The 70,810-nt window shown below is 39.4% G+C and overlaps 5 protein-coding genes and 1 long non-coding RNA gene across 11 annotated transcripts in view; 2 read left to right on the top strand and 4 right to left on the bottom strand.

Moving 5' to 3' along the window:
* si:dkey-234i14.2 overlaps positions 1-8,673 on the bottom strand; it is a 14,539-nt gene extending 5,866 nt beyond the window's left edge. For 2 of the 3 annotated variants that reach the window (XR_005130904.1, XM_037542378.1), the window contains exons 1-4: positions 8,574-8,673; positions 8,021-8,096; positions 2,222-2,272; positions 1,475-1,638 (exon numbers count right to left, since the gene is read on the bottom strand). Coding sequence is in view for 2 of the 3 variants with exons in the window: in XM_037542378.1 (XP_037398275.1) it covers positions 1,475-1,638; positions 2,222-2,272; positions 8,021-8,096; positions 8,574-8,610 (328 nt within the window). In the remaining variant the exon portion in view is untranslated. The remainder of the gene's footprint in view (positions 1-1,474; positions 1,639-2,221; positions 2,273-8,020; positions 8,097-8,573) is intronic. The other variant, XM_037542379.1, reaches the window with a different exon arrangement.
* A 3,484-nt stretch (positions 8,674-12,157) lies between these two features.
* Positions 12,158-18,141, top strand: si:dkey-234i14.3 (fibulin-7-like). Its single transcript, XM_017699306.2, has 7 exons — positions 12,158-12,368; positions 13,331-13,490; positions 13,699-13,866; positions 13,992-14,174; positions 15,618-15,755; positions 16,054-16,189; positions 16,719-18,141. The coding sequence occupies exons 1-7, from the start codon at positions 12,303-12,305 to the stop codon at positions 17,077-17,079; spliced, it is 1,212 nt and encodes a 403-aa protein (XP_017554795.2). The 5' UTR covers positions 12,158-12,302; the 3' UTR covers positions 17,080-18,141.
* Positions 18,142-18,242: 101 nt separating this feature from the next.
* Positions 18,243-43,543, bottom strand: glg1a (golgi glycoprotein 1a). Of its 2 annotated transcripts, XM_017699450.2 has the most exons (28): positions 43,156-43,543; positions 36,446-36,475; positions 36,064-36,150; positions 34,338-34,553; positions 33,460-33,663; positions 33,286-33,357; positions 32,900-33,086; positions 32,183-32,394; positions 31,773-31,894; positions 31,125-31,226; positions 30,484-30,637; positions 29,791-29,820; positions 29,231-29,371; positions 28,752-28,838; positions 28,498-28,560; positions 28,177-28,290; positions 27,015-27,103; positions 26,809-26,926; positions 26,578-26,670; positions 24,890-25,027; positions 24,656-24,779; positions 23,790-23,932; positions 23,584-23,685; positions 23,386-23,493; positions 22,737-22,857; positions 22,551-22,657; positions 21,686-21,849; positions 18,243-19,058 (listed from the first exon to the last, which is right to left on the bottom strand). In XM_017699450.2, the coding sequence occupies exons 1-28, from the start codon at positions 43,468-43,470 to the stop codon at positions 18,980-18,982; spliced, it is 3,522 nt and encodes a 1,173-aa protein (XP_017554939.1). In that variant the 5' UTR covers positions 43,471-43,543; the 3' UTR covers positions 18,243-18,979. The 2 variants fall into 2 exon arrangements, with proteins under 2 accessions (XP_017554939.1, XP_017554941.1); XM_017699452.2 differs by lacking the exon at positions 29,791-29,820 and having other exon boundaries at positions 43,156-43,470.
* Positions 43,544-43,969: 426 nt separating this feature from the next.
* rfwd3 (ring finger and WD repeat domain 3) lies at positions 43,970-55,476 on the bottom strand. The gene is made up of 13 exons (XM_017699457.2): positions 55,286-55,476; positions 52,953-53,170; positions 51,549-51,802; positions 51,308-51,366; positions 49,007-49,222; positions 48,664-48,755; positions 48,456-48,570; positions 47,178-47,397; positions 46,932-47,082; positions 46,409-46,585; positions 45,700-45,914; positions 44,813-45,030; positions 43,970-44,698 (listed from the first exon to the last, which is right to left on the bottom strand). Exons 2-13 carry the CDS (start codon positions 53,168-53,170, stop codon positions 44,546-44,548), a joined length of 2,088 nt encoding a protein of 695 aa, XP_017554946.1. The 5' UTR covers positions 55,286-55,476; the 3' UTR covers positions 43,970-44,545.
* Positions 55,477-55,553: 77 nt separating this feature from the next.
* LOC108428441 lies at positions 55,554-61,395 on the top strand. The gene is made up of 4 exons (XR_001857930.2): positions 55,554-55,637; positions 55,919-55,960; positions 57,551-57,648; positions 60,957-61,395. It is a non-coding gene; the product is annotated as an uncharacterized LOC108428441 (long non-coding RNA).
* On the bottom strand, positions 56,145-70,570 carry ticrr (TopBP1-interacting, checkpoint, and replication regulator). Of its 3 annotated transcripts, none has more exons than XM_017699455.2 (22): positions 69,551-70,570; positions 69,198-69,447; positions 68,878-69,110; positions 68,477-68,705; positions 67,707-67,848; positions 67,457-67,587; positions 67,058-67,249; positions 66,827-66,972; positions 64,068-64,168; positions 63,823-63,913; positions 63,583-63,665; positions 63,247-63,474; positions 62,243-62,330; positions 62,063-62,138; positions 61,852-61,986; positions 61,666-61,756; positions 61,457-61,515; positions 61,215-61,349; positions 60,907-61,049; positions 58,890-60,795; positions 57,440-57,568; positions 56,145-57,076 (listed from the first exon to the last, which is right to left on the bottom strand). In XM_017699455.2, the coding sequence occupies exons 1-22, from the start codon at positions 70,217-70,219 to the stop codon at positions 56,946-56,948; spliced, it is 5,388 nt and encodes a 1,795-aa protein (XP_017554944.1). In that variant the 5' UTR covers positions 70,220-70,570; the 3' UTR covers positions 56,145-56,945. The 3 variants fall into 3 exon arrangements, with proteins under 3 accessions (XP_017554944.1, XP_037398820.1, XP_017554945.1); XM_037542923.1 differs by having other exon boundaries at positions 61,852-61,983; XM_017699456.2 differs by lacking the exon at positions 61,852-61,986.
* Between the last annotated feature and the right edge of the window lie 240 nt (positions 70,571-70,810).

Genomic DNA, 70,810 nt, shown 5'->3' with positions numbered 1-70,810 from the left:
GGGGCTTTATTCTTCCCATCCCACACTCTTAAGAATTGCCATATTACAACATCTTTAATGATGGAAACAGCTAAGAACCTGGCCCCTCTTTCACTGCATGATACTTCTCACTCACCCTCAACTTCCATCACAGTGAAATCCCATTCCAGCACAGCAGCTATTAAAAAGCTGTTTTGACCTCACAGCTACAAAGACAAACTCATTGCTCTCTGATCCACCAACATAAAAACTATTAGGGCTTAGAATAAAGCAATATAAACTCTTCTTATGGGCAATGCACTATTAATTTGGTATAATTGCATGAGGTTTGATTACAGAGGGAGTAGAGCCTCTGGAGGAGAGTAATTTTAATGAAGGAACCATCTGGAGCTTGACAAGAGAGAAACATGTACACAGCCACACACACAAACACACGCACACACACGGCCCACACCCTTTGGGCAGACACCTTATTAACATGATTAAAATGCTTACATGTTTTGTGTGAGACAGAAAGGGAGAGAGAGAGACTCCTTTACAGTGAAAAGGTGAATTACTGAATTTGGTTTATCATATACATCAGTTTTCCCAGAAATAAAATCTATCAACCCAATTGACCATTTGTGAAATTATACACTGATAGACTGATACATCTCTCAGCCAAGCACAATCATTTCCCAAAGGGTTAAACATTAAAAAAAATCTCACACTAGCACATGCCTCATATTTAAAAAAGTGGGCCTCTGAAAAACCATCCATTGAAAAATTAATTCTGGGAGCCACAAGTGGATCTTCTATGGCATCGCTCCAAAGAACCCTTTTTGTTACCTGTATCTCTAAAAGCATAGCTGGACAAACAGCTTTGTGATCTTCCATTTACCTATAAATAGGTGGTTAAACAGGACTGTGCAGCGTTCACATTTGTGATTCAAAACATTAAATATTAATGCACTCGTACATATGCTATTCTTTGTATTATTGTTATTTAACTTTGCAGAAAGATTTCAGGTGATATCTTAAAAGCGAGAAGCATGTCATGTACATGTACTGCCCATCTGTCCCTGCCAGTGCCCCGGCACATAATACCAATATATCTCTGATATATTGGCCCTGTGTGTCCAGTCAGACATTGGAAAAGACAATGAGTCCTCTTTAGCATCTAACATTGCTCTGATTATCTCCAGTGTTAGCTTTAGCACTAGCTCATCTGAAGGGGTACCTTCAGTCACTTCAGCCTTCTTCTTATTACACATAATAACCTACCGTTCTACAATGAGTGACTTGTTTGAAAGATGCAAATTCTGTTTTGTTCGCTTCAAATTAGCCTAAAGGCCTATTTTTGTTAGTTCTCAAACATGTATTCTGCACAAAACATCCGGTGAAGCCAGTTTATTTTTGAATGAAACTTATCTGGTTACCTGTAGTGCCAACAACTAAGGAATGCAGGACTTTTTTTCAGAGATCATGACATGGCTGATATGGTTTAGATTCTTACAGTGAGGTCCTCTAGAGCTGGAGTAGCTGATCCTTGATCTGCTTTTGGTCAGTTGCTTGCTGCACCGCAGGGCTGAAGAGGAGGAAGAAGAACGTGGTCGTTTTGGAGGGCTAGTGTTACTTGGAATCATTTTAATTGAGACAGGAGCAGGATGATCAAAACCCCTGTTGAGGAAGAAAACAGATTAAACACATTAGAGTGCTGATCTGATAAGCTTTGCTGGTTTATCTCCACATCTTTAAGTCAATGGAAAATTTCCAGAAATGTAGAATAACAGTAAAGTTGCCTGTCTATCTATCTATCTATCTATCTATCTATCTATCTATCTATCTATCTATCTATCTATCTATCTATCTATCTATCTATCTATCTATCTATCTATCAGAATTTGCATGAGAGTTCACATCTATATTAGCATCCAAATACAGTCTGAAGGACTTGGTAGTTGTTCATGAAGTGTGAGATATGGTCTTGTCATGCTGTGCGGTCTGAGATTTCAGCCTGTTGAGGGCTGGAGACATCTGCTGCTACTGACAAGGACATACATACATGCAGATAAACAGAATGAACTGACTGAACTGCTTACTGCTTACAACAGTTTTAATCCCATACTAAGGAAGTACGCTGAGAAACTCATGCTTCAGATTAAGGCCATCATGAGCATAAATTTGAAAAATGATTCAAAAATGAAAACATTGTTTTGATGAAATGCCAATGATTAGTTGACAGTTTGCAAGGCATAATTACCTTTCATAGAACTCTTCTTGCTGGCAGCCATATTCACCATGATTTTCATCCCTGAAAAGAAAAAGAGGAAGAAGAAATTATATTGGATTGGATATCCGACATAAATTCTGATGAAAATAAAAGCTGGGTAAATCTGAGGATGCTAACAGCGAATGCTGTTATAGTACGCTGTACAGTGAAGATTTACCTCCCACAATGCTCTTGCATACCTTACATCCCTGAACTGACAAATCGGCGCAACAAGGAAGATAAACAACCTAACTGTTAATATAAAACTCAAAGATTCTTCACACATTAGTTCAGTTCAATAGGCAAAATCTATGCATGGATCAATAAAAGTAGAAATGGAGAGAGGTATTGATGGAAAACACTATTACATACTGATATTGTCAGGGCTGATGTCAGAATCTGAAGTTAATGTCAAATTCATGCTTTCAAGCCTAATGGAAAGTTCTTGATTATTGTCTGATGCCTAATTTGTGCTCAGGCAGCAAGATACTAATCTATCACTGTTGCTTTCTAAAACATTTTTTGCTCAAATATGACATCACATTTCCTAGCAGCAGAGGTATAAAGAAACTTTACACTGCTGGGGGAATGTGCATCCTAATTGTTCTCCGATTGTACATGCATTTCTAGGAAATCCATTAATTGGCAAAGAACAATCATATTAAATGGAGTTTCTTTAAACTTTAAAAGGTTCCTCACACTTGTGCATGCTTCATTTCCAAAAACAGGCTTCTGAAAAGCCCTCCACTGAAAAGTCCATTTACTTAAGGTGACATCACAAACATACAGTGCAAATACAGGACTGTGCAAAGGTCTTACACAGCCAAGAATATTTAAACTATTTATAGTGGCAGTAAGCATGTTTGCCCCATTAAAAACACTATTTAGCGTTAGAATAAAGACATACAAACTCAAATACAGTAAAAGAGTAACAAGAATGCTAACACAATCATATCACAATGTGTTGTTTATTCATTTATTTGTATCTATCTTAATTTTAGTGGGTTTTAAAACAAAACTAAATGCTTACTGCCCAGATAAATAGCTTCATATATCATTTTTTCTGATGCTTAATACTTAATGATTGTATTGTAAGTGGCCTACAGTCATTACATACAAGCACGCACACAGTGTGCAAAAGCAAAAATGTGTACACCTACAATTCGCCCTGCATTCCTGCACTGTCTGTCTGCTCATAGAAATGAACAACTACTTCCCTTTCTCTCTACACCATACATAACCGTAGTGGTATGATTTGTGTACTACTGAAAATGTGTAGAAGACTGTAGCATTAAAGCTTTTCTCTCATCAGTGCTGTAAATTCTAACACAGCAGTTATGATAAAGTCTATAATTGAGCCATCGTGTCTCTCTTTATGGGCTCCTTGCTTCAGAGGAGATCATTCTGCTCTACAAAATGAAGCTAAGAACAGCAACCTCTTCATCATTAGTGCATCTGTTAGTGCTCCTAAACTGCAAATTTATGCAGAGCAGCAGAGACTTACACAGAACAAAACGGAAGACTCTGGACTGAGAGTGAGTGAGACAACTTGCCATTTCATGCATCGGAAAACGACACTCTTAAAAATAACAGTTCCTAAATGGTTTCTGACTTGGATGTATTGCAACTTTTACAAGTGGATGTTTTTAAAATTAAGGGAAAATTTCACATTTTTAAAAACATTTCTGCATAATTAAATGGTATCTGTATAATTTAAGATGTAGAAGATCTCCCAGCCCCCAATATCAATATCAGATAACAGCCCCCAATAACAATATCAGATATAAAATCTAGAAGACGTGTAGGTTCACTGCTCATTTTGGATAGAAAATAAAATGGTTATAGTTGTGTTACAGACACCATGACCATTGGTTTCTATCAGCACCACTGCAAAGAAATCTAAGCCAGTAAGTTTCTCTCCAATTAATCATTTCACATAAAACCACTCTGAATGACTTTGTTCACATATTAACCACTGAATCATGCAGAACATTGGAAATTTGGGGAATGCCCCTTTAAAAAGGTTTTGCCATGGGTACACGTCTTATTTATGGTATCGCAGCAAAGGACCCTTTTAAGAATGTACCTTTATGACATTTCTGCCTTTTGTATGTTCATATAGTCTATATTGCCGGCTTCACTTATTGCACTGTATTTTGTATGAATCTCTTTAATTCTACCATAAATTGTGTGCCTTGCCTACATAAAACAAAGCTGCAGGTTCCCCCACAGGAATCCAGATTGATTAATCCAGACTGAGTGTTCACACTGCTCTCAAATGACTGCAGGAGCATGACTGGGCTTAATGGAGTGTAGACATTATTTCATACCACTTGCACACATCTTCATAAACAAAGCTGTACAGGACATTTTACACTCATATCATAGCATCGCCATAGGCAGATACAACTTCCTTTAAAAAGCACTGCTTTATTAAGGATGAATAACTTGTGGATGAAGCTAAGTGATATTTTACCATTTGCAGAGTTAAAGATTGCACCTCAAAATAAGCACTGTCTCCTAAGAGTCTACCAATTCCAATACACTGAAAAAAGTGAGAAAGTGAAGCTTCAAAACAGTGTACAGCAGGGGTGGCGAAGTCCCTTCCTGGAAAGCCAGAGTCCTGCACAGTTTGGTGGCTTTATTACTCAAACACACCTGATTCAACTCAGCCACTAATTGCTTGGTTTAGTGGGTGTGTTAAAGAGTAGGAAAATCACCAAACTGTATTGGACATCAGCCCTCCAGGACCGCACTTTGGCATCCCTGGTGTACAGATTTCTTCTTAGCATCTCTCCTTTGCTGTCTTTTATGGAAACCACTGTCACTCATTAAAACAGGCATCTGGGTGCATCCTTTCTATTTTTTATATATATTATAGCTCATCTTCATTGCTTCATAATATTATTGTTTTGCACACAGACAGGCTACTTTGAAATCTTTGAGAATTAAGACATACTTAACACATCAAAATCGAATCAAATCTTGAAAATCAAATTGACCAAGGAAATATGCCTTCAAATTTTGAGTTGATTGAACCTCCAACAGTAAGTTAACAAAACAAGAATCTGAGTTTTACATAGTTTTGCATTCTGTAGACTTACTTTTGAAAATTCCAAAACACAAATTTTATATATATTGTAGCCATACCTGACATACCGAAATTAGATGCACATAAACTGGACATAAATCACACATACATTCATGCTCCTCAACCTGTCTGAAGAAAATTCTTCATTTTTCCTGCAAACAATAAACAGTGTGTCATCATCAGTCATTTTCTGCTGTGCATGCACAGACAAATAAGACACAAAGCACACACCATCCATTTTGTCATACTCCACTGACTTCTCTGACAGATTTCCATTGCAGTGAATTTGAACAGAAAAAAAAAGTCTAAATAGGATACTGTAATTGTCAGGACTGTAAAGGTTGCAAAAAGATGACAGATAATAAACTGTTCTGTCAGTGTTCTCCTGCAGGTCTGTGACAGCTTTATTGAATGTGTTCAACACTTCTTCCACTTGCCTGGAAACGTATCACCCATAAAAGTTTAGAGATGGACAGGCAGGGTGATTGTGGAAACAGGAATGATGACCCCTATACAGACAGGGGCAGCATGTGCTAGCCTTCACTCTCCCAGCGTGGTAGCATCGTGTGAAAAGGGGAGACCTAGCTAGTGACTAGAGTTGGCAACAGACTAAACTGTGGAGAAACATAATGTTAGAACAGAACATCATGAAGCTTGTTCTCAAAATGCTTCTCAGATCTTCTGTCCTCCTCATCATATTCCATCTCATTTTAGTGGGACAAATATGACTGACTCAAGATTTTTTTAATAGTCTCATAGAGAGCCATGGTGTGGAATATCAGAATCAAAACAAACTTAGGCTCTCTGCCTAAATAGAACAGTGTCTCTGACTGTGACTTTCTCATGATCCTGAGGCTTTCCCAATTACTGAAGTTGGGAGTAATCTGAGGAAGAAAACAAAGCCCTTGAAAAAGGAAAAAAGAAGAGTAAACTGAAGACAGTTAATGAGACTAGAGCAGACTGCATGCTCATAAATGTCAAAACAGGGATTTACATGAACAAGAAAAGCAGAGACTACCCATTTATGATCTAATGTATGAATGTATGCAGTTATTCAGATAAATTAGAAGTAGGTTGAAGTGAAACAGACAATGAGCAGCTGTACTGAGTAGGCCATTGAAGAAAAGGAAGTGATAGAAAGACATGGATGGTATGAATGAAACCTGCATACTACAACTGAATACACTCCTTTTGCAAAATCTGTAAATAGCTACTTTGACCAATACAAATATAGAAAAATGCACAAATCCATTTTAAAGTTAAATGGGTCCTGAGATACTCAAATATGGATTCATATCCCAATTCATAGCCAAGGCGGTGTGCTTTCCTGGATTAGTTGCTCTCTCTGGAGCCTGCAGCCTGTGCTAGCCAGCCAGATCCCAATACAGAAGCTCTGACCTGCGTTCACTCTCCATCGGCCTGTCTGTCCACCTGCAGCCTCTGCTCTCAGTAACCCAAACTAATGATAGCCCATTAGAGAGCCAGGCTGGACAACACATATATAGAGACAGACTGGAGGGGGCTACACTGAAGCACTGCTAGCACATGAGGGAGGAAAAGAGAGAGTCAGGATGAGTCTATAATCACAGAAACACAGCCATGAGACAGAAATACTTTCCCTCAAATCCCCTCACCATCTCTCTCTTTCTGTCCTCCCTGTGCCTCAACCTCTCTGTCATGGAAAAAACAGTCATTGTTGTTTCAGTTGTTTTGCATGTGTGAGTCACAGGGTTATTTTAATCCATGCACATGCAGTGTTCGACCTCATTTCACACTGTAAACTGTGAGAAAGAGGGTAATATCCAGGTGAATTTTAATACACTAAAATTTGCTCTCAAAGGTATAACATTATATTTTAAAGGTACGCTATGTTGACTTTCCCAGCAGACAGCAGCATATTTGGACCTTTTCATAACTTAACTATTTAAGCGCTATGTTAGAGTTTTTTGTTAAAACTGAAAGAAGTAGCATTACTGAGTCAAGAGAAAACAAGAGAAACATGCTAAAATCTGGTGTCTGTGCCCTGATTAAACCTGAAGTCAGAGGTGTTGGGTCAGATTTTGGAGGAGTTTTTCAGACCGCATCATACAACTGTAAAGTCAAAAAGAAGGATCGGCTCAAATACAAAACGAACAGTATGATGACAGTAGTAGATAATTCACTTGCATTCTTAGAAGACACATAATTGACCAAGTTTTGACTCTCTTTATCTGCATCCAAAACAGCATACTACACTTACCTAACTAATGAACAGGCTTCTAATGATAGCATACTACTTTTTAAATTATGTTCCCAACAAAAGGTACTTGATGGTACTTCATGGTTCCACCAACAGCAATTGTTCCCCAAAAGGTAGAGTTTTGCATAGGGTCTACATCACTACTGTAGCAGACACAGAATGGAGTGTAAAGGAGAAAAGAGCAGACCGCATGGAGGAAACATTAATGACAGAATGAGTGATGATGACGTGTAAAATTAAAATGATAGATATCCAAATCAAGCAATCAAGCAAACACAATGTATCAGTACAGCACATCAGACAGATTGGTGCAAGAGGGCTCATAATTTTACTACAAGGATACAGACACTATCACTGCTCATTGTCATGCATGGAAATAATAGATCACTTGCTGGGAACTTCCAAGGATCACTTTCTGCTCTGTGTGTGTATGTGTGCGTTAGTGTTTGTGGGTGTGTACCTGTACCCCTCAGCGCTGCAACGTTTCACTCCTGCTCTGTATCTGCAGGACTGTAGATCCCCAGCCATACTACTGTCTGAAAAAAACACAAGGCATTTTGCTCTAATGAGTAAAAAAAGACAGAGTGGAAACAAAAGCCATTGCATTTACATGTTGTTGATGATTTTACTTCTGAAATTTGCAATCAACACTATTATTTGCTTTGTATAAACACCCTTTTAAAACTCAATAATTCTTTTTGATTCTATTACATTCCAACACTAGATTGTTGGGTAACTGTATGTTATTGCATGAAAATGCTATAGTCCAGTTACATTGTAATGCCTACAGTTTCTGCACTAAACGTACACAGAGACACCTAACAATGGATAGTGCTGTCAATTAATAGATATCCTCAGAGTTCTAGATACCTATGAAACAGGCAGAGATAAAGCTGGCTTAAATCCAGTCTCAGAACATCACCAAGGTGCTTCCACCACAGAAGAAAGCCTTGAGAGATGAGCAAAGAAATGAAAAAGTATCTCTGCTATTGTAAAAAGTGATTCAAACTTACATTTTAGGCTGCGATGTTCACGCTTGAACAAGGTCATTTGAAAACTGTGGGAAATTCTGCTGAACGAGCATCGGAGATCTGTATATTCCCTCTAAACACAGTGAGTCAGTAAGTGTTTTAGAGCTGGACTGGCAGGCTGTACCATCGCTGGAATGCAGCAAACATGTGGGGGGATTTATAAATGTGACACTGGATTGTTCCATTGCATATTAGACCATATTTATATTAGAGTGAGAGAGAGCAGCAATAAAGAAAGAAAGATCCCACATTAAGCATTAAGTTACTCAATTACACTGACAAAATGTGTTTTGTTTTCATTGTTAATTTTTAATAAGGTAAGAAAAAAAATACCTGCAAGGGTCTTATTAATATAAAACATCTATTACTAAAATTTCAGGTACATTTCACAACAACACAACTTCATGTTTATTCAAAGTATCTTTTTTGTATGAAGAATAGATTTTGCTAACTAACAATCTGACACTTTTCCAAAATGAAAGCCTTATGAAAAACAACCAGTTAAAACCTCATATTAAAAATCTTTTTGCCCAAAAGTGGTTTAAACATATGAAAGACCTGAGTGCTGATGTGCATCAGAACATGGGGAAAAGAAAAATGTCAAAACAGTACTTTTTCATTAGCATTACTGAATATAAATTATTACCAACAGATAAAGCAAATATACACATTTATTACAAAAAAGATTAAAGAGAAATAAATACTACTAACGTCTCAGAATTTCTGCATAACTCAATTGTTGAGATGTAAATAAAGTCATCTAGAGTGGCTTGATGTGAATTGGTTTACAGCGGAGAAACCTACTGACTTACAGTGGTGGTGAGAGGAAACAGGGACATCTGATGTCTGCAATGCAAATACTGCCATTTTGTTTGCTATCTATAATGAGCAGTGAACCTACATATGGCTTTTAAGTTTTTATTTGGAATGTTGATGATGGTAAAATAGTGGCAAAAGTCCAAGATGTCTGGTTCCTATCACCACCACTGCGAACAGTTCAGACATGGTAAATTCCTCTATGGATCATTTCACATTAAACCATTCCAAATGACTTTGTTTATATCTTTGTCATTTAACTACGGAGACATTCTGAAAAATTGATGGAATTCCCGTTTTAAATAGTGCCCCCAAACTTTTGATGAACACAGCTCTTTCGGAAGCAATAGTCACAGTTCACTACAGCAATCATATTATGAAAATCAGTGGAACAATGACTCAATCAACACTGGCCTTCCCTATTAAAACAGGGTCTAGTTGAATGGCTTCCTCTTATAGGTTTGAAAAGCTCATTAATTCAACTTGAGTCTTTGTAACAGAAAAGAAAGCCTCTCTTCACCCTGCTAGCTGCCAGTCACTGGGGAAATACGTGTATAACCATTTGTTAAATGGTAGAAGAAACAGCCTTAGGCCAAGCTATTACTCATCTCCATCTCTCCTCACTGCTCCATCTGCTGGGAGACAGGAGACACCAAGGGAATGACAGTGGGGGAAATACATTCTAAAAAGTGTCATGAAGATGCTGATAAAATGAAAATATTCTGGCACGTTTACTACAGTATTGTTTGTAATGCCTGAGGCTGTCACACATAAGGAAGACGGCTGACAGTAAAGCTATTCATTAAACTATTGCTGAGACACAAAACTGTTTTGAATAACTATTTTAATGTGGTCACACTAAATCAGGGCTTTCTAAAATGTGCCTACAGAGCACTAGAGTTTTTACAGCTGCTGTAGTGAGATTATTCCTGTAGCCATCCTCACAGCCAACAGGGTTCATTTGCTGTAAATACTCTATTGGAAAATCCACAGTAGAGGCGCAGCTCTTTGGCACCACCTTATGGACACTGACCACAGTGCACCTAACAGAACAGACAACATCGCAGATCATTATGGAGCCCCGCTAATGACATTCGGTATAAATAAAAATAATGCACGGCCGCGACTTAGTAAGGCGTTGTAATGAGATGATTAAGTCATGGCCAAAACTTCCATTCCATTCCATTCCATTCTAACACGTGGCCACAACTTATTAAGCCGTGATTTCGTTCCCATGCCTTACTAAGTTGTGGCCACGCATTAGGATCTCCTTCTAGTTTGTTAATAAGGCGTGGCCATGCATTATTTTTATTTAAACCAGCGGGGCTCCGCAGATCATTTACAAACTAAACTTCCAGTTTAAGTAAGGTGTGTCCACAGCGGAACGCAGTTACAGCAAGTCACTGAATGACACTCATCGACTTCAGTAATATAAAACGCCGTAAGTGAAATCTACAATCCCTCTGTTATACATATCACCGCCGTCAATCAACAGTTCTGGGTGGAACCTCAAAGGGCACAGGCAGAAATGCCAGTGTCTGACTTTATTCGGTAGCACATGAAATAAAGCTGTGACACGTTTACGCTTTACTGTACCGACTTGCATGAAAATGAAAACGGGCTAACTTGTTAACTCTGACCGAGGGATCCTTGGGAAGGGAAATCAGGACGGGGATGTGAAATTGGGCTTCACGTCAGTTTATGAGGAGCCTGGCCTCTTCCTGTTTTTCCCGTTATACCAAAAACATGACTGCGAAACGCCAGAGGGCCCCCGCGAGTGAGTCCTCGGTGAATGGGGTGAATTAAAAGTTAACATCATTTCTAATCACTTGCTTAGAACTTTTCTTTAAGTTTGAGTTTAAAAGCTCTTAAAAATCTAAAGGCGGTGCTAAAACGTTTTATGCTGTTTTGAATGTATTATTTTATATTTAAAATGTTTAAGCATGTACAAACTATGATTTAGCTCCCGCTCAGGCGCGCCCTCTAGTGTTTGAGAAACCCGGAAGACATTACAGAGTGGAAATTCCAGAGAGCTAGTTGCCTGTAGAAAACCTGCAACCTGTGGAATTTGTGTCCTAGATCCCTCTAGGAAACTGTGAAATGCATTAAGAATCAATCACTGCTGACCTGGTAAACCTTTAGGATCCTTTATATCCACCCATTAAAAAGTAAAAACACATTACAGAACCACCAGGAAGCAAGAGAAACGCTTAATGGTTTCTATGGCAGGAAGATCACTCAAGATGGATGTCAATAGCAAGTTTGAACAGGGCTAAAGACACACACACACACACACACACACACACACACACACACACACACACACACACACACAGATCTACAGAAACAGAATTTGTAGAATATTTATACATGCATGATAAAGACATATGTTTCTCTTTTTTCTTATTCTGGTTGCCAGAAGCCCTCTGCTAACTTCATAAATGTTATTAATTTTAGGGCTATTATGGAATTTATTACGGGCTCTGGCCATTTAATCATGATTATAAAGATAAATGCCACTACTGCCTATAAAGCAGCTGGAGCTCTATTAAAGATATGTTAGCTTTAATCGTAATGACAGAGTGGCGAAGCACGGCCATCGTTAAATGTACCTCCCAGTTTTCTATTTCTGTCCTTCATAACTGCGGTTCTCCACTAGATTAAAGGCTGAGCGCTTTCATCTCTCTCTCTCTCTCTCTCTCTCTCTCTCTCTCTCTCTGGGCTGGGTTTAGGTCTGGTTTCAGAGGCAGGACTGGTGCATTCAAAAACATCTCGACTGAACTGAGCTGAGCTGCAGAGACGGCGAAGTTAGCCCAACATTTCGACTGTAAATAATTTTTTGTAGACTGCTTATTTTCTGGCCTTTTATCGAATCTGAGTTCCAGGTTCACCAGCATGTATCGCGGTGTGCTGTTTTTGGGGATTCTGTTCACATGCCAGGTGCTCAGGTCTCAGAGTCAGGTGAGTGCAGAATTTAACACATGATAATTGTATTGGGCATTAATACATTTTAATACCTTATTGTCTTTTTTCACTATTGACAATTGTCTTTTTTACTATTTACAATTATTGCACTAGTATATAATATTAATAATAATAATAATAATAATAATAATAATGAATTAGGCTTCTACTATTGTCACTGCTCCTATTAGTATTGTTAATAGTGGTGTTGTTTGTATGTTTTTACTCCTGGACTGCATTTTTCATTCACTTGATAATGTCTATTCAGAATGTGGTGTAGTCCAGGACTAGGCTTTATCCTGGTCTGGGAAACTGACACTAGAACTGACATTGTTTAAACCTAATGAACTTCACTCAGTTTAAACTGCTAAAATTCTGTACACACAGAATACGGTCTGTCCCTAGTAACCTGTTGCCAAACATATCGTTTTGTAATGTCCCTACTGAAACTCAAATCATCAACAAATCATCAGTCAATCACCAAGTGTGTTTGAGTAGGGAAATCAGCAAACTAGCATTCCATGACCAGATTTGATAACACCTGCTGTAGAGTGGAGACAGTTCATGTCCGTGTTATGGAGAAGAGAGAAAGTGAGCCTGCTTTTCTCTTTAAATCTTCTTTCTCTTAATAGTTTACTGTTGGAGTGACTGGGAGTTTTTGACTATTTCAAACATTCTGTGTACATGAGAATAGAAAATAGCTATTGCTACTGGTTGAAATAAGCACAGCTAACAAAGGCCTGAAACACTGCATGGTTATTTTTGTTTATGATAATTGCTTTTATTAATGTGAATAAAGGACAACCTAAATCATTCCCTACCTTCTGTAAAGGAATCATTCAGTAGGCCGAAAATTCAAAGGAATAAAATGAGCAGCTATAGCAGCAGCAGATATGATTAGTTTTGTGTAAATATTTTCACTCATTCTGTACTGTATGGTATGGGTGTGGACTCTACAGGACTGTGTGAGCAGACAGGAGCTGCAGAGCACTCTTCGACAGGTCCACAAGCTGCTCTCAGCTCACGAGACGTCATTCTTGCAAAACCTACGCAGCCTCCGCAAGAAACTGAGTCTGCTACAGAGCAGCACAGTCAAACCAAGCAACAACACTAGCACAGGCAAGAACAAAACACTGCAAAATGACATATAAAACAGAACAGTACAGTACAAAAAAATATACATAACACACTGTCAGATGGGGCTGTGCCAACCTATCACTGGAGACAGATGTTGACATGCATTTTATGTATGAACATTTAATTTTTCTTCTGTTCTGTCACTGTGTGACCTCTGATGTCTCACTTCGGGTGCCCTTTTGCCCAGCAGGATGTTTGCCTCCAGAGCCTCCAGCCAATGGCAGGATGCTGGGCAGAGTGTTCCGGGTTGGCCATGAAGTTCACTTTCTCTGTAGCCCCGGTTTTCGGCTGACAGGGGCGGAGACAAGGGTGTGTCTGGATTCCCTCGCCTGGAGTGGAGAGCAGGCAGCTTGCAAGGGTACAACCTATCAATTGATAACTAAAACATTAGTTTTAATTAACATTTAATATTACACCTTTTCCCCTACATGATTCTTGCACTACATATGCACTACAGCTCAATCTCCTATTTCCTCCCCTCAGCTGTAGATTCTGGGATAAACAATGATGCTACTTCCTCTATGGCCACATCTACCTCATCCTCTTCCCGACCCTTGATGTCGGCCTATGTCCGTCCCTCCCGCTGCATTGAGGTCCAGGGCTCCAAGCACTGCACCTGTGAGCAGGGCTACAGCATCTATAGCCAGGACAGAGGCCTGTGCACAGGTAAAATCTCTGAGGAGGTATTCAGTAGACTTTGAAAATACAATTTCAGAGTAAGAAAGCAAATCTACAATTCCTCCTGCGCATTTGTTTAGTAGATATTTCATTAGTGTACACACTTAAATAAGATGGTCCTACAATGGTTTGTAGTAAAGGCAATGGTTCTATTTAGAACCACAAGTTCTTTATAGAACTATTTCATGCTTAAGTGGTTCTTTGCATTCTGCAGTGGTTCTTCAGACTGATGGAAAATGTACTGTATATTTAGAGGGTGCTATATAGCATAAAAGGCTTTTTTTCTACTGTTACAAGCTAGACATCTCAACCATTTTCAAAAATAGAATTATAAACAACACATTTGAAGAACTATTTCAGAATACAAAGAACCATTGCCTTCATTAAGAACCCTTGAAGAACTATCTTTTTTGAAGTGTGTCTGAAATACAAAAATCAGCAGGTCATCATCTGTACAAGGACTAGAATTGTTCTTAACAGCAAGACCAATGGTTGGATCTTTAACCCACAAAAATTTTCTTCGCCTTCTCTTTACACTTTCTTTTTTACTTCCCCTGCAACATATTCTCTTACTGCACGGGATTTAATGACTTAATTGGAAACAGAAAGATGAAGTGTTGGAACTTTTAACATGGAACAAACAATTCTGTGTCATGCACAGAAATTCCAGCGACATTCTTCAAATAATGACCTTGCTTCCTTTCTGACTCATGCAATGAAATGTTGCTAATAACTAGTCAGGTTCTTTCCCATTTCTAATTTGCTTACTACTCAAGAAACCTAGCCTTGATCTAACAAGTCTTGCGAACTGTTGACCCATTTCATTCTTGAGGAGAACAACTTTCTTAGCACCAAACAGCCCAGATTACAAGCCAGGGCTCAGCAGAGACTTCCTATCTTCCTGTCAGTCAGACAATCTCTCCACAAAGCCACAGAGAATTCTCTGTTCTCAGTCCTTATCCTCCTTGACCTGTTGGCTGCCTTTGACACTGTGAACCACTGAATGCTTATTTCAGCTCTTTTGGATTTGTGGACCGACAGCTTGGTTTTCATCCTACCTTTATGATCAATCCTACCAAGTAGCCTAGAATTGATCTCTTTTGTTTTTTAGACGGATCCTTTGCACTTTGTTCTCAAGTTCCGGGCTTATTTAATCAGATCAATCTGTCTCTTTTAGGTCATATATTTTTAGTTTTTCTAGGTACTTTGCATTAATCTGACTTCCAGTGTTTATGAAAAGATTGTCAAAGAAATAAATGTAAATCACACAACAGCTGACTGCTGAGATTTGTGTCAGAACATATACCCAACAAAACACATTTCTCAGCAACAGCAAAATAGTGTGGAGCTTTACTGTGCAAATACAAAATCTGGTTTTGGGGAATGCAAGTTTAAATATGTAGGTCAAGCTTGCATTTGTGTGTTTTTCAGACATAGACGAATGCGAGCTCTTCCGGCTGACTCAACCTGGCCGTCTTTGTATGCACACCTGTGTGAACACGGCCGGGAGCTACCACTGTCAATGTCCTGTGGGGTACTCTCTCAGCAGAGACAGCAGGAGCTGTCAAGGTCTGTACCCACCTCCATATGTGGATGTGTGGTCTTGCTGACTTTTTTTCAGGGGTGGCCAACAATCTTGCGGAGATTTGTTTGTTGTGCAGTTTGCTTCCTACCTTTAGATTTTACTGTTCCTCCGGAAAAGCTTTTTTCAGTGCTGTGTTGTTTGCTTACATGGCAGATTGTTTTGTTTACCACCACCAAAGAGAGCAAGCAAGAAATGCGTTTTTCCTGTCAGCTTATTAGACATTTAATAAGAGAACAAAGAACTGAAAATGTAAGACTTGTTTTCTTCACATTCTAACCACAGATATTGATGAGTGTGAGAGGGCTGCTCACAACTGTACAAAGGAGCAAGTGTGCGTGAACACATTTGGAGGTCACCGCTGTATTGAGGTTGAGTGCCCTCGTTTCCTCAATGCTTCCTACGTGAAAACATCACCGTTGTAAGTTGACACACATTTAAAACAGCAGATTTAAGATAATATTTGAAGCTGCATTATGTAGCATTTTTTATTAGCAAAATTACTAAACCTTAATGTGCCTGCAATGCAACTCAGGTTGGATATGGCTTCATGTAATAACATTAAATGTACAGGCTATAAAAAAAAAAGGTCTAGCTCAATGTTTGGGTCATAAAAATGCAAAATCAATATTATATTACACTTTTAACTGGCAATGCAAAATGTTTCTGTACATTGCATGCAAGTGTAGCTGTAAAATTCATTTGGTTCATCTTTCCACCACAGAGGAACATTATAACCCTGGGTAGATATGGAGCACTACCCATCTTTCTACATAACTTGGTCTGCCATGCATACAACAAAAACTTGAACAAAAACTTAAGAGATAATGATTTAAATATTAAATCATAATCTCTTACATTCCAAAAAATGCTGCGGTGAAATCGCTACCTTCAGACCCCCCCCCCCCCTTTCCCTTTCTTGACTGCACTTCCTAATCTCTGTTCTCTAGACGCTGTGAGCGTAATCCATGTCTCGAGGGGGACAAAGCGTGCCTCCAGGCTCCTGTCTCTGTGAACTTCCACTTCATGTCAGTGGTGTCAAACATGACTGCTCCACGGGTGCTGTTCCGTGTGTCTGCAGCGCGTGTGCTGGGGGACACATTGCGTTTTGGTCTGCTGGGAAACCGGGGAGGAGCGCACTTTGCCGTCCAGCGCTCAGGCAAGCAGACTGGACAACTGCTGTTGGTGGACACCATCCAAGGTCCTGCCACACTGGAGGCCGAGGTAGAGATGAGCGAATTGGAGAGGAGAATGCTGCTGGGTCGATATGTGACCAGAGTTACTCTGTTTGTGTCCCCATATACCTTCTGATATGAGGAGCAAGAAGGAAATGGACTAGACCATGTTAAAGCTCGCTGGAGAGCAAAGTGATTGTGATATCCGAGACCAGATAGGACTGTGTTCTTGTACCTGCCTTACAGGTAATATTGAAAGTAGTTGAGAAATGAAGATTTTATCATGCCTATGAAGAGCTACTCTTGCTTTAGTTTTTTGACCTTACAGTATTTGATATCTGTATTTTGTCTTTCTCCAGTTCTGGCTAAAGGAAAAGGTATACATATACCATCTTTGAAATGTAAATGTTTTGCGATATGAAGTTTAAAGGCTTTTAAGAAGAATCCCAAGCGTCTGAGTGAAAGATATTTTTGGTTAAATGCTTCACAATGAAAGAGTGGCTTGCTAAAATTTTACGATAAGTGCTTTAACTTGTTTTTCAACCCGCTTGAAAATATTGCATCTGCCAAACCAAAAACACTACTCTAGATTTTGGGCTACGGTAAATCATAACATAAGCAGCCTCAAAAAAACATGTGTATGGCTCCACTAAGTGAGGGTTGAATGTCAGAAGCCCACTGAAAAGAATTTTTCACCTTAGTGCCAGACTGCCAAAGCCTTGACCTCCCAGACCTCTGTTCAATGCACAACATTTATCTCTGCAAAGAACTACATAAGGCATTCAAACACACAGTAGTACACACATTCACACACACTCCATCTCAGACTCCAACACCTATTTGCTGAAAAGCAGGCAAGACAAGACAACAAGACTTTCTGCAACAGCTTTAAATTCTTGCTGGAGAATGATTCACATGAAGTCTTTTCTGAAATTAGCCTGATTTTTTTTATGTATTATGTAAACACTTGTGAAACAATGAAAAACAACACCTACAGCATTTAACACTGAAGTTATAAGGGATGTTTCAGCACAGACTACTTTTTGAACGAAGCACACTACAGGACATCCAATCAGAAAAGAGCTCATTTACATATTATCACAGTCTAAAAGGCACAGTACTGTTTGATTCTAAGGGATAAAGAGGAATTAGAAAATGACAAAAATAAACTAGAAGCACAGATCAAATTTTAAACAAAGCAATGAGAATGTCTGGTTTCTTTACTATGTACTGTGAGGTGCATAGAGAACTTTCACATAGGGTATAAATGCTTTGAATTTGGAAGAATTAAGTCCAAAATACAAACCAGCAAATTGATTTTATTAACAATTTTCCAATTCAGTTTGTACAGAACCAAAACAAAAAAAAAGACAAGAAAAAAGCAGTTTTTATATATGTATAATACATGGCTTAATCATATTAGAAGGGAAAACACTTTTAATAAATTTATACACTGGGGGAAAAACAAAAGCAAAATGATTCACTGCCATGGCTTTTTAAAAAAAAAAAAAAAAATTTATGTCTTTACTCAACTGAAAGAAAAAAAAAAAAAAAAAAAAAAAAAAAATCAGCAGACGCTAAATCACTTGTTGAATGACTTTTCACACTGTCTGAGAATGTGTGTGAAAACAAGAGGATATTTGATTAAGCAATGAGAATGTTTCCAGTGCCAGATTCACCTACTAAAAATTACTGGCAATATATTTAAGGAATGGTCCACCAGGAAAAACTGCTCATTGTTGGAATGGTGGACAAAAGCTGCTGTACTAGTAAAGAAATTGGGTTTTCCAGCCACACCTGGGCCTAAAGCGAACACAAGCTCAGAACTATACGTAAGACAACTGAATGCTGAAGAAATCTGTAACGGAAAGCTCCGTAGGTGTTTTTAGTGGACCAGACCTTACAAGGGAAACATACTCAACATGCCAATATTTCAGAATTTTTCAGAACCCAAGACAGGAAATGTTTAAATAAGTAAAATTAGCAATTGGACTTACTTATGGGCCAGGAGTTTGCAATACTAGTAATTAGCAAGATCAGTTAAGGGGGTTGTAGTCCTTACGATTTCTTGCCTGTGAATGCAACCCACTAACTGTACAAGGACGTCCAAGATTTCTACAAGAAAAAAAAAAAAAAAAAAAAAACTGAGGCCAGAGTTTCCCCTGTAAATCACAGCTATATACATATTATTTGGACAGTAGTTGTTTCCCTCCCCATAGCATAGTAACATGATTTCTAACTTGGTCAGAGTATTCTCCAAAGCGCAGAATGAACCGAACAAACTAAAACCCAAGTTCACTTTTATTTGTACAAAAATATACAAGTCTGACACTGCAAAATAGGCAGGGATGAATGGAGACCATATTAAGGCTCTTTTCTCCACCAGACGTTGGTCAAATGTCTTTCCCTCTACAAAGGATAAAAGTGTTTATGGGGTACAGCTGTTGTGAGTGTTGAATATGTACAAAATTCTTAACATTTTTATCCTTGAAAACATCCACCCTTTAAAAATTTTCAGTTATGATTTTCCAGATTCTTGCGCATACTGTACAAGTTGTCAAAGGTTTAATATGCTAAGAGACTTGAACAGGTTGCAACAGTAACCTATGACAATAATTGTTGGTGAATAATGGTAGGGGAATGTGGGAGCATGCAGGAGACAGTGGAGGTGGGTTATTACGTTTAGCAAAAGATTTCAAAAGACTGGAGTTGTGCAAGCAGTAAATCAATACTTCAATACTCATGGAGTGTTGAACATCATCCATACAATCCTTAGTAACTCCTGCTAAGTTGAGCAGATTGTAAGCTAATAAAACCTAAAAGGCTTCTACGTCTCACCTTCCATGGTAAAAGGACAAGACTACAACCAGGAAATACAAAGAACAAGGCAACCAGAAAACATTCCAATGGAGAAAAAAAAAAAAAAAAGAAACAAAAACCCAAAACCTTAAAAGTAAAAATAAATTAAGGCTATAACTGACCTGGACAAACACATAACACGGCTATGCAAGCACGCACGCACGCACGCACGCACTTCACTCGCGCGCGAGCACACACACAAATCTGACCCATACATTTAAAAACAATGTGCTTTGCAGGGAGGCTTTAAGGGTTGAGAATGAGCTTAATACTATTAGCACTGTCTTTAAATAAAGATGGCACTGTGAAAACGTCAGTCAGCGAGCAGCATCTCTCTAAAGGTGTTAAACATGTAACAAGCTGACAGGTCAGCTGAGCATGGGAAGTCACCTCAAGCATATATTCTAAAAATTAAAACACCACAGGATCCTCTGCAGTGCATTTAGCAGGCCCCAGTCCAGTTAAATACAAGATCAACATCTGCCTGCCTGAGCTCCATGAGTGCCTTTATATCCAGTTCAAGGCCATGCTCCATTCTGGAATATTCATCAAGCTTCTCAGAACAACAGTAATGATCTGAGATCATTTTCCCCTTTGACGATGTACTAAAATCTATAATGATTCAAAAGAGAAAATGCTCATTCTAGGATAGCGGACTTCGCTATTCCATCGCAAGTTCCATTTATGACTCCTACATCCTGAGTTCCTCTGGCTCAGATATGAATAGCTCCTTTTTCTCTGCTCAATTATCTATCAGTATCTGTGAATACTGACTGACAGGTCCTAAACCTGATGTCTTCAATCAACATTCCCAATTCTAGCCTCCAAAAAAGAACACAAAAACACACCACAAAATATAAACTAAACTCTTCATGAAAATCAAAAGTCTCGTTGGTGGGAATATTTAGATACTGACTCTATAACTGCACACAAACAAAAATATTTTCATTCACTCACACATGCACACATACTTGGGCTGCACAATGAAAATTAAATTAGCTGTTAACATGATTTTGACCTCTGCAATTAGCTAATAACAAAAGGACTGCATTCTGCTTAGCAATACACCCAACCACATCAAAATCAAGCATTTCTGGTTAACACTATCAAACAATGGATGGTGTTATATTCCAGTGAGAAGTCTGAGAGTTATCTGATAAAATCACAGCAATTACCACTAATGCTGTGACCAGACTGAAAGGAACAACCCCATTAATGGGTAATAACTGAACTGTGCAACAGGTAGCTGGCATATTAACCTTGTACAAGATATCCTGGCTACCATGTGCAGCTCCTGTAGCATGTGGTGACTTCCCAAAAACACCAAAATATTTCTGCAATTTAACATCATGAATCTGCTGCCTCTGCCTGATCACCTCAGCAGACAACAAGGAGCACATGAGCACCACAAAGCTTAAGCAAACAAGCAAAAATTTCTACAACATCCAATACAGCAAAAGCACCAACATTAAATACATTATTTGCTTAAGAAAAAAAAACAAGACTTCAACAAAATGAAATAAAAGAGGTGACAGGGTGTGCCGAGACGCTGGCAGAACACGCAAATGCAGGCCTGAGAGCCCACAGCAGGCAGGTCACAGAAAAGCAGATGATAAAGCAGATGTAACGCAGTCAGAAATGGAGAAAGTGTGAAAATAAAATCAGTGTGGGATAAAATCAGGTCCCAACATGGATGCTGTCAGTACCAGGAAAAAACACACAGCTTGAGTCTATACCCCCCTCTTCACCACACCATCACCAGGGGCTGGGAAGGGAGAGGGGGTGAGAGAGGTGCACACTCGGCTTCTCCCCCAATGAGGAGTGGGGTAGGAGAAGAGGAAGACTGGTCAGTCCCTTCTCCTGCCCCTGGCAGCCCTCTCTACCTGTCTTTCAGTTCCTGGGTGACGCGCTTGGTTATGCGACCGCACAGCAAGCCCATTAGAAAGAGCAGCACCACGCACATGCCCATCATGGTCAGGATATAGCTCTTGGCAGGAGAAGAGAGAACCTGACTAGCCAGGTCTGAGAAGCCTTCTGCTGGTGCCACCTGGAGTACAGAAAAAGATGACAATGAGCAATGCTTTTGCCCCCAAAACAACTAACAAAATGAATGTATGCAAATCAATAATGAATGAAAGCAAGTGAAGATTCAAGTAACTACCATTATAGCAATAAATCATGGACTTTTTTTTTTTTTACAGTAATAGAACAATAATAAAATATACACAGGCTCTCAAAGATATCAAAATGCTGCAAGTGAAAAATATGAGCTAGGGAGCCTTGATAAAGAAAGAAAAAAAAAAAAAAAATCATGAAAACCAAAAATCATAAAACCACGGTGGCAAAGAAATATATACAAATACAAAAACACACACACACACACACACACACACACACACACACACACACACACACACACACACACACACACACACACACACACCCCATTAGAATAAATGTAAAAAACATCAATACAGTAAGAAGAATGTCAATTAAAAATTAGTTGATGCACTACATGAACAAAAGTATGTTGACACCTGACCATGAGACATGTATAACCTTGTTGGACATCCCATTCCAAAACTATAAGCATTAATATGTAATTTAGCAACCTGTATGATTTTACTTGACTTGATGTTTATTGAACCATAAGTTTATTTTCTTGGTTTATTACCTCCTGCTGAAATACTTAAAACTGGAAATAAGCCTTCATGTATATATTTGTGGGAGAGCATCTTTGTGTTATACCTTGGCGGCATAGCTCCACATATCGATACGGTCCTGTAACCTCTTCTTACACTCGGGTTGCAGTCTTACACGTTTGTCCTGAAGAGCTTCCATCAGACAAGACATCTCTGAGGAAGACACAACCAAGTTAGTACCTTCCACAACATTTTCAGGCATGTGCTGAGCTCTGCACTGTTATGTACTCACGTCTTCCTCTGCCAGGAGGGATAGCAGCACACTGATGCTTAATGTCCAGAGCACAGGCTGTATGCAGCACTGGGTCCACAAAGATATCAGCCTTACTCTCCTTCAGGATGTTTAATACCTCCTACACACACACACACACACACACACACACACACACACACACACACACACACACACACACACACACGTGTGGCCGAATCCAAACCTCAAATCAAAAGGTTCACATAAAAATATAAAAATGTATAGCCACAGTTGTTGTGGCTACCAACGGCAGTGGTGTGCTAGTGGGGACTTTCCATTCTGCTTCTGTTGTTTTTCTGTATTCTATGTTTTGAGTGGGTTGATTTTTTTGTTGAAACGTTGTATTTTAAGACAAAAAAAAAAAACCCTCTAATAAAGTTACTTGGCGTCGAAACCCCTCGACATTTGGGATGAGCAGTAATTACAAATCAATGATGTCCCTCACAGACAGATTTTTTGGTCAAAAGTTTTGGGTTTTTTTCTTTTGTGGCTAAACGAAAAATTCTGTTTAACACATTTTCGGTGGCTGAAATGTCTTTAAATCTATACTCAAAAACAGTGGGGTATAATTAGGTGGTAATTTCAAGGTAAAACAAATAAACCTTTTTAATCATGAATGGTAAGTCACCTTCTTGCAGGCTTCATTTTTGATCTTCAGCAGATTCACTTTCAGACATTCCTCCACCTGACCTGTCTGCTCCTGTGCGGCTACTTCCTCTGCACACAGCCTAGGGATCTGAGAGACACCGGCACGATTATACAACACACTGGTACATGTAATTAAAGTCATGCATCAAGAAAAATGCAGGTTATTAAAAAGACCTGCCTCTTCAGTGCACTGCATCTGTAGCTGAGGGTCCAGTCTGTAGTCCAAAGCAGATTCCTGCAGAATCACCCTGATCTGATCCTCACAGTCTGGAGAGAGGCGCTGCACAAACAGTTTCAACTAAGTTATGTTTACAATCACAGACTGAGTTATGAGCTGTGTTTTATACTGCATAATCCAGCAGACTGGAAAGCACTGGGACACACCTGGTCAGCATATTTGAGTTTGAGGCAAGAGATAACCTGGCCCTCCAGCTCATTATCATCTGTTGCTTTGTTCAGGATGGGCTGGCAAAACTTGGGGATGTCAGCCTTACAGGCCTTTCTCAGCACAGGGTTCAGTCGATAATCTGGACAGATGGTACAAAAGCAGCAAAAGCATAAAAAACACTGGGTGTGGGGTGGGGTGGGTGTTTTACAGTATGTCTGTCCATTGGCATTCTATGTATATTTGTCCTGGAAAACTAAGACAGAAGTTTGAATATAAATAAATAAATAAAATTGAGTTGATAATTGGAGGTAACTTGCTTGCTGTTTACAATTTTTCTTCCTGTTACCATAATACAAATCAAACTCAGAAACCAAGGAGCGAACCAAAATGAACGAACTGTTACACTTTTAGTGTGCACTGATAACACCAATCTCAAGCCCAGCAGAGAGAAAAGTGACCAGCTTTGCAGTAAGCAAAGCAAAAAACACGTCATCTGAAAGTGCTCTCAGAAAACATAGAGCCATGGTTACCAACCACCCTCCTGTAGATCTACCTTTCTTCAAATTTCACCAACAGCACAGATACCACAGACCTGATCCACTTAGACAAGTACTTCTAAAGACAATTATTAGCTGGATCAGGTATAAGGGATGAGGTTTGAGGATAGATTTTCAAAGGCAGAGTGACCACCTTTACATAACTTTATGAAGTAGGTGCATGTTTAAAAAATGTAAAAAAAAATAAGTGTTTGTGTAAGTACTTTCATCTACTTCATAATGCACAGACAGACAGACAGACAGACAGACAGACAGACAGACAGACAGACAGACAGACAGACAGACAGAGAGAGAGAGAGAGAGACCTGTGTTCTGGGTGATCTGTCTCTTGGTGATCATCTGTTTGCATTTGGGATCCATGAGCTCACTGTTCTTGTTCTGTTTCAGGCACTGCAGCATGTTCTTGGCATCAGATTCAGAGCAGAAACGCTACAACACAAAAAACAAAAACTCACTCACTCACTATTCAAATGAATATGCAAACCCTAATGTATGCCCAGAAACCTTGTCTTGCACGTGTGTGCAACTTCCTTACTTACCCTAATCATCTGCTTACACACTCTCATGAGCTGAAAGTCAAGTTCAGGGTCTATCATCTCTTTCTCCTGCAGTTTGAAGACCTTCTGGTGACAGCGCGGGCTTAGGCGTTTTTTAGTGTCCTTCAAACACTCAATTACCTGTGCACCCACACACAGAGAAAGCCAACCATGACTGTATCAAATCTGCGTGCCATCTTTAAGAATACAGCACAGAAAAAAAAAATGCAACTTGTCCAAGTACGACAACCAACACGTGCCTGGCAGAGGATACTGACCCACAGCTGTACGCTTGTAAGTTTTTATTTTTTGTGTCCAAACATGTACAATAGGGAGAAAAAAAAAAAGAGGGTAGAAACAGAAGTTGTCAAATATTTGCTTGTTATACCCAATATGAACATTGACACTTTGCAAAGACGAGGCTCTGTTTAGATTAACAGTAATGTTAACATCAAATAGTGGTAGCCTTAGCCAAGTTAGCAGTAGATGAAATGTGCATTTTTACCATTATACAACACTATACCATCCATCAAAGTAAAATCATTTAATGATGAATTTTACTGATTTATTTTGAGGCATTATCCAAGCCAAATAGATGAATAACAGAGTTGTGTTAGCATTTGAGATATACACATAGTGCATGGACATGCAGAGTTTGACTCTGGAGACATACTGAAAGGAAGTTAATTATACTGAAAATAAAACATTTTACACTAATATATTAACATATCTCTGCACATAGTAATGGTGTTAATTTACGTTATTTGGGTCATTCCTTCTGTGTTTACTCTTGGTAATTTCAATCTGTTAGCCCTTAAATATTATTTTAAGCATCTTAAAATTAAGAGCAAATTTGAAGAATTACATGGCTGTGTTTACACATTAGTATCTATCGCAGCAAAGAACTACAGCCAATATGGTACTACAGCAGGTAGTCTTGCCTTCAATATTCACCGCCAAATTGCTGCCCTCTGGATTACTGTCTCAGCCCAGCAATGATTGCTATAGCACCTTTTCTCTTTCCATTTCTTCTACTTTTACTGATACTTTCCCACACCATGCAATTATATTATATATTTATTCAAAATATAGGCTTTTAATCACAGTTTAGCCCACTGGTTTGTGTACATTTAAACAAAACCACTGCTGTCACGGTCATAACTGATGAACTTTCTCTTTGCTAGAATAAAGCCTGAGAGCACACAAGCACATATACATACATACACATATATATATATATATACATACATACACACACACACACACACACACACACACACACACACACACACACACACACACACACACACACACACACACACACACGTTAACTTGTCAAGAACAAGTCCGTTCTTTCCATTCTTGGTATTGAGAAACACCCATATTGTCTGTGTTAAGACACAACCTTATAAAACCTTTTCTTTAACATAATTTGAAGATGCGAGTAGCTCTTTACAATGTATTAAAATTTTATGAAGAATGGACCAATAACTTATATTATTATCTTATATACACTTCCATTAACTTAGAGTGTTTTTCACTTTTACTGTAAAGTCACGAATTTGGAGATACCAATTTTGTCCCATCAGTGACTATATGCAGTTCTCAAATGAAAGGCAGCACTCGAATACTTAATTAACATCCCTAGCCCACAAAGTGTGTTCATTAAGTGTTCTTTAATAAAGACTGACCTGAGCATTGCCGAACAAGACATTCTGGCAGTGGTCCTTAATGTCCTGCCTACAGCTCTCGTACAGATCTGGGTCTAGGCGGATATCTTCTGACTGCAACAGAGGACAACACCATGATAAGAATATGCCTAAGTGCAGTACTCAATCATAAAAATGCATGACATTTTAACACATCAGACAGCTGTCCATTTTATGACTATAGCACAGAATCTGAACTGAGAATGAGCTGACCATCTCCAGTTCCTCCACTCTGAGCTGCCTGCGGCACTTCATTGAGACGCGCTGGTCCTTCACATCCTGCAGAGTGTCATTCCTGACTGTGGTGCTCAGACAGATAACCACATCCACCCTGCAGGCACAAAAACAACATTAAACCACCATATCATAGGGACAGGTTTCTTTTGGGGCTAAACATAGTTTCCAATTAATGCACTCACTTCTTCTTGATGTTTGGGCACAGTTTGAGAACATCCTCCTTGCAAGCCATCTTGAACTTGTAAGAAAAGCGGAAGTCTTTCATTTGGATCTGAGGATGAAGAGGAATGCACCATGGAGTGAAGTGGAAGCAAATAATTAAACATACAGTGGTGCTTGAAAGTCTATGAACCCTTTAGAATTTTCTATATTTCTGCATAAATATGACTTAAAACATCATCAGATCTTCACACAAGTCCTAAAAGTGGTTAAAGCGAACCCAGTTAAACAAATAACACAAAAATATTATACTTGGTCATTTGTTTATTGAGGAAAATTATCCAATATTACATATTTGTGAGTGGTAAAAGTGTGTGAACCTGTAGGATTAGCAGTTAATTTGAAGGTGAAATTAGAGTCAGGCATTTTCAACCAATGGGACGACAATCAGGTGCGAGTGGGCACCCCGTTTTATTTAAAGAACAGGGATCTATCAAAATCTGCTCTTCACAACACATGTTTATGGAAGTGTATCATGACCCGAAAACAGGAGATTTCTGAGGACCTCAGAAAAAAAGAGTTGTTGATGCTCATGAGGCTGTAAAAGGTTACAAAACCATCTCTAAAGAGTTTAGACTCCACCAATCCACAGTCAGACAGACTGTGTACAAATGGAGGAAATTCAAGACCATTGTTTCCCTCACCAGGAGTGGTTGACCAACAAAGATCACTCCAAGAGCAAGACATGCAATAGTTGGCGAGGTCACAAAGGACCCTAAGGTAACTTCTAAGCAACTGAAGGCCTCTGACATTGGCCAGATACTGAAAGCAGAGGTTCACAAACATTTGCAACTCACATTTTTAATATTGGTCCATTTTCCTCAATAAACTAATGACCAAGTATAATATTGTGTCATTTGTTTAACTGGGTTCTCTTTATCTACTTTTAGGACTTGTGTGAAAATCTGATGATGTTTTAAGGTCACATTTATGCAGAAATATAGAAAATTCTAAAGGGTTCACAAACTTTCAAGCACCATTGCATGTAAAAAAAAACAGTCATACAACAGAAAATACTAATTCTATGGTATAGTATGAATCTTAAATTAAAACTTATTCTTGCCTGTTTGTAGTTAAAATAAGTAATTTGACTTGGCTGTAATGAATTTGTCTGAAGTGTGTTACCAGTTGAAAGTGAGTGACTCCCACTGCACATTTTTCATTCATCTCCTTCTGGTGCTTATTGAGTACAAGGCACTCCATCAGATCTCCAGTGTCTATCTGATTATCTGCCATATCCTACAAGTCAAAGGGAAGGGAAGGAAAAAAAAAAAAAAAAAAAAAAAAAAAAAAAGTAAGAAAAAGGGAGAAAAAAAAAGCACAAAAAACTGGAGTTGGAAACATCACCAAAACAGTTTTTGTGGTTTGTCCATGCAAAGTACATGGAGAGATTGTTCTGGCTAGGGTTTGTGAATGATTAAGATGTAAATGGTCAGCTTGACTTACGTGGCAGTAGGATTGGATGACTGGTTCACAAGCTCGGATCAAAAGGGCTTCAATCTGAATGTCCTGAAAAAATAAATAAACAACATATGATTCAAAATTCATTACATAAACCACATATCTACAGAAAAGCAACTAAATACAGACATAAGACAAATCACAAGCACAACAGCTGAACACTGGCTAAGGCTATCAGGCCTCATAAGAAGTAAATGTACAATGACAAGAGGGAGGTGGCGGACAAGAAAGTTTCGTACCTCAGACTCCAGCTCAGTGAGGTTACCCACAACATCCCTACAGTCTGAGCCCAGATCCTCCAAATGATCCTGAAGACATTCCAGCTCCTGCAGTAAGTGTATACGCGAACAAAACACACACACAAGAAACACTAATGAGTTTATTGAGGGTTAAACAATAACACTTGAGACACACAATACATCCATTAATCCAGAGTACATTTAACTCTAAAGAGAAAAGAGGGAAAGAATTTCAGCATGCTCCTCAGGACCAAAAGGTAAAGAAGACATTAACTAGACTGTAAAACAATGTGTGACATTTTGAATTACAATAATAACTAGCTAATCAGTAATCTGCAAGACAATAGTTTAAAATTAAAACTCTCAGGTACACTACATTTGCCCCATTTCAGCTTGCCTGCCATTCATGCTGGTGTGGCATAATTTTTTGTGGTTTTATCTTTTTGTGTGTAACTACAATGACTGTTAATTTTGTTAACCTGTCCAGGTTCTGTTGTTTTCTCACTGCACCACTTTCCCAGGTCAGTCATACAACGCCTCTGCAAGTCTGGATCCAGCTTCACATCCAGTGCCCTCTGGTGGAGTATTCGCTGTACCTCCGTCTTACAGTCACGAGACAACTGCAGGTACAAAACATTATTTTAGACCCAACAGAAATAGAAACACACACAAAAACAGAAACACTATCCATTCTTTTTCTCTCTATTGTACCCTCTCCCAGTCCAACAAGAAAAACCCTGAAATCACACCCACTTGACTTCAATTGGAAGATAATGAATGGACACACTAAATTGACTGATTAGCCATGACCACCCCACTTCCCACAGCAAAATCACTCACAAATTACATTTTGAATTATAAAGTTTTTTCAGTCTTCAAAACAAAAAACAAAAAAAAACACATGTAACTACTGGTTGGCAGTTTGCAAAATCTGAAAATGTGACTCTAATTTCACCCTTTCATTTGCTTATTACAGCATGCATAATTTGACCGGTGGACATCTATTTTTGAGCACCCACACCACAAACACAGTACTTACAGAATCATTACTCTGGGGTTCAGAGGAATCCTGTGGTTAAATTTGAAGATTAACTCAGATAAGTCCATCAACAGCAGTTTAATGTCAAGTACAGGCTAGTGTGCAACCACAGCAAATCTGGCTACTACAACTGGTTTCACACATACTACCTCTGAGTACACTGAGTACTACCTGAGTGATACAGCCATCAAACGGTAGTTATTTACACAAGCAGTGTTCAGCAGCAAAACGCCAGATGTTTTGCAGATTTTCCCAAACAGATATACAGTAAAACCGCTTGCTTTACTTTGTTGTAGTTTGCTTCACTTTGATTAACAGAACTTTAATTTGTAAATGAGCATATTACATTTGTTTACTCCTGGCAGTTTTCAGAATTGTTTTGACTGGGCAATTATTTCAAAATGCTTAATTAGTAGGCCATTTTCTTTGATAATGGATTTTTACTTGAAGAATCTTTTCCCAATTGCTTATCCTTCCATATTTCTCTATTTTTTTTGTCATGTGTTGCTTGTGGCACGTGGAAAAATTAGGATTGACGTCCATTTTCTAGATGCAGTCTTGGACATGTCCGAGACCATCTGTGTCATTATGTCCTGCAGAGGCAGTGAGTGTGAAGCATTACTATTACTATTCAATTTTACATAGTAGGGTAGCCCTATTCATCTCAAATGCATCTGTGTGGCGCACTCTCACCCTTCGGCCCTGCTCCTCTGTGCGGTAGGCATGTCGGTACAGGCAGGAAAAGACGGCTCCCGGGGGCATGAACTCACTGGTCTCATTCCAGCCATGAGTGTGGCAGATACGTGCAGCATCGTTCTGACACTTCCTGTACAGGATAGGGTCTAGCCTAATAGACGGAGATAAGGGACAGAGATTAAGCTTGAGTAATGTTCACAGTTTTATTTGACTGACTGAGGAGAGTGGAGGAGAAGACAAGCAGAGCATGAGAGGCTACAAGGGAAAAAAGTATGCAATGAGATGATACGAAAGGTACATGTATGAGAACTCATTCTCTCAAAGGCACTCATCTTTCTCTCAAGTGCACACACTCTATTCATTTTATTGAGAATGGAGAATAAGTTTTGAATATTTACTATTTTTTCCCCACACATCGCATAATTTCTAAATAATTTTTCCCCACTGAAGATTAGGGGCACCGTAAGGACTCATCCATACAGGCATTGTGAATCGATGCTGATATTTGTTATTTTCCATGAGCATATCTGCTGATGCTAATACCGTAATGTAAAATTTATTAGCAGGTTACTAATGCATTAAAAATAATGAAATGCAGACATCACAACCTAAATCTTCTGTTCATCCAAAACACTCACTTCCAGTCTCTGGAGATGAAATACTGCAGCTCCAACAGTCTGTGCTCACAGTCTTCCACCATCTTATCAGTGTAAAGATGCTCCATCAAACAAGACAGAATCCTACAAATACACAAAAGTAAGAGAAATTTGTGAACAATCAACTGTGAAAATCTCCTATGCTGTTTAAAAGAACATAGGGTAAGTACGGCTGGCCATTTTGCCAGGCTTCGAATGCTCACTGGTTTTTCCACATTTATTCTCAAAACCACAATAAAACAATATTATTTATGTTTTTAATTAACTATCATTTGAAATATGAATATGCACTGCAGTTGAAGACATTCAGCCAGTAGCTATATTCTGTTAGTCAGGCTACAAAGCTGTTGCGCTGTATGTTGATTTGATAGAATCCATGACTGTATTCTTCTCATTCAAGAGCTTTAGAGTCACATGTATCACTAGCGTTTATTCAGACGCTACAGGTATAATTTATAATAATTACTATTACTGGAATTATCGCTCTTTATTTCTCACCATCACCGTTTTATTTTGTTTTTTATTTATCAAGTAATTTTCTTTAGCTAGACCCCCCCTCCTTTATTTTATTGTTTTTTTTAATCACAGTCTACGTGTGACTGTGGAAAGAGGCGGAGTAAGTGTACTCACATGGGGTCTCCACTGCGGATGTGTTTGCAAGCGGTCTGGATGACTGACTCACAGGCCTCATTGAGGGCACGATCAATCCGGTAATCTGCCCCGGGGTCCGTCTCTTGGACTAGAGTTTGGAGCTGAACACACATTATGCAAAACAATTATTTCTTAAACCACTAAAGCATGATACTCTACCAATACTTACCCTAATCATGTTGTACACCCATAAGATTATTCAAAATACAAGAAAAAAAAAAAACACACAAAAAAAGAACTGTATCTTAACCTGGTCCAACTTCCTTTTCCCAAAAACAAAATCTGCTATGCACACATCCAACTAGTTTAGTTTACTAGTCAGACCATGCTGTAACAATTTATTATACATAAAGTGTGCATACAAGTACATGCCACTCAATTAAACTCACAGCCTTCTGGCACAGGTTGTCCATAATGCCCTTGTCCCTGGACACTCTCATAAGGCAGTGTAGGGTTCGGCCCTTGTGGTGCAGACCGGAGCAGTGTGTGTCAATTTCTCCTCGGCAGTGCAGCACAATTTCAGGGCTCAAGGAGTAATCCTCCATCAGCATGCGTCTGTAGTCTAACATCTCGCCCTGACACTCGCCACTAACGGTTCGTCCTGAGAGAAAGGGAGAGAATAAGACCCAACAGCCAGAAAATGGAGATGCACCAACATTGAAAAGCTGTGCCCTGCTACTGGCATCATAAAGGTACAATTACTACAGATCACAATGTTATTATTTCAAGACTACACAGCTTGACTATGAAGGTTTTTTTTTAAATTAGAAGAATAACTAAAAGTGCAACACATTCCCAAATGCTGGGCCATTACCCAAGCCCAAAGATACCAAAGCGACAACATATAACAAGTGCTGCCATTTGTATAAGCCCTTTCTACTTGTTTCAGATTTGGTACTTAAAAGCTTTACAATGTACATTTTGGGGATTTTACCTCTCTAATATACTTGCATGAAGCATGCAAACTGACATTTTATAGTGGCAGTTGTATTTCTGTCCTTCTGGGTAGATGAATCTCATGACTGTGTACACGTTGATAGTACTCAAATAGAATTCAGTCAATATTTTGTGAAACTAGAAATACAATGCAAAAGCTACATCCCTACCTCTGTGTACAGCTGACTCCAGGCACAGCAGCAGGTAGGAAAGCTTGGCCTCTCTAGCTCGGGGCAGTGTGGTGTCCACACTACAGCGGTATTTGCGCAGATCTTGTTTGCAGGCCTTGGCCAGTGAGTAGCTGATCTTATAGTCCTGAGCTATCAGCTTCTGTCTTGTGGAGAGGGCCTCCCTACACTGTAGGCCAAAACAGGGCTTTTGTTTTAGAAATTCACACACACAATATTCTATTACAATTGGATAATAAGAGAACCATTACAATTAGTAACAGAAAAAGCACTATTATGTACATACACAAAGTGAATATCAATATTTAAGAAAGATTGCATAAAAATATAAAATTTCACAGCAAAACACTTTTTAGCATCTTAAATACCTTCCCAGACATGGTGTCCTCAAACTTGTGGTTGAAAAGACATTTATAGATCCTCCCCTCTCCTGCTGCAATCTATATCAGAGAGAACAATAAGACCACTGGGCATCTTATGTTTAAATCATTTAGAGATACGCTACTAAAAAAGTGTGCAAGTGTGCGAAATCACAAGCATACATTTTCACAGAAGCGCTCTCGGTCATCCCGGCAGGCGAAGTAGAGGTGTCTGTCCAGGTGGAAGTCATCTGAGGAAAGCTCAGCCACCCGCATGATGGCTTTCTTACAATCTTCTTTAATAGAATAATGTTCTGTCTGTTCCTCCACTTCACTCACAAGACCTTTCTCCAGACAAGCTATCACCTCTCCCTGAGAGTGCACATCCTAAGAGAGAGATTATTTTTTTGCAAAAAAAAAAGAAAAAAGAAAAAAATAGATCTATTTTCCACGATAAGCACCCTTTAAAAACAGTATTCATTATTATTAACATTAACACTTACCTATATTGCTTGAGAAGCAAACCATATTTCATTTCCACACTTTTATAACATAATGGAATATGTAAAAGCTACAAGGTGGCAATGAGTTGCCAGCTTATTGAGTTGTTTTGAAGCACCAGAAAGGTGCAAATGAGGAACTAAGGAAAAACACTGACATTATTTATTGCTTTGTTCTGAATCATAGCATGTTTTCTATCCTCTACAATCACTTTAGATCAAACCAATTATGTATACAACTCTTACATTTTGACAGTGATAGGACAGACACATGAGTAAACTGTGCTCAAGAGAAAATATGCTTAAATACCCTTAAAAGCTCATGACTCAGTGTAGGCGGATGAAGGCCACACAAGGCCAAGAGACAGAAATTTATCTTTTTTCAGGGTCATGTTTTGACACGAATGAAGATGCATTCGTTTACTTTTAATCCCAGTACATTTCACACAGATGTCTTGATTACTACATACATTAACTGAAGAGTAATTATGAATGCAGTTTAGTTGCACACTATACTTAGAATGTGTCTGTGCAAAGTCGACCAAGAGGGTTCAGACTCACCTTCTCACCAGTGTTAACACTTCCACAGTGCAACGTGTTAATGTCATCCTTGCACTTGTCCATGAAGCCACAGATGAGGCGGTAGTCGCTAAAGATGATGCTGGTCATCTTTGTGATGTACTGATTGCATTGGTATTCTGTGATGTTAGTGCGGTGATCCACCAAACATGATACCAAGTAGCCTTTTCCCCGCTCTTCTGCTGCACACTCCTTAATCTGTAAGCACAAGGGCATTTTAATTCTTATTAGAATTAAAACGGCTTTACTCTTCCACTGTTTCTAATGGAGACAAACTGCCTTATGAATAGGCATTAATACGAGCACCCTTTGTGGATTTAACAGCCTCTACTCTTCTGCATTCTGGAGTATGTGAGGGAATTTGTGCTCATTCAGACAAAAGAGCAGGTCAGGCATTGATGTTGGATGAGAAGGTCTGGTTTGTAATTAACAGTCCAATTCATCCAATAGGTGCGCAATGGCGTTGAGGTAGGGTACTGTGCAGGCCACTGGAGTACTTCCATACTAAACTCATCAAACTATCGTCTTATGGACCTCTCTTTGTGCACAGGGACAGACTCACCTTCATAACAGAAAAGTGCCTTCCCCTGTTGCCACAAAGTTGGAGCATATGTTTTTGTCATCCAAAATGTCCTTGTATGCAATAACATTACCATTACTTTTCACTAGAACTAAGGAGGCAAGTCTTAACCCTGAAAAACAACCCATTTATCCCATTACCTATTAACCATTATCCTTCCTCCACCAAACTTATGCGTAGTACCAACAGCAGACTTCTACCAAACCCAGATTCGTCGTTCAGACGGCCAGACAGTGAAAAACGACTCATTGCTTCCAGAGGCAATTTAGAACTGTCAACATCACAACAGAGGACAGGTGATTTTTATGTGCTACACAGTACTTGGCAGCCCCACTTTGTGTGCTTACATGTCCCACTGTTTTGTAGCTGAGCTGTTGTTGCTCCTAGGTGCTTCCATTTCACATAATAGCACTTACAGTTGACAGGAGTAGATCTGGCAGGACAGAAATTTCATAAACTGACTTGTGGCAAAAGAGGCATCCTATTACAGTGCCACATTTAAAGTCACTGAACTCCATTCACACACATTCAACTTCTTATGTTTGTATATGAAGATTGCATGGCTATGTGTTTGACTTTATACCTCTTTTAGCAATGGCTGCTGCTGGAACACCTGAACTTATTATTTAGAAGGGGTTAGTTAGTTAGTTATTTAGTAGGTAGCAACATCACTAAACAGCCAATTTGGCTACTTTAGGCCTGTGCTTTAATGGTGGCATACAATGAACAACAAAATACGACTCGATTGTTCAATTACTTACACAGAAATTATCAGTTGAAAATTTCATGAAATTTATAGGTAAAAACAAGCCATTTTAAAAAGAACAAAGAAATAAGAAAACATCAAAAAAGACCCTGAATAATACCTTAAAATAAATGAATCAAAATGACATAACATACCAACAGCTAATCAACTACTTTTTACTATACACTGCTGCACTTTACAGGTCTTCTTTAATTGGTCTTAGATTAATGACAATTATGATGCATGTTGTTCAGCATTGTCGAAGTGCTGATTATTCTCCTTATATACTCAGAAAAGTTTAGCGATGCATATTATGAAAATGAAAATAACAATAACAAATACTGCCCATTTCTATTTCAAAGACATATGCTTATGATACTCACGTCATTGATGGTGCTCTTGCACACCTCTACAGCCACAGACTCAAACTTTGGGTCTGTCGTCAGGTTCAGCTTATAGTTCCACAGGAGCTAAAAATAACAGGATTTAATGTATTAAATGAACAGCTCATGCATACCAATACGACTCAACCCTGCCAGAATGCAATCAAGTATACTGAAAGCTAATAACAAAAGAAGTTTGCATCAAAAATCTGTGTTAGTGATAAAAACACTGCTCCAAAACATCAACACAAATACACTAAGACTATGAATAAATCTTATGGTTTTTAATAAATGTCTCCCTCACTTCTGAGTTCACTTCAGCATACATATATATTACTGTGCAATATACTGACAGGTGAATTATTGAGAAACTGACACTTACATGGTTGCAATCTGTTGATATTTCCGTGTCCTATAGGGTGAAAAAGAGATACAACTATTTAGGAGTTGAGCTGGTTCTCATCTCATGCAACACATTATCAGCACAGACATTAGGAGATCATGGTTGGATTATATGGAGTCTTAAGCACATGAGAAAGGAGATTTTCCATTTGAATCTGTTCTCATCTACAGCGATAAGGCAAAAAAATTGGACCACGTTATGTTTAAACTAAAGCTAAAATTTGTACATTGCAAAGTAGGCTAATGGCTAGCACCAACAACAAAAAGCCAAAAATGTTTCTGGAACTTTGAAATGATTAAAGTAAAGATTTAACAGAAGACATGATCTTTTGAGATGTAAAATCTGGAAGGAAGATTGTGCCTAAAACAAGAAGAACTGAACCAAGGAAATTAATCCACCAGTGAAATTAATACTGTAGATGGCTTCAGAAATAAATCTGATGATAAATAAATGCAATTTGCAACAGGCTTATTTGACATTTGGCATATTTATTTATTGAAATGTGCTTAACAAAAAGACATTTTATTTAAATTCCCACTCTCCTATCCTTCCTTGAACAGCATTCCTGCTGTTCATCGTTTCAAATAAAAAAAAAAAAACGGTTGGGTTGTGGTTTTCTCAATCCCATCGACTAGAGAGTTTTGTCCTCTGGCACAAGATCCAAGCAAGCTGCAGTAAAAATAATCTGGTCCCACCTAAATAAAACAATCTGGTCTGGTACAACAACAAGACAGAGAAACAAATTAGCCAGCTCCCTGGGAACTTCAGAACATAACAGAACTCAACCCAGATTCCTATTTCACATGTTTATTTTTATTCTCAAAACACCCTCTGTGTCTACAAATTCTTGTCATCAGCCTTGTGGTGCTCTTGTGCTCCAATTTCTTTCATCGAAGGAAAAGCCTGTTACTTTACTTTTGCACTAATCAAAACACAGAAAAACATTGTTTTTTCACAGAAAAAAAAATTGTTCAATTCTATTCAACACAATGCTGCAGATTCACTGGTCAGTGTGAAAGTGAAAAATCAGAAACAGAAGGTTTTTTCCCCTGGATCATCTTATTTTGACATACCACTTCAGCATGACCCACATGACAAAGGTCCCTTTTGTACACATAGCAGTTTGTTGCAGCAAGTGAGCTCAAGGTACCAAGATGAAGTTGCTAAGTGACATGCATGCAGTTCTCAATTTTATTTTAATAATAATGATAATGATAATGATAACAACAACAACAATTCAGCATTACAGACTTACTAATGGCATTTTATTTTACTCGACTCACGGATTTATAACCATACACAAGGTATGGTTACGAATCCAAACTCAGTGGTCACATGACTTGTCACTGACTTACATTAACAGTAAACCCAAACAACAGTAGGAACAATGGAAGATCTTTTTGTTTGGTCATAGACAGCAATTCTAGTTAGTCTTTTCTGACTCCAGTGACACCTTACCACACGATGCTTGCATTTGACCAAAACAGTTATTTGCACCATTATTAGCTGCACTCATATGTGTGGTATGCTTGGAACCCCAGCAAGCAGGGTAATCAAATTCAGGATGTATGCTCAGGTACAGTACAGTTCACTTGGCAGTGGAAACTATGACAAAATGTGTGACGACAGCTTTGTATCTGCACTGTAATCAACTCCATTTTTGCAAAACTGATCTGTTTTATCGTGCCAGGATTAGGATTGTTGATTAATGACCAATTACGGAACGTTGCCAATACTTTATAATGTCGTTGTCTAAAATGAACAACTACTGGTCTAATTTAAATACATTTTGTTGGTTTAATTTGTCATTTAAAATTCTACACACGAGGGTGCTATGCAATTGCTGATCGGTCAATGCAACAAAACAGTGAAACATGAAACTGCGAAACTGAGCATTTCACAAAGAACGCAGACAGTGTGCATTGCTGATATTATGCACTGCTGAAATACCATTCTGTTTTATTTTACTGTCCATTCATCCAGTGATACCAACTGTTTGAGACAAGGTCATTCAACGTGATAACATGATGCGTTATTAGCATTTTGATTGGCTTGAGTTTCAAGTGAGTTAGGATGCATTACATTACGGAACTCCAATGGAAATTCAACTAAGTTTCATCCAAGTTTATAGCAACTACAGATGCATGAATGTTTAATATTTATTATCACAGTCACCACCACTACTATATTCATAAGAACTTAAATCTTGTGTACATATTGCAAATTTCTCTATATCTTTGTTTTAAATTATTAAAGTATTTCCTCTTTTACACAAATGGTTGCAACTGTAACAACTACAATTTCCCCTTGGGATCAATAAAGGATTCTGATTCTGATTGTGATTCTGATGAACGTTTCACCATGTACAGCCAGCCCTAGAAACCACATATTAAAGAAACAGATCAGGAAATACGAGTTGCTTTGTTTACATCAGCACTGGTTGTAACCAATTGTATTTAAAAACCCTCATAATCCAAATGATGAAAGGGTAGAAAAGATGCTCTGAGCTCCTGTGGCAACTAACAGGAATTATCTTCAGAAACAATAAAGCCGATATGAACAAAAAGGGTTTTACAAGCCTCAGTGGATGGCTTTAAGGTAAGGATTTGGATTGAGGAAGCTGATGTCTGATCAGAGCGAGTGTGAACACCACAGAGACCCCTCAACAAATTCTCTAACACAGCCTGAAGATTTACCCACCCAGAGTAGAGTAGGATTAGCACAGTGCAAGGCTCAAAGAGAGCTCTGCACTCACTCCTTCTCACATATCCATGCTTACCCTAGTCCAAAAAGGATGGCTGAGACTTGGACAAAAGCCAGAGATGCTAAATTTCCAACGAGCTAAAATTAATTCAGTTTGAAAGAGTTTGGAGAAACTGCCTCTTTGTGTTACTTCTTTTAAGAGCATATTATTTAGCCAGTGCCTTTTAAAGTTTGTGTATTGGATTAAGTGTACAGACTATGCTTAAGACGTAGGCTGAGGAGTGTGAGCTTAGTCTGCAAAAAACACAGATGACAAAGATGTTAAAAATTGTGAAACTACACAGTGTGTGTAACATAAATGAGTCAATGAAAAAAAAAATTAAACATTAGATTTCACAGGATTTTACATGCATAAACCTTAATTTGATGACATACCTACAGCTAATCATTTACTTTTTTTTAAGCCAATTCAAAGTTTAAGAGGCAACAAGGCACACCTCAAAACAAATATCTAACAGTGACAGTTTACACAGAGTACACACCAGCTACTCACTAACTCCTTAAACCTGGCATAACTAGTTAATAAGGGGGTAATAAGTATTTGCAAACTTTGGCATTCATGCAAATAAGGCACAACATACAAGGCCTTCATTGGTCATTTGCCACCATATATTTCTAATTTACTGTCTAAATAATCGTTTTAATCCCACTCACTGTAGTGTTTGGCCTACACTTCAGGTTCCATACATTTTATTGATCTTGCACCAACCAGTTTTAACTACAGTGCACCACTGATGTTCATCCTAGTTATTTTAAATGTTTAAGTTCTCATTACTTTGTCTCAATGTCTAACTGTTATAGTTAATAGTAACAGTATTTAACAGTCTCTTTTAAAGTTTATCATTTTAATCTTTTTTATAGTATATTATTTTATGTATGCTTTCTATTTTTTTCATTTTGTATGTTTCGCTTCATGTATCATCATCATCATCATCATCATCATCATCATCGTCTTTAAGACATAAAATATGGATATTCTCATCTTTTTGGTCAAAATAAACGGCCTAGTCCTTAATTTATAGAAATTTAAATCTCATAATATTGGTCAGACAAATCATAATTACACATTTTCCCTCAATTAGTTCAACACTACTAGCTAATCAACTGGGTAAATCGAGAGAAGAACAATGACTGAACACTCCCTGAACTGTAGCAGGTGCTCAGCTCTAGTATCTGAGATATGCGGCCTTGGCTAAATACAGCTGTGGGAAATCCTGTCTTAGACCCCTGGCACCAGAGAGATCTTATAAAACACCAAGCTCCTCTTATGATCAGGACCCCTCTCCTCCACCTTAACACTCAACATGTTCTCTCTTTGAACAGCTGAGACTCAACTCAAATACCCAGCCAAGACAATGCAGGGCTGGAATCTTTAATTCACAAGCAGACTGAAGAGAAGGCCTTGACAAGTGGCGTCTTGCTGTTAAAAATGGCACCCAAATCCTATCAAAGACAAAGTGCTACCTGTTTTGACTATTCACATTCAGGCCTTTTAAACTCATTCCAGCACAGTTTGCAAGATACAGCAAAGATTCTGACATGATAACAGAGGTTTCCTTGCAATTAACTGCATATTATTTTCAATACTTGACATTTAGCAAGGGGAAAACAGATCAATAGTCAACAGTATTTACACTGAATACAGGCCAAGTCAGTTGCAATCGAGAACCACAGGACTACTGTTTTAGCTACAAATTTTAAACAACACTTTGGAACCTACACTCACTGTTATGGGGAAAAGTAGGCCAGTGGGACAGGAGGCGTTTGAACTTAAAATATTGTCAATGAGCACATGACACGAGGCCCCATTGGCAAGTTAAGGCTCACGGTCATAGTTGAGTCTCAGCAGCCTTCCCAAATGGCCTGAGCATCAAACAGAACACATATTCAAGTGTTTTCCAAAATGTATGACCCTCTTTCCATAATCCTGCCAACATCAAACTGTCTCAGTAACTCCCTCAGTGTGTGCCAAAGCCTCTCATTAAGACAACCCCATCTTTTTATAGATCACTGAGCTCCATCTTCTAAAGTACTGCAAACAAGGACAAAATGACCAACTCAGGCAGCAGGAGACAGTGAATGAAGCTCCACAAACCTAATTATACTTGGATCCCAGCAACTCATCACATTTCCATTAAAAGACTCCATGATTTCTGGTGCCAACATGGCAGATCAGGGTAAGAATAACACACTGATGCCGGGGGGGGGGGGGGGGGGAACAGATCGAAACAGAGTACATCTTATATCTCAACTCTGTGCATAAGACTGTCATTTTGTCCTGCAGCATCACAACAAGACGCTCTACTGTGTCAGTCAGTAACAGAGAACACGGCCACAATTCACTGTGGGCACTAATGGTGACAGATGAACAGAGAACATATTGATTCAACATTCGCTTGCTCACAGATTTCACCTTCAAAAGATGACCAGTCACAACATCTAATGCATAATTACCATAATAAGGGAAAAAAATTGGATTGATCACAGCAAAAGAAGAAAGTAATTATTTTGGAAAATTAAACCTTTACTGTATGACTACTGGACATGTAGAACTGTCAACTGTGTCTACATTCAGCTATTAATGTTACAGGCATGGCAGGGCACAAAGAAATCTGTGGTTTTTCATTACAGTTGCTGGCTGCACCACGTATAGTCTGTTAATCGTCAGCACAATACTGCCTCTCAGTCAGTAACATCATCTAGGACGTTCCCGTTCTGATGAATCGCATTCACAGGGACAAAGTACAAACTGTAGGCTATTGTCAAGACCGTGCAGCCTCGTCTTAAACCACACGGGAACATTTTGTTTACCACTAAGAATTAACCCTGACACGCTACAATCAGGGGCAAACAAACTTAGTCTGAAGATCTACGTCCTTAAATTCTTATGATATTGGACTAGATGAAAAGAAAAGAAAAACTACCAAACAAAAACAGATCAGTACAGTGCAAAATGTAATGCACTACTAATGGCTCTCACTGACGATCCCCGGCCTTTCAGAAACAATGAAAAAAACTAGCTGATTTCTGATGCCAACTGGGTAGATCCGTGTCAGGACAACACACTGTTACCGGGAGAAACAAACAGACCACACAGTGGTCCATGGTGGTTCATCAAGCACATCTGTAGACGAAAAGAACCTTCCTAGCAGAATCAAAGCCTTCTTCTATTTGTCTGGGAATGAGAAATGTTAGCGATGCTACACTAGATGCAGCTTAGCACGACTGACTTAAAACTCATAACATTCAGGCCCCACTTGACTAACCAGCTGCCCTGACTGCTGTGGGTGAGGCGGCTCTCTTCTGCAGCTTGAACAGTTTCATGCACGGCGAAGGCAGTGATGAAAACCACACAGATTAGGCTCGTCTGCAGACGCAACTTCGTGCACAACTCCACAGCCGTTTAGCTAACGCTGGTTAGCTTAGCCAGCTAACGACAGCGACAGTGAAGCCCTGCAGGTTATGAGGCGGAAGTTTCGCGGTCATCTTCAGCTTTAGCAAACTAGCTAATGCTGTATTCTTAATAACGCTACATACAGTATTTAGTTAACCTGTTAGGACGGTGTTAGTTCAGTCATGATTTATCCGAGGAATCACGGACACTGTGGCGGATAACGTTAGCGCAGCCAACAAAGGGGCGTTTTTACGTTCAGCCAGCTAACGTTAACTAACCCAGAGCAACGTTATTAAATTACTCGGCAGTAGTGACTCAAGACAAAGACGATACTACTGCATCCCCAGATATGAGTCATGCTGAACCACGGCTCAGTCCACTGTCCTCCTCCCACGACAACAGCTACGCAGACAGACAGCAGAGGTAGCTAGGCGTTAGTTAACCTAACCAACGTTAGATGGCTGTGCTGTGTTGATTTCTACCGGCACACCCAAACTGAATCTACGGCCAACTCCGCGTCCTCCTCACTCACCTCTTTTCGGTCCTGCAGGCACTCGAGCACGGCCAGGTTGTTGTTCCAGGAATGTTTGGGACAAAGCCTGGTCAGGTCCTCCCGACAGGCCTCCTCCTCTGCCAGCTTCCAGCCGGTGCTGCGGCGAGGCTGAGAGGCCGCAGCTGCTAAAAGCTTCCCATCCTGCAGCGGAGCTCCAGGGTTTTTCCCCATGTCGGCATTATCCACCAGGTTCTCGTTAACGCCGCCCTGCGACTTCGCTCCCTGAGTAAAAAAAAAGCGAGTGGAAAGGGACATGAAGAGTAAGAGGAGCTGCACACGTCTACAAACCGCCATCTTCGGTAAACTACGCTAACGTTAGCTACGGCAGCCGGACGCGAGCGGAGTACGCGCGTGCGTGAGCGCGCGGCGTTAGCAGCACAGAGGCCACGTAGAGCGTTTAACAGCGCGCTCAGCCTCACGACCCCCTAACCGACTGACGTGTTCTCTCCGCACAGATTAGGCCCAGCGGGCAGTTATAGTTCATCACATGAGAAAATGAAGAGATAAAGCTTTTCTTCATATCCGACTATGAAATTAAGTCATGCTTTTAAGATTTGGTCCATCCCCCGCCAAATGTACACATTCCTGACAATACCACCCCAACCCCCAAACACATTTCTCATAACCTTCTACCAGAGACCACAATGGACCTACGTTTATTACAACTCCCAAATGTAACCCAAGGGCTGAAGGAACATGACGTGCATGATTTTCAGTTGATTAGGCCACAAGCCAGCACAAAAGGTGTAAAAACAAGTTCTAAATGAGAAACAGTGCTGAAAAATCCACACAATAAATGTTGAGTATTTATTAAACGTTATAGCCACACAAAACACTAATTTAAAATGCATTTACATATATACATTTGTCACTACACACAAATACACAGGGAACATATGAAGGCATGTTACTCCTTTGCGTTCTCAAACTTTGCTTGTGTTGAGACAGAGCTAGTGTGACAAAAGGTGCAAACGGGAGATCAACAAAACAACGGCCTAAATACAAAAGCAAGATAAAAGATGAAAAAAAAATAAAAATCTGGCAAGTATGAGGAAAAAAAATTGAAAGCAGTGCTCCAGAAAATACTGATTCTCTCACTCCCCCAAACAGTTTATGAACTGTTAATGCATCCATACCTGCAAAACAGTTACATGCCATGCCTTTACATTCCCTTTATCACAGTCCAAAATGATGGCTTGAAGACATTCACTTGATTTGGATGAAAAGACAAGTACGTAAGCCAGCTGATTTTAGGGTTGAAAGCCTGTCTGCTTTCCATGTACTGGAAAGCTCTTTCTTCAAACATCCTCAAATGGCCCTTTATTTACTAAAAAGCTCCTATTAGTAACACTCACACACCTACTGAGTGCTACACTGATCCCTCCCACTTATAGATTTTCAGCATCTTTTCAGTGAGAGAAGCCAGGTAGTATTCCTGGTTCATCTCAAATCGGCAGATGTCCAAAACAGGAAGATCTGCAGGCAGCTTCTGAAGTAAGGCACCACTACCAGCATCCCACACCTGGAGAGAAAACAGAGAAGTCTGAGTATGTTTTTATTTCTGGACTTCTTCCCATACTACAAAGTACAGAAAAATTCATGAATGTACACAAACATCACAAATTCAATAACGCACCATGGTTGAACTAGAGCCCTCATCTCCTGCACACACTAGTGTGGCACTCTCACCAGCTGGGCTTTTAAACACAGCGTTCTTTGTGAGCAGCTTGCAAGAGGAGCCAGCAGTGAAGGTCTGGACTGGGGAGCAGGAGCAGACAGGTGCCTGGGAGGAGTCTGTCTGAGGGCTTCGGTTCAGCTCCATCAAAACACAGCGGAGAGATGGGTTTGCACGACCTGGACCAAGACAGACAGCAATTAGTCCCACAGGTTAACAAGTTTTGATTTCTCTATTGAATTGTTGCCACCAAAACCCAATCGTGAAATACTGCACTGTACATTTTAGTGCTTAACTGTCACAGTAAACTTGTTCAAAAATCAGAGGCTGCTTATTAATTAGCTGATAAGCTGAGTTCATTGTGTTGGTGTAGGGACATCACCACAATGTGTGGTAAAACTCCAGGACAAGAACTGGGAAAGCCTCAAAAATAGTCTTGGTTTGAATTGAATTGAATTTCACCAGCATTAAGAAATCCCGACTGCTAGTAATTTGGAGCCCCCTAGTGGTTAAATTAATTTAAAAAAAGTAATAAATGCTCATTCCAGCGTTTCTATATTCCCTTGTGTCATAAGTGCTCTCAGAACAAACTCAGCTAGTTTATTCCCACCCCTCACACTAGAGCTCATGTGAGACTATATTCTATAGTTTACTTTAGGGATCTAATAATAGCTGGAAACATTACAGTTTAATTCTGAAAGGGCCAAGCTGTAAACATTTTACACTATCTTATTTCAGTATATGATATTCAAAGAAATCTAAATTCCCTGGTTCTTGTTAAGAGGAGTTCTGCAAATAAAAGTCTCACCAGGTCTTGTTAAGAGGAGGTCTGCAAATAAAAGTCTCACCAGGTCTGTAGGTGACCAGGCAGTGTCTGGTCTCCGGTTCCACTTGTATATCTGTGCAGCCACCAGACTCTAAAGGCAAAACATGAGGTCTGTAGGTAGTACCATCTACATGCTCCCAGAAACATCCTCCCTCAAGAGAGCCAGCAATGAGGCCACCACATGGGAAGAGACTGGAGGCAGCACGGGGGAGGTAGGACAGGGACACAACTGGACAACTGCAAAACAAAAGATTCATACATGGTTGTTAAGATGTAGAAATGGTCAGAGTTGTTGTCTCCAATGCATAATACCATCTTTGGGGGGGTTGGGACACACTGAACTGAGCATGAATGATTAAACACATAAGTTAAAGCATCCCTCATACACAATGCAACCTGTACAGCCAAAATGGCTACAATAAACACCATCACAATCTTTTTGGCTGAGGTGAAACAATGATTAAGATTTACTTCAACACATTTAAAACCACGTTGCTCTGCAAACACTTTCAGCCTTATGAAACAGCACAGTCACAGTACAATAATTGTGCAACTTAAAATGGAAAATGGACATAGATTTTATCTATGCAATCCATGTTTGTTTATGGCAACAATGTTTGTGGTGATTCCAAATGCAAATCACATTATGTGAAAATGAGCAAAGTTGCATTGCAGCATGAAAAAGGAGGAATCTGTAACAGTTTGTAGTCTTTAACAGTTTGTAGACCTACCTGGAACGGAGTGGGGTGAGCTCCTGCACATGAGTGCTGGTGTCCCGGGTGTCATACACTAGTATTGAGCCATTGCTCAGGCCAGCATAGATGTAATTGTTGTTGTCGTGGCACCAGCAGCAGCTCCAGACAGGTTTACCGGTGTTGTAGGCCTGAACCACAGTGTTGGTCCATAAGCTGTAGAGAAAAACACAGCATCAGGAGAGCAGACCTACAATATATAGCAATCGCAAAGCATGGTGCAAGACACAGTCCACTAATTTGAGGTGTGCATGTTTATGACTGATTACCAATTTAAAGCTTAGACTTTGAGTGCCAAACAGTATGCAGCTGTGTTTCCCAAACACAGTTCTGTGGGCTCAGCTACACAACATTTTGCGTTCTATTTGCACGAAAGACACATTATTAGCTTCTCCTCAATAGTCAAATTACTTCTTCAGCAGAGTGTGTGAGAGATGGAAAATGCAGATGGGTCTCCAGTACTGTATCAAGCTAGCAAAAACAGGCAAAACCAGTTTCGTACCTGGTAAGTTTGAGAGTGTTATCAAGAGCAGCAGACAGCAGTAGGCTGTCTTGCTGTCTGTTGAAGGCGAGGCCTCTGATCTGTTTAATGTGGATAGGAACATAATGACTGGCTTTCAGATTTGCAGCGCTGATCTTTTTCACCCCATAGCCTGTAAGCGAGAGAGTGTAAGCAGCAAGGTCAGTTTACAAAAGGTATAAATACTAATGACAAGAAAAAGTATTGCAGGCTTTTATGAATGCTTACCAGGGACCAGTGTGGCATGAGGGGATGGCTGAGAGGCCAACAGACAGCTGAGGGGCTCACAGTATGACAGCACACGACAGCCTCCCGCTTGAGACACAAGAACCGCTTTTGAGAAAACATACTGTCCAGCAGAAGACTCTTGTCTCTGAGTCAGTGACAAAGTAGAGGTTTGGGACTGAGAGGAGCTGGAGGCAGTCTGAGCCATCAACCTTCTCAACTCCTGCACGGAAAAGTAATGGAGAAAAATCAGGTTTACAGGACATGCAGAAACACAGTGTAACATAGAAGAACTTCAATAAACACCAGTTAGACATCGAAACTGACCACTGATAAAGGGCTAGAAGATAGCCAATAGATTATTCAAGAAAACAGGTCTACTGAGTATGACTGTACACCAGCAAGGTGGACCGCGAGTATAAATTAAAATAGCACATTTCCTCTAAATCACAATTTTCTTTTTCCCCAGGGATAAAGTAAGGGACAGAATTGGAAATTTAATAGAACAGTAAGCATAGCAAATAAATAAACTACATTGCCAAAGTATTAGTTCGTCTGCCTTCACACGCATACGCACACGCTTGAGTGATATCCCATTCTTAACCCATAGGGTTTAATATGATGTCAGCCCACCCTTTGCAGCTATAACAGCATCAAGTCTTCTGGGAAGGCTTTTCACAAGGTTTCACAAGTGTGTTTACGGGAATTTTTGACCATTCTTTCAGAAGCGCATTTGTGAGGTCAGACACTGATGTTGGACAAGAAGGCCTGGCTTGCAGTCTACGCTCTAATTCATTCCAAAGGTGTTCCATTGGGTTAAGGTCGGGTGCAGGCCAGTCAAGTTCTTCCACACAAAACTCATTCATCCATGTCTTTATGGACCTTGCCTTGTGCGCTGGTGCACAGTCATGCTGGAACAGAAAGGGGCCATCCCCAAACTGTTCGCAGAAAGTCGGGAGCACGAAATTGTCCAAAATCTCTTGGTCTGCTGAAGCATTAAGAGTTCCTTTCACTGGAACTAAGTGGCTGAGCACAACTTCTGAAAAACAACCCCACACCATAATCCCCCCCTGTTTGCAGTAGCAGTGTGCATGCCTAGGTGCTTGGTTTTATACACCTGTGGCCATGGAAGTGACTGGAACACCAATGAATTCAATGATTTTGATGGGTCAGTGAATGCTTTTGGCAATATAATGTATTTAACAGCATTGTGTTTAAAAAGTCAGAGCATGCGAAGCAAAAGAACAGGGAGATAAAAGGTGTTTTGTGCAGGTCTTATACCTGAACTTCTCTCCGGAGTTTCCCACACTCATCTGTTACTACTTGCAACTGCAGACGGCACTGAGCAGATTCCAGCTCTGCCTTCCTCCGCAAGCTCTGCTCCTGCTCTAATGATCTAGACAAATAAACAAACATAACCCTCCATAATCTTATTCATGCTGAAAAAGTAATTTCTATCTATGTCATTTGAAACTCGATCTCACTTTACCTTTTTAAGCTTTCCTGTTCTGTGTTGTCTAGTGCCCTCAATTTACGCGCATAAAGCAAGACTATATCAGTCCGCTTGGCCTTCTTGTTGCACTGAAAAGAGACAAAGCGATTTTTGTTCAAATGCAAACTTTACACAGTGCTGTTTCAGTTTCATGTTAAACACAATCATAGTTTTTACACAATCATAGTTTTTCTAACTGTAGTGCAAAAAATAACTGGGAACAAGGAACAAGACATTAAAGTCAACACATATATTAAGATAGGTAAACATTGGCTATCTGTAATCTTTATATGACAGAGCACCTTAACCTGCTCCTTTAGCTATCAAAGTGACAACTGACCTGTGGGCATTTGGCTCCCTGGCCTTTCAACCACCGGTCAATACAGGTGAAGCCAAACAAGTGGCCGCAGCGCAGTGTAGCCAGACGATGTTCCCCTGAAGTGGTCCAAGGTTCAAAACATATAGAACAGGTCTCACCCTCTCCTTCCTCAGTCTCATCCACAGCAGTGGAACAGGCAGCAGTTGCAGAAGCAGCTTCTGCAGGCCCACACTCAGTCTACAGAGGAATATTTTAACATTATTATAAGCACTGAGATTTTTCAACCTGCGGATGTTCCTTTCATAGAATCTAGTTTTTCATCTACTGCATTTTGGTGAAGTGCACCAAATATCCATTGGTGTTATTTGATTGGTCAGAAATGAGAGGGATACAAGCACTCTGCCTCCACAAACACATCTGCCTCTATTGGGAAACCTACTAACCCACATTTTTTTTAACTTTCACTCAGGTATCCTAGTATAAAATCCAGATCTATCCATCAATTACATACTTGAAAAAAGATTTCACATGCAATAGGTTGCCAGAAAATAAAGACTATTGTCTACATGTATCCCAGTAGAGGAATAAAATAACCCTTCCTTGATCTATTTATGACTGATTTTGAATTTAACTAACCAATTTGCAGATGTCTGGGCCAACCCATCAAAAATACTTTCTGTAGTCCATGTGACCAATTCATAATACTTCAAAGTTTTTTTTTTTAATTTCAAAAAAGAGAAGAACATTCAGATTTCATTGTTATGGACCTTTTCAAACAGACTGATTATGTGGACAGTACAGCACTGATGTGCAGTGAGAAAAGCAAGCTCTGAAGCTGAACTACCTTATTTGGTGCACATCATCGTAACAAGTTTATAATATAAATAAATAAATACATACATACATTCAGTTGCTGCACTAAACCAGCTAGGTGGGAAAGCTAAACACACTAGAAGCCTATGTGCAAGTATGATGAGTCTTTTGTGAACCTGCTAGTAAAAAAAAAAAAAAAAAACACACCACACACAACACACCATTCTATATACAGGTGACACTCACTACTAGGGGTGGAAATCTCTTGGCACCTCACATTTCGATAACAATGCAGAGGGCCACGATGCAATTATAAAACAATTATCGATGCATCTTTTTTTCTATACAGGATCTCTTATTTTGCCTCAGTGTGACGACTTGGTACTTTTAAATACTTTTAAATAGTATTTGTAATGATCTGTAATGAATTTACTTATAATATCTTTTATTAATAAAATAAATGGAAATGATGTGGCAAGTGAACTGGAAGGCTTTCATTCATTGCTTTTGTTTGGAGCACATGAGACGCTGCCATCACTCTTCTGCAATAAAATGCGCTGTTATGGAGAAATAAGATCCAGTGGCAGTGGATACCCACGCAGCACGTTACAGCTGTCCTGTCCGTTTTCTTTAGTGATTTTATAACTTCGGATTTGGTCTCATTGTAGAGAACCAGGGTCACTGTGTCAGTAAAATATCTGCGAGACAGAACGTGTGCAACATAGTGCAAAAGCCCCATTTCTCAACAACACTACAAGTGACTAAGCAACACAGTCTCTCCTGGCTAGCAGCTACGAAAAGGCAGAGAGAGAGAAATTTAGCCAAGACAAACATTTGGAGACTTATTCGCATTTATAAGCACCTTAGTTGGTTTCCTGGAACGTTAATGTTAACAACTGCAAACAGTGGAACGATGAGAGACATTTTACAATAAGTTGCTCTACTGAGAAAAGGTTTCCGGATGGAAAGGGGAGGAAAGCAGCTTTAGCTGAGCTAAAGCTTAAAGTAGAGCAAAGTAAGTCTGTGTTTCCGTTCATTATTTTTTAGCCTATACTCGGAAATTAGTACACACTGAGACACACTACATAAATGTTGTGGCTCCCAAGGTGGTCTGATTTTTGTTCTTAACATTTGGGTTGTGACTCCTGATCCAACCTGACTTTAATGCAGAGGGAGTTGGCCGGATTCCTTACTCATCCAGTTGTTTTTGTTATGTGCCGCCACAGGGATTGCAACGCATCTACGAATTTATTTTTTCCCGGACACCTACTCACTACTGTCAAGACAGCATTATTTCTGTATTTGACTTTAAAGAAAATTCTAACTGAAATGTCAAATGATAGTATAGGGAACACCAAATTATATCAAATATTATACTAATAATATGAATTTAACAAGTGTGCAAATGGCCAAAATATGTGAATAAAATTCAAGTTACTGTGAAACTGCATAGAAAAATGCTCAGATCATTAGATACATAAAAAGAAAATGTTTCTCCTTTCAACATACCTGGGTTTCAGGCTGAACTAGAGGTTCGCTCCTCTCAACTTGAGCAGAAACAGCAGGCTCTGTGTAAAGGACAGCAAGATAATTTATCATAGATAATTTATTTGAATTCCATAAAACAACTGGTGAAGTCTAAGCAAGACGTAGCCACATCATTTAACATACAAAGTGCAAAATAATTCTCCCCCATTTTGAGTGTCTCTAGCACAATGTGAACACTTCAGACTGTTACATGTTGGGGTACCTGTTGTACTTGACTCCTGAAGTGGGGGGATCACCACTGGGTCTTGCTGGCTGGTGTTAGGCACAGGGACAGGTTCTGCAGGTCTGATTTCTGTGCTCTGTCCACTGTTTCCCTCCTCTTCAGAGTCACTCACCTCCTCTGTGCTGCCCGAGTGGGGGTCTGTGTCACTTCCTGCTGACACCCTGAGCAGGAAGTCCAAACGGCCTCTGTTCAGAAGTGTAGTCTGAGTTGAGTACTGGAACCGCAGGCCTGGTCTACAAATGGATACAAGGTTCTGTATTCACTTAGGAACATGCAGATATCAGCTTGAGCATAGACATGTTTTCGGCTAGACAAGAATGACAGTCAAAGTGAACCTGTATGCAGAGATTTGTACTCAAATGTTTAGTTATTGAAGAACAGGCACTTGGAATCAGATGCAGCATCAATGTTTAAAAAGGTCTGGTGCACCACAAATACGTTAAATATTAGTGGTTTCTGGTCCTGGGGCAGAATTACCGAAGATCTTAACTGTGAAACCTATTTAGTCATATCATGATAACTTCGGTTAGAATGGAATTTAGGACAATGGCTATTATAGAATAACGTTTACTCAGTTCATTATCTTATTAACTCCAGAAAAGATAATTGTATTACAGAAACATCCTAACTGGACAACACCAGTGGTGGGTCCTAAGTCTTGTTTTAAGCTTAGCTGTTCTATTGAAAAGAGAATGTTATTGATTTTAGACAACTGTGACAAGCAGCATAACAAAATTCACTATGACCAGCATAATGGCATTTCATGTATTCATATTGCATAACAGCAGGTGCGCTTTTCACTTCTCCAAACTCTGTGTGTTAATACTAGTCAAAACTGGCCAAATAAAACATATCAGTGATGGTGGTAAAAAATTTGGAGACATAACTGAATGAATGACACAGTACAGCACATATGCCCGCTAAACGCTTGGTAAATGAAACTGGGAAGCAGTATTTACATCTTTAACTTTAAGTGGACTTTTTAACCATGGTAGCTGTCTAGCTAACTGAAATGCATTTTTTAATAATGTTTTGATTACGTGCTTACATTTCAGCTGTGTGCATGTTGTGAAGTAATTCAATTTCCTAACTTGGGATATGATGCTGTAAGATACGTGGAAGGACAAGTTACAGGATCTGTAACTTGGCCCCTGGTCCTGAAGTACTCATTCGTCCTGCATATTTTAGTGTTTTATCACTCCTCTGTTAATAAGCCCTTTCTGAATTGACATCAGTGTGAAAACAGACTGCTACCTCAAGACCTCAGTTTGGAACACAGCTGCTCTAGAATTATCTTACTCATCGCGTACTACACATCAGTAGCAGAATACCTAAAACACAGTGCAAGGCAAAAACCGTCAGTCCTTTATTTTTCCTTCATACCTAGCTCTCCGTCTCCTCCTGACAACCTGAGTCGCTGCGAGTCGTGGCCTGTCAGCAGGGGCAGTGCTTCCTCCTTCAGGTTGCCTTTCACTATCTTCGTCCTCCTCCGCTTCTGTGCTGCTCCCAGAGTCAGGGATGATTATGGGCACTTCCACCCCTACAGAGCTAACAGATGCCCCTGCTGCTCCTAACTGCACATCCACCTCCATATCTTCCATCTAGAAGACACAAAACACAAAGAAAGAGGCAAAAAGAGTTAGTGGGTTGAAATATCATGGCTGATGTAAAAAAAAGAAAAAAAAAACCTTATGATAGCTAGCTGGACAATCACATTAAACCATCAATGATAATGGAATGTGCATTCATGACTAACACTTTACCACATTCGGTTTTATCTCGCTAGGAGTGTTATACATACAAGGAATTTTCCCTTATTTTGTTGAGTGCAAGCACGTTTAACACACCATTCTAAAGACATTAAACAAGCTTGCTAGGCTATTACCAAATGTCAACAGACTTCTTGGGTCTGTCCCAAAACTGAAGGGATTCCAGCAAGGGATCTGTAGCCCACATGCTCAAAAACGTTCATGACTACCCACATGGGGGTAGTCATGAACGTTTGGGGACTAGACTGATAACTTTCAATCATGTGAGAAGAGAGAAGGGGTCTAAGATTTGTTGGACACACACAGGCTTGGCTTTGAGCTTAGATTATCTAGCTGACTGAAAATTTGTGCTCTGTGAAATATCCTGCAGTTCTGGGCCAGACCTAAAGCATTCTTAGCAGATTATGCTGGTTTATAGTGGAATGAGGGAGCAGTAAAGGGAGTAGCAAAAGATAGGGGAAGATGCTGGCCAGTGGTGTTGACATATTCTTGTTCTCAAATCGTGTTGTAGGGTACAGAAGATTGGGTGAATGGGGCTGGAGATTGCCCTTTCAAATGTGCTGTTTTTTTTAACCTCACTATTTAATCTATAATCTCCACACTGTATCTTGGGTATGTTTGCGAAAAGCTGGCTTTTTAGCTTACTGCTTTGCTTGCTTTCCCCTGCCCGTACTTAGTTGAAGAGAATTTTGTTCCTACTTTTGATGGCAACAACAAACTTGCTGTTTTTGAGGCTTTGCTTGTTTATTGGAATATAGTGAATAAGAGTGTGTAGGATCACATTAGAAAGGCTGGTTATGATAAAACAGAGAACAGGTACATACGGAAATATTTCTTTCTTTGAACGGAAGTATACTAGCATTGAGCATGCATACTTCTCCGTTGCCAGGGCCCTCGCTGTATTTTCTACATCTGCAATGATTTAGAAATGAATCCAGGCATAAAAACCAGATGGATTACTGTCTTTGGGGGTCATTGAATGTTCCTTGTTCTAAGTGACTGGTGATATGCCACTGACAACATTATCAAACAGCAAAGGAACAACTCAATGAATCAACCATCTGAGGCTCCATGTATTAAGGGTGCTGTTGGCCTGGGATGTTCAGCTCTAGTCCTGGACAGCTCATATCAGCACGAATGGTTGCCTATGTTCCTTCCTCAAAAAGGGCCCTGCAAAGGCTGGACAGGCATACTGTGGCCACTGTGGGCACACGCTTCAAACAGCCTGTTAATGTAAAGGAATCAATAAGTAGTAGTGGTGGTTCTATATATAGCACCAAAGAACTTCTGCTACTGTTACAAGCATGGCATCGCGACAACAGAAGAACCTGTTTTTGGTTCTATATAGATTCATTTCCAAAAAGGTTGTAAAATATAGAACCATCCTCCGTCAATCTGAAGAATCCTTTCACCATGTAAAGAAACATTTAAGCATGAAATGACTCTATGTAGAATTCCTGTTTCTAAAGAGAACCATTCCTTTACTAAAGAACCTTTGAACAACCATCTTTTTTAGCCAAGCGTGTAGCTAAGGTTGGCTGGCTGAGCGGGGTCAACGTTGTCTGTCTATCTAGCACTTACTAACGGCAACCATTTGACTAGAGAAACAAAGTCAAGCAGTCCTCTAACGCCCAGTCTGTGCATCTGATTTTTACTGTTAATGTAAGACACTTGATTGCAAAAACTGTAAGGACTATGTGGCTAGCTCGCTAACGTTAGCAAGCCAACTAAGTGCTCATTATCATCACAGTCGAATAAAAACATGACCTAGCGAGCTAACTATGCATTTTAACCCTTCTTCATAAAGGTTTCTGTACTGGATTACTGGCGTCAAAGCCATGACAATCCATAAAAGCACAGGCTACTAGTTAGCCTGTTAGCTAATCAGCTAACTCATGAAGCTTATGGCTAATAGTGACCCCAGCGTTACCAAAACATTGACGTTACCTTAAGACTGGTATTTTCCCCTTTTGCCACATTAATCAGACATCATCCATAAGTTAACCGTCATTGGGCGTAGAACTGACTCGAGGCTGGTTTGGGGATAATTTGTGAGGATCAGTGAGCTTGGTAATCAGTTTTGTAGCTCAGTTAGCAGATCTCCAGATCTCAGGCGTCCCTGTCTGAAGTCCGCGCCACACTGTAGGCCCGCCCCCCAGTCTCACTGCTTTACTCACTCAGCTACCGCCTCACGGCGCCCAGCTCAGCGGGTCACTCACGACAGACGTCCAGACACATAGTGTTACAGCCCCACACCGCACATTTCAGAAAACAGATGAGAAGACTTTACCTAAACGAGGTAACATGTCATTTGAGTTAGTCTAGGGTTGCAGTCTTTAATAATTTTTTTTGCTGTTATGATACATAGGAAATGATCTGGCTTGCCAAAACAAAACTGCAGCCCAGGCTCTGAAGTATAACACGCCAGCTCAGCTGTACAGCTGCAGTAAGCCCTTTGGACTCTGTAGATGAGTTTGTGACTTTGTGAAGCTATTAAGACTATTTTTAAGACTATTTAAAAACTATTTTTGACTGGATGTATTTGACCATATATTGTGCGGTTCGGATCATGTTCAACAGATGGCGACAGAGCCCCCTACTCCTTCTGAGAAAAAGAAACAGGTTAGACATTTCAGAGATTCTGTTCTCTTTTTTTCCGACAAAACATAACTAATCTCACCTAGATTTTATCTAGATATTACCAGGTCATTCTTATCCAAAGTTTTAAACATTTTTATTTTTCTAATTACACAGTTACATGACATTATGCTGAATTATTTAGAATTGTAAAGGAAACCAAACAGAATTCTTAAGAACATCTATATCTTTATTAAAATAATTTCTCATTTACACATTTCACATTATACAGAAGCACAATACAGGTCAGCATTCAAAAAGTGACAGTTTAACATTTTTTGCAATTATTTTCTTGTTTCCTACTTACTCAGAATTACACCAAGTTATTAAGAAAAAGCAGTCTACAATTGCAGGGAAGCACCAGAACTATAGCATACGTCTTTAATCATCAACAGTTATATCCATAAATAATATTTTTACTGTAGAATAATTAAAAGTCAGAATTTTTTTGGTGTTTGCTGGGATTTGTGTAGGCCAGGAGTGTCCCTCAGATAATGGCATGGATGAAGTTATGTAGTAAGGAAAGTCTAGAACTCTCCCACCCACACTGGGCAATGTACTTTTCTGTCAGCTAGCTCTAACACTAGTTCCCATAGATTGTCATAATTTTGATAACTGGCATCACAAACTCTTTCATGCAATATAAAAAAAGGGAAAATTCATCTTAATTGGGTGAAGTAGGAAAAAAGAAGTAACATTGACAAAATGTTAAACAATTTGTAAAAAAAAAAAGAAAGAAAGAAAAGACCGACTTAAAGGTGGACAATAATCACATAAATAAATGTAAAGAAAGTTGTCTGACCCTTTTTAAGACTTATTTTTACACAGGCTGAAAAATGCATTACAGTACATAAAATTTCAACACTGTTCCCTTAAAATGATGGAAAAATGACGAAGACCAACAATTATAAAACACATACATACAAACAAATAAAACAATGTCCTCTGAAACTGGACATTCTTCTACACCTTATGACTCCAGCAGTCTCTTCCGGCTGTATGTCCTGCCACACCCCTGGTGTTTCCGTGGCTGGCTAAAAGGTGAAACTTCTAAGGATAATATACCCTTATTACCATACTGCTCTGAGTTTCCATTTGATGCTGTAGAAAGAAGTTCAACAAAACATTAAAGCATTGCAAGTCTGTAGAATTCATCCTGATAAAACTAGTACATAATTAGAGACTAAAATCATAAGGAAATGCAGCGAGTAGACATTTCAGTTGAAACTAGAAAAATTAAGGCAAGTATTATAATGTAATTGTAGTTTAAAGTAGTCTGGCCAAGCAAAGGCTTGTAGTGGTGTAAAGACCACATCCCCAGGCAAAGTTTAAACTAAGGCTACTTCCTATTACAGTGGCATGACAACCACTTTAGAAAAGATTAACAGAAATAGGAACCTTAAAATTAAATATTACGTATTTAGACAGTGACAGTATAACTGCATATGCCCTTTGAATTCTCACCATCAGATTGTGTGGTTTCCTTGGTAACAGTGGCCTTTGCTCCTTTGTAGAGTAAGGGTGACTGAGTGAGAGCAATTATTCCACTGACGGACACTGGTTTCTTCACTTTAGAGCTTGGAGGTGTAGCCACTGTGGAGAAACAAAGCAACCATGAGATCCTTGAAGACAAGATTTCAAAGCTCAAAGATGAAGATTAAAGCTGCAGTCAGGTATCATTACAGTTATAACAACAAAACAGAATTCACTGAACCACTACACATTCATATTTATCACCATGTAACGAAATTAAACTAGTTTAGATGGCTGATGGCACTTTCTACAATTCTTGATTTGGCCTTTAATGCCAGAAAAGGCATACATGGGAAAAACAGAATGTTTGTGGAAGGCTAGGTGGAAGGGTTCCATAAAAATGTAAGAATAACCCTTTTGAGCATTCAACTAAAATTAAATTTTACTGTAAAATTAACATTCATCATTACATTTCAAATGTCTTAAGGGAACAATCATTACACTTTACAGCTAAATTCATATACAACTTATGTATTGGCACTGTAATAAACTGACTTAAATTCCACTTTAAAAGAATCTGAAAATCAGCAGTGATTGAGGTACTTGCACTTAATCCAATAACTGCAGAAAATCAGATTTGGTCAGTAATCAACGCATTTACATGCACTTGAGTAATCAGATAAGGGAAAACTCCAGGTCTACATGAGTCAGGCAGTAATCGGATTTCTGCTTTGCAACAAGCCAATAATCTCACAGAAGATGTGACAAACATAACATAAACTCAAACTTAAAAAAAAAAAAAAAAAAAAAAAAATTATATATATATATATATATATATATATATATATATATATATATATATATATATATATATACACACACACACACACACACCCACCACTTTATGAACAAAGTATATTTAAATCACTCATTTGTCAAGCATGCAGTTGGGAGCACTGTTCATCTTGTGGCAATGCCACTTGCTTATTTCCGGTCTGTTTTCGCACATGCACACTGAGAAATCTGAAGGAAATCTGAATAAGAGTATACGCGCACAAATAAATCAGAATACTGAGCTAAAATCCAGCTCTATCGGATTCCTAAATCAGATTTCTAGATCAGAGGGAAAACGGGGGGAATTCTTCTTAATTGGTCCTTAGATTTTGTTCTTACATAAAAACAAATTGGAAAAAAGAAAACAGCGGTGAATATTCATTGAAACTGTGCAAGCAGGTTTTAAATATGAATTTCCAAGAATGGTTGCTGAATGAGGCCCAATATTCTTCACAGCCTTACCCACATATTACCTGGTCTAAGTTACTCTTTCCTATTTATCTATGACAATCCTTCACATATTCCAACATCTTTTTAAAATTGCATTTCTTCACCACTGATTCTGACCTCTTCATCTCCACCGGCGAACAAAGCTTTAATTTCATACCTAATTTGTACTTGGAGGCAGGGGTTCTTGACTCCTTGAGATCTTCTGCCCCCTGTAATCTGAACACACCATCAAGCTCCGGGTCCTCTAGTACCTCCACCTCACTCTTGAAGGCGTTTTCTTTGGTCCCCAACATATCAGTCCTTGCCCTTTTTTTACGAGGCCAACTATTTAAGTTCTCTGGGGTTGACCAACCTCTGCTCTGAGGAGATGGAGTCCAAGGCATGTTTTCCCCAGCACCCAGGGGGGAAGGGCTATTATTAGGAAGCCTTGTGGGAGTGATGGACTGACATATGTATGTCTGGACACCTCCTTTCCCAGGTGTGTCATGTGTACAAAGGTTTGGGGATATGCAGCCATGTTCTCGATGTTTAGAACAATGTGCAAGTGGGCTGTCAACCTTTGGTGCCTTAGCAGTCATAATATGTGGAGCCAGGCCATAATCAGCCGCTTCACCTGAACTAAAAGAGTCAGTACGTTTGAACTTAAGCTTAGGCAAACCAGATGCCTGCATTTCTAACTCTACTTGATAAGTAAGGGGATTGGGTTCAGCAGGCTTCTTCCCTTGTCCTGGTGTTCCTGATGCTCGGGGAGTGGAAAACCTTGGCAGTCCAGGTGAATATCCAAGACGTGCTGCCGCTTTTCTTTGTTGCCGATCTGGAGTCTGACGAAAGCCATAGCTACATCCTTCAGCAGGAAGAGATGGTGTGCCTGTGAATTCAAAAACTCCTGAGGATTTAGAGGACTTCCGTGAGAAGGAGATGTTCATCTTAATGCCACCAGTAAGTTCTGTCCTCACTACAGAGGCTTCTGCGATATCAATGCTTTCTTCTGTGGTGGTAACACTACACTGAGAGGAGTCAATCTGTTGTGAGTCTGAAGATGATTCCTTCTCCACCATTCCCTTAGTGGATTCATTGTGTCCTGCAAGAGTCTTTGTTGTCCAAGGATCTCTATCTAGTGTTTGCTTATCCCCAGTATGATCTGTTGAACTCTTTGGATGACTGGTGCTAGCAGATGTATTCCCAGTTGAGTGTGATCTCAGAAATGGTTTTGAAGGTTTCTCTTTCACAGGCAAAAACACACCTTTGCTTGAAGAGGGGCTACTGCCTAGAGGGGATTTAGCTGTGTGATAAGGCATGGTAGAAATACTTTTAAGTGGAGTCCTTCCAGACCGAGTACACATTCTGTGTTCTGGTTCAGGGCTTTTTTTGGGAGTTGTTATTTCCGGGGTTAGTGGTGATGAATGATCAATAGAAAGTATATCAAGACTCTGAGGGTCAACTTTCTCTGGTAAGCTTAATGTTCTCCTTGTGTTCTGTGAACTCTGGCCCAAAGTGGGTTCTTTAAAGTCAATATTTCCAGTGATTTCAGATACTGTTTGTGTTTCTGGGGATGTCTTGCATTTTCTTTGGGTCAGTTTGTCAGGAGTTTTAAACACATCACCCTGAAATCTGCAGAACTTGCTTGGTGTAATCAATGTTGGCGAATATCTCCTAGAGGACTGTGCAGACTCTGGGACCTTAAATGTATTTTCTGATGGACACTTCCGAGGAGATGGAGACCAAGTAACACTTTTCTTTGGTGTTTTCATGCTAGGGCTCCTAGGGCAAGAGCCAGACAGGGTACCATGTTCCATAAAGCTCTTCACTGGAGTTCTGAGAATGCCCTTCAGTGGGCTTTTCGTGGGTGTCTCCATTACCATGCTCTTTGCAGCTGGGGATCTGAATGGGCTTCCTCTCAGGATCATCCCATTCTCCCCAACAATATGCCCTGGGCTCGTAGAGAATGGAGAGCCTTGAACCTTGGAAGAAGAAGATGGTGTCCTGGGAGTTCTGCTGCTTACTGTATAAGCAGACTTATATGGAGATTTATACGGGGATTTTCTTGGAGTTTTATTGCAACTCTGAAAAAGACGAATTTCAACAAGTTAATATCTGAAATTAACAAAGGCAAAAGGATAACATATCTAATTATTTATGCAGCACATGCATGTCATTTCTAACATAAGCATTACCTCAAAAACAGAATCTGTGGACTCAAGTCGAACTTTTCCACTGTCCCTAGGTCTCCAAGAGGATGTGGAAGGGCGAACAGGGGATTGAGCAGCACCAAAAAGAAGTCTCATTGGAGACTTAACACCATCAACATTAATACCTCCTAAAATGGGAACACAAAAACATTACATAAATTGCACTAGTGGTATAATCTGTGTGGTAACAAAGCATTCACTGTTAATTATCAGTAGTTATTCTTTGTGCTACTACCCCAGTAAGAATGGACTTTTACGCCATCCAAGGCCCACTCAGGGTTATTCCTGCTCACCTTTACCCTCAGAGATGAGGAGCTGTGAGGAGGACAGGGCTCTGTCCAAATTTCGAGACCGTGGTTGTGAGCTTGAGTAGAAAACACTAGAATGCCTCCTGGCAAGGTTTTTTATTCTAGGACTTCTTCTCAAATCTGCCAAAAGGATATAAAGATTTTTTTTACAAAGAAAGCGAAGATATTAAACAGAACATTTCTTTTTATATACAATGTCATTGTGTATTCATATCTGAGTCACTGACCGGTAGCAGGTTTCACAGGAGATTCCTCAATAATGAACATATCAGTTTCACCAGACCTCCTGACAATGAATGAAGACATACAATGAAGACATTTGCAGATATTTTGCAGGACTTGTTTTAGGTTAAAAGATTAATTTGAGCCTTCAATGCGATTTTAAAAACATTTGATAAATTCACCAAACTATTTGGAATTGATTCATAAAACCTACCTGCCACTTTTCTGTCTTTGCAATAGACGATTTGAAACCTGCTTATGCAGTGGAGTCTCTGAGACTTTTTTCCTCAGCAGAGCGTGTTGATCTAGAAGCAGAGAAAATAAAACCTAATTAATTCTTGTATTCCTATGCTGTACCTTTAACATTATGTTGTCCCTTGAAGGTAGCTAGCTCAATTACCCTCATCCATCTGTGATCGTTTCCGTTTCTTCATTCCTTCTAACACTGACACAGACTGGCTGCGAGGCATTTTCACTTTCTTTGAGGGAGAAACAGCCTCTTGGTTGAAGAGATTTCTCCTCACCTTTGTTACTTCTATGAAAATATTACATGCCAATTTACTACTTTTTTTTTTTTTTTACACAAAAAAGTCACATTTTTCTTTACCTACCTTGAACTGCTTGTTTTTGAGATGGCAGATTCCCCACACTTCTTTTTTCTGAAGAAGTACACAGCTTTGGCTTTTTCTGTGTCAAACCAGAGGAAAACAATGTCAAGCCCTTTAGAGGAAAAAAACCCAAAACCAAACATCTGCAAAAAGAGCAAAATAACTTTTTTCCCCCAAAGTCACCTGTCTAGTTGATTTTCTGGGCATTTCTATTTGTCGGAGAGCCTGCGAAACCTCAGTCATGCTCTTATGACGTGAAAGCATACTGGTTCTGAAAAGCAAAAAAATTGTTATAAATTATTCTGTAAAGCAAATAGACTTATCTGTACACAGAGTGTCTTTTCCACATTTGGACTGTTTCAGCGGACTCAGGGTTTTCTATGCATATGTGAAAATGTCAAATGAACTACAGTTACTACAGAACTACAACTACAAATGAACTTCACTTAAAAGAGGCCCTGAATATTCTGTAATTACTCTCGCTAGGATGAAGCAATCTAAACGAAACAATGTGCAATGTGCTCCTCTGTATGCAGAGTTTCGAACAAAGCCGGGATGCCCCTGCTTCGGAGCGCTGAGGCATGAGTCGTGACGTTTAATTTCCGTTTGCAACTTTCAGGTACATACCCCCATACCCCTTTATGTGTCTAGTAGAAAACGGAGATTACTTTCAGCAAAGCATGTAATGCAACCGATTACACATACGTCAAGGCGTGTAGTGTATTTTCTTGGTTCAGACTGCTTCATTCTAACAGGAGCTACAACAGAATACTGGGGGCCTCTTTCAAGTGAACCTCCCAGTAATAAGGTTCATTTTGTGGATTGTTTTGCTTTATGGTCAAAGAACCTTGAGGCTTATTGTATGTACACAGCCACAGACTTCCAGTACTTAGTGGGTATAAACAAACTACTCTGAAGAATGGTTGCCAAAGAGTTTTGTGTGGTCTTGTGAAGCCGTTAAGTGCCTGTGTGTACTAGGCATCCATGTGATGCAGTTAAAACCCCAATTTGAATTTAAAAAAATTGTCATAACCGTTCAATGATTTTTAATAACTTAGAGCTATTCAAGTATTTTACTATGGGTTCAAACATGGTTCAACCAATCAGCTGGCTCCTTTTCAGGTTCAAAAAAGAAGAAAGTTTAAAAAGAACTGCATGCGAAAACACTCCTTTTGTTCATTACTCACCTTCTCTTTTTAGCAGAGCGATTGCGTAACTCTTCAAGCTGATTTCCAACACTAGAGACCATGCTCTGTGTGACTGAAAGTGGAGAGGGGCTTACAGAAACACTTTCTTTTGCCATTGAGTCATCACTAAAAAAGTCAGAGGGCAGGGCAGCAACAAGTGCCTCAGGCAGCTGGATGCCAAGACTATGGTAGATGTCTGCCAAGACCTTAGGAATGTCTTTTAGGTACCTATGATAGTAAAATATACAACAATGTTATCACCATGTGCAACACACCAACTAATTATAGCATTTTCAAATACATTACATTTTTTTATTTACAGTACACATTACATACAGTTTCAGAAGCTCCTCCTGCATGAACTTGGAAAGATAAACAGGATCATTTGTACGAGATATTATTTGCAGCATACCAGCCACCTATGTGAAACAACAGTGAAGGAGACCACAGGGAGTACTTTTAGTTTGTACAAAATGTAGTTATTTGTATGTCAAATGTAGAAAATAAGTTGATTACAGAATAACTGACAAGTACTACCTTGAAGAACCAAACAGTAATGAAAAGAAAACTTCTTACTTCCTCCACCATCTGTTCCACATTATCTGAGTCTTGATCTGAAGATGCCTGTCTGCACACCTCAAGTCTGAGAACTACTTGCACCTGACAACTTTACAAAGATGAGAAATTCAGAGTTTTGCAATTCTACTAGGGAAGCAATACCTATTTTTGAATCTTTTTGTGCATTTTCAGAATTACTATGCAAGCATCTTAATATAAGAACTATATAACAAACACTGCTGAAAAAATAAAACAGTACGTACTCTCTGATTTTACTCTCAGTGTCTGAGGCACTTCCATAAAGCTGTCGAATAGACTGAGGGCTTTTCAAAAGGTTCTTCTTGATTAAATCAAAGAATGAAACCTGTTAAAAGAGCAACAAAATTTTAAAAAGTGCATCAAAAGTACACCCATATTCTCAGCCAAGCTGCAAATTATTTACAGACTTCAAGTCTAAAAAACCAGGACGTTCACTGAAATGCTAATAAAAACTGAAAGCACTGGAAAATTCTATTTGACTTGTACGAAATTCAACACAGTGCAAATAAAAATTGGGACAAAAGCATGTTTGCTACGGTTATGTCATCTCTACTTTTAACAGCACTTAATGACTGTTTGGAGGCTGAATGCACCAATTGATCCCGTTTTAAAGACTATCCTGCTTTAACTACACATCACTATTTTCAGCTAGCTCCACCCCCGGCTCAACTTGATGCTCAAATATGAGCGGGGCAAGGCAGGGATGTACAGGTCTGTGAGGGAAACCGGGTGGGCTGGGCTGTTGTGCTTTTAGAGTTGGAGAGTGACAGAATTAAACGGCACTTTTACTACTGAGAGGTCTTATGAGGCTGACGATTTTTCTCCACTACAATTCCCATCTTCAACTTCGTGTTTCTGATCAGGCAGTGTATCTTGAGCAGTATGAGCCACTGAAGAGCTAACACAGTGCCAGAAAATGATTAGTAGGGAGTGAAAGAGGCATCAGAATGGTAGTACATTCCCTGAAACAGTGACAGCTCGCGTCTAATTATCTATTCAGAAGAGTCCTGATTACTTAAGATACACTGAATTCTGAATGAATAAAGGACATTTCTTTGAACATTACATAAGTATCATTCACTTTGACATCAAGGTAACAGAATGCATCACCAGTCAGCCAGAGTTTGCTGTAGCCCTAAATCCTTACATTCTGCAAGCTGTTCATAGCACTAACCAGTGTTACATCCGATTCAGTTTCCACTCAAATCCACGTTCCCCTGTATAAAGCAAACCTTGGCATGCATTCACTGAACAGAAATCAAGGGCAAGCAACACTGGAACTATGGAAAGCAGGGGAAAAAAAGTTTGCCAATGGCTGTATGGATGAAAGGTTTACACAGTCGGTAACAATGGCCATTTAACGTTAACCTTTCCTAAGCCGTTTCACTTTCCCGTGTTGCTTGTCGATGATGTCTGTTCAGTGAGTATGTGTGCCCGAGAGTCCAAGTGGTAAAAGAATACGTGAATTGGACAGCAGCTTTACTAAGCTCAGATTAACAGGGTTATTTACAGTTGGTACAGACAGCTGGCACATCGCAGCCTTGTGAGTTGGTGCTGAGGGTGTTTAGTTCAGCGCAGGAGTGTGGTTACCTCTTCGCTCAAGAGTCTTATGCTTTTATATTTATGAGTGCAATACAAGTAGGTCATCATCAGGGGGTGGTAATGTTGTTTGACTGATTTGCATACTGTGACGTTTCATGGTACTTCTGTACCAAGACACATCATCTGCGCCTACAGCAGAGTTGAACCAGAGGGGCACTGCAAAGGTGGAACTGGCCACGAAAAAGTGATATATCTGTTAATGGGTCTTAGGATGGACTTAGGGTGGAAATTTTTCATTGTTGCATTAGCACTTCATAATGTATCACACGTTTTCAAAGGGAGACAGGTCTTGATGGCAATCAGGCGAGTCTAGCATCAGCATTCTTTGATTAAGCAGCCACACTTTTGTAACATGCAGAATGTGGCTTGGCACAATCATGTTAAAATTCGCATGGGCATCCCTGAAAAAGATGTTTTCTAGAAGACAGCATATGCACTAATTTACTCCCATACCATGACAAAAACTAGCTTTTAAATTTTACGCTGAAAATAATTGAGTTCTTTTATTCCTTGGTCCACACTGTCCACTATTTTCATACACAATCTAAAAGATGGGACTCCTGGAAAGGCCATACCACAATATGTTTTCATTGTGCATCAATTCATTTCAACTGAGCTTGAGTCCAGAGAAGTCAACAATGTTTCTGGACGTGGTTGACGTATGCTAAGCACAGTGGAAACCATAACTTTCTAAGGGATTGAAGGTCATGAGCAAATTGTGGTTTTCTGCTTTGCCCTTCACACACACACAGATACCCCATACCTGCCCATAAATTATTTGACCTTTTGTGGATGCTTCTTTTATACCCAAGGATGACCACATCGCATGCTTAAGATGTTTTTTTTTGGTTTGCTTTGGTTTTTCCATTTCACAACATTCCTAGTCTTAAATTGCCCCAGACCACTTGCTGCATCCAACAATTTGAGAATGAGCATATTTGCAAAAAGTACTGGGGTTAATAAGGTAAAGCATTAAATATCTTGATGTATTTTAATTTAAGCACAGGTAAATACAAACTGGACTTACAAATCACTGATTTCCCTTTTATTTAAAAATAATAACACTTTGGAATTGAGGTTAACATCTTTAAAATAATAAAAATTAACTTTTTAAATTTATTATATTATTAAATATATTACTTTAAAACAAAACTAACCTTTTATAAGAAACTGAACAGCAAATTTTTAAAAGTAACTTGTCTGTGTTTCCAAAGGAAATTAACAAAAACACTGTCTTCAGGAACATGGGCCTAACAAGCCATCATATTTTTAACCCACATATTGATGTTTCATTACTTGATGCACAGGCCTCTGAGATGCAAGATCTGTTAAAATCTCACACACTCTGTTTAACCAACACATAAGTGCACTTCTCACTCACCTCTGCATGGGTGTGACTTTTGATGAAACTTTTCACCACAGAGAGAAGATTCTGGACTTCACCAAAAAGAGACAAACTCCGATCCTCCACAGCCTGTTGATATCCAAGTTTCAAATGGGAAAGTAGATCCTCTTCATTTTTGAAGCCTGCAATATAATTCATGAATACATGAACTTCTGTAATAATCTAAAGCATATTTTCATAAATGAGCTCCAGGTGCTTACAACTTACACATGGGACCAGATTTAGTCTTTTCACCAGAGCATCTCTTGTTCTGCTTCTCAGTTCCTTTGGCAGTGTTAGAAAGGTCTACTTCTGCCTGGCTCTTCTGTTCTTTTATATTAAAGCGAGCAACATTCAGCATCTGCAGGGAGCGGCTCATTGTCTTCATCTTCTGCCTTACTGGTGTACGCTGAGCACCTTCTACTGAGCAAAGAAAGTCATTAGCAATCTGAACAGACTATGTTGCTAAATCTAAGTTGCTATTACCTGTATGCAGGAGTAAGAAGCATTGTAAACCATGTCAATCTTATCCAACAGCCAAAATAAAGGATTTTAAACATGCCATATTAAATGAAATTATGAAATATATTTTCATAGGAAGGTATCTGAAATGACAGATATACTAACTTTTTTTGCCATTCGAGCCCGTGTTAGTTCCAGTTCTACCGCTTTGATACAGCTCAGCTAGTGTGTGTGTTAACTCCAAGTGAGCATCTTCCTCTATTTGCTCTTCTTCGGATGGAGCAGCATGAAGAAGCCTAGGGATGTGAAGTAACCAAAAGCATTGCTTTAATATAAAAATAAATATAAACATAAATATGTTTGGTTAAAAAAAATGTATTTCTTCAGCATCTGTAGATATTATTCAAATAAATACCTCATTGACTCCATCAAATGACTGCTAATCCCAGTTTGGTCAGACAAACAAAACCAGCCTTCTGTAACATCTGCTGCGAGATTAGTCCACTGATGGAGCTCTTGATTTGCCCAGTCAGGAATCTGAGGATGACTCATTTCTTCTGCAGTAACAAAGTTAAAGGTTGTTAAGTTATTTTAAAATACACCGATCTAACTCCTTAAGAGGCACATCTTTCCTCTCTTCAACAGAAAGGTTAGTTCTTAGATTCATGTATGTAGACAAGGCAATCCATGTTAACTAACAGTTTAGCAGTAATGTTACACCTAACAACTGATCATGTTTTATCAGGGACATTATTTCATATGTTCCTGTTTTGTCAGGGTCATTAATTCATGTCAAATTGTCTGACAACATTTGATGCCTGATTTCTTTAAAACATTCTTTATGTCAGTAAAGTGCTTTGTGGTTGCTTGAAAAATAACCTGATGCTCGCTGTGACCAGTGTAATTCAAATTAAAATGGGGCACTGTTGGTCATCACATACAGTTAAGGATTCACTACACACATTTTACACCAGACTATGAAACAGTGGATTTTTAGCAAAATAATAGTATACTTATTTCTGTTTTAAACAGGCCACAGGGGCTATAATACTAGGGTAAACCTTATCTTTACAATAATAGGTCCATTGATTATTTTACACTTCAGCAATGAGGTCACACCTGATTGCACTTTAAGATAAGCCATGGCAGTCTCGTAAATACTCTCATGATCCTTTCAAGACATACCTGTCATATTTTCATCCTTCATGATATCATACATCACGCTAAGAACACTCTGGACAATGTCAGGAAGATCAGCGGAGTTCTCTCCAGTTTCTGAGGAAATAAGGCTCTTGTCCAGCACCTCTTCACATTGAGCAGGCAGGTGCTGAAGAACTGTCAGAAGAGCTGTACAGGGAGACAGCACTGACAGTACAGCAGAGCGGACCAGACCTCCTTCACTGATCTCTGCTAGCTGTACAAATGCACAAAAGGCATGGAGTTAAAAACCAGAACACGTACCATGTTTCATATCATAAAGAAAACATTAGTTTCAAAAGAATAATAAGTGTGGTCTCCTCACTAAAAGCATTCCATGTCTATTATTCAGGTGAAATTTATATAAAAACACACAGAAATAATTTTACCACGTGAGAGGCCTGATGGGAGAGTTCCTTTAATAGGCCCTGAAAGCGAAACCGACCCTGCTCTGGTTTATCTTGGCATAACAGGACCCAGCACTCTGACGCTAAATGACTGAGGGAGCTGGTGTCTAAACCTTGCAGAAGAGTTGTCAGAGTCACTTCTATAGGAGCACACAGAAGCCTCTGTCTGCATGACACAGACTCAAGGGACACGCTGCAGGTTTGTTTGTCCTCATCTGGCATCACAAGGAAACAATTGTTTGGATATTAATGAATACTCATATAGGACATCTAGGCAAGACATTTGGAGGAATATTCATTACCTGTACCCCAGCAAAGAGTTCCCACAAGGGCTGGAAAGGCCTGCTGGTATGCCTTTTCAGAGCATAAAATGTAGTCAGTGCTTGAGCTAGTGGGTAAGGCATGTTTTCCTTCATCCACAAAACCCAGGTTAGGATGCTCATGTTTCAAGGCCAAACAAGGTGTCAACACAGGAACCACCTTTCCAGCTACCTGCTGCAATACCTCCATCACAGTATTTAAACCGTTGTGTTCATCAAACTCAGAATTACCCTGTTAAAAAAGCAGTACAGTAAAAACAAATAAATAAACAACAAGGCTCTATGAACATGTCTATGAAAAAGCGATGATGTGAGAGAAACTGGTGCAAACTAACCTTGTAAAAAATGCAATCGGCCCAATGAAGGACAACTTTCTTCTGAATTAGTAGGTCTCTTATCCGTTTTGCCAGGACAAGCTCATGTAAATCTCTGTGACCTCCACTGTCGCTGCTACGTAGAAACTCCTCCAGCTCGCTCTTGGAATGTGGACACGTGGAGACCACAAACAAAACATTTTTCCCAAGACATGAAAGCTCGTCATCAGCCAGAGAAATGTTTTTGCTGCTGCGACACGACCTCCTTGGCCGCAAGGTCAGTTTCGTTGGGGATGTTATGTCCGGTCTATCCCACTGGAAGTCCAAAAGAATCTCCTTCAGTGCATTTTGCATACAGTTCGCTGGGCTTGGCTGAAGTCTGCGCTGCTCATCAGACGTCTTGTGATTGGCACCATATTTTACCAGCTCCTCTTCAAATTCGCCGAAGGCTTTCACTTGAAGTTCTCTGAAATCTGTGCCTCTGGTCATAAGACCTGCACCTTGCACAGTTCTCGAGTGGAAAAACCTGTAACCCCATCGCACTTTCTCGAATCCGTATTTACTGCCCAGGGAAAGAAGAACTCTTAAAACCCACCGCTTCACGTAATTATGGCACTCGTCTGTGGAGACGTGACGCTCTTCTGACCAATAGCCAACATCGATTGCGAAAACCACATTGTAAGAGGCCATCACTTTGCAGTTAAGAGATGCATTAGTACGGTCAGTTACAGCATACCGAGTCCCAGACTGGCCCGACTAACTAAACCAGTGTGAGTGGAGTCGGCATGAGTGGTTCTCTCATTTACAACAAGCTAGCTCACTAAGTTAGCTTAAATGCTAACTTGATTAGCAACATTAGCTGCACGACCTTAAACAAATGCTAACTCGCTGCAGCGTTGGACGTTAACCACTGAGCTAAAACGACTGCTCACGGTATCCATAAAAGTACAACGATAGTCGATGAAATATAAAAAAATAAAAGCACCGTTTATAAGATCGAGAGGTGTAAATAGCCGTTTTCTCCGTTCTCTGTGCTCCGACTCTTCGCGCTCCTCAGTTGATTTTTCGAACCTACACTGTCATTGGCTGAGAGCAGAGCACTGCGTCATCCATGTCGCAGTCTGTGATTGGATCAAAGGAAGATCGATCAAAATAAGACCTTCTCACTTTTTAAAATGTGGCTTGTGTACGATGTTTCGGTGCGTCTTATGCAAATATAAAATCAAACAAAAACCTACACAAATAATTAAAAGTAGTTCGAGTGTTTGGACCGCTATCAAT

The sequence above is a fragment of the Pygocentrus nattereri genome, chromosome 11, assembly GCF_015220715.1.
Source record: "Pygocentrus nattereri isolate fPygNat1 chromosome 11, fPygNat1.pri, whole genome shotgun sequence".
Lineage (NCBI taxonomy): Eukaryota > Metazoa > Chordata > Actinopteri > Characiformes > Serrasalmidae > Pygocentrus > Pygocentrus nattereri.
Note: the sequence above shows the minus strand (reverse complement) of the source record. Positions and strands in the feature narration are given on the sequence as shown.

Excerpts from the sequence above, each read along its gene's own strand:
- si:dkey-234i14.3 (XM_017699306.2), top strand. The coding sequence starts at position 12,303 with ATGTATCGCGGTGTGCTGTTTTTGGGGATTCTGTTCACATGCCAGGTG. Across the intron at positions 12,369-13,330 it reads TGCTCAGGTCTCAGAGTCAG|GACTGTGTGAGCAGACAGGA; the intron begins GTGAGTGCAGAA and ends TGGACTCTACAG. Across the intron at positions 14,175-15,617 it reads GGACAGAGGCCTGTGCACAG|ACATAGACGAATGCGAGCTC; the intron begins GTAAAATCTCTG and ends TGTGTTTTTCAG.
- glg1a (XM_017699450.2), bottom strand. The coding sequence starts at position 43,470 with ATGGCGGTTTGTAGACGTGTGCAGCTCCTCTTACTCTTCATGTCCCTT. Across the intron at positions 28,839-29,230 it reads AAACAACAGAACCTGGACAG|GAGCTGGAATGTCTTCAGGA; the intron begins GTTAACAAAATT and ends CACTTACTGCAG. Across the intron at positions 22,858-23,385 it reads AAAATGAAGCCTGCAAGAAG|GAGGTATTAAACATCCTGAA; the intron begins GTGACTTACCAT and ends GTGTGTGTGTAG.
- rfwd3 (XM_017699457.2), bottom strand. The coding sequence starts at position 53,170 with ATGGAAGATATGGAGGTGGATGTGCAGTTAGGAGCAGCAGGGGCATCT. Across the intron at positions 49,223-51,307 it reads TAGTTCAGCCTGAAACCCAG|ACTGAGTGTGGGCCTGCAGA; the intron begins GTATGTTGAAAG and ends ATTCCTCTGTAG. Across the intron at positions 44,699-44,812 it reads AGGGCTCTAGTTCAACCATG|GTGTGGGATGCTGGTAGTGG; the intron begins GTGCGTTATTGA and ends TTTTCTCTCCAG.
- ticrr (XM_017699455.2), bottom strand. The coding sequence starts at position 70,219 with ATGGCCTCTTACAATGTGGTTTTCGCAATCGATGTTGGCTATTGGTCA. Across the intron at positions 67,250-67,456 it reads GGGCTCGAATGGCAAAAAAA|AAGGTGCTCAGCGTACACCA; the intron begins GTTAGTATATCT and ends TTTGCTCAGTAG. Across the intron at positions 63,475-63,582 it reads CAGGAGGAGCTTCTGAAACT|GTACCTAAAAGACATTCCTA; the intron begins GTATGTAATGTG and ends TTACTATCATAG.